This window comes from Pagrus major, chromosome 23 (assembly GCF_040436345.1).
Source record: "Pagrus major chromosome 23, Pma_NU_1.0".
In the NCBI taxonomy this organism is placed as follows: domain Eukaryota; kingdom Metazoa; phylum Chordata; class Actinopteri; order Spariformes; family Sparidae; genus Pagrus; species Pagrus major.
The window spans coordinates 3,357,121-3,429,209 of NC_133237.1; the positions used below are offsets into that span (position 1 = coordinate 3,357,121).

General features: G+C 40.7%; 2 protein-coding genes and 1 pseudogene across 3 annotated transcripts; 2 read left to right on the forward strand and 1 right to left on the reverse strand.

The window, feature by feature from the left end:
* The first annotated feature begins 423 nt into the window (after nt 1–423).
* LOC141018916 (oxysterol-binding protein-related protein 7-like) lies at nt 424–17,149 on the forward strand. 2 transcript variants are annotated; one of them, XM_073493664.1, is made up of 23 exons: nt 424–650; nt 2,762–2,982; nt 3,959–4,102; nt 4,297–4,350; nt 4,493–4,606; nt 4,800–4,967; nt 5,519–5,666; nt 5,868–5,986; nt 6,399–6,482; nt 6,591–6,747; nt 7,180–7,313; nt 8,310–8,402; nt 8,814–8,994; nt 9,109–9,180; nt 10,428–10,642; nt 10,735–10,872; nt 10,965–11,028; nt 11,124–11,202; nt 11,760–11,904; nt 12,086–12,236; nt 12,486–12,612; nt 12,700–12,822; nt 14,875–17,149. In XM_073493664.1, the coding sequence occupies exons 2-23, from the start codon at nt 2,815–2,817 to the stop codon at nt 14,981–14,983; spliced, it is 2,787 nt and encodes a 928-aa protein (XP_073349765.1). In that variant the 5' UTR covers nt 424–650; nt 2,762–2,814; the 3' UTR covers nt 14,984–17,149. The 2 variants fall into 2 exon arrangements, with proteins under 2 accessions (XP_073349765.1, XP_073349767.1); XM_073493666.1 differs by lacking the exon at nt 424–650 and adding an exon at nt 691–781.
* Nucleotides 17,150–24,624: 7,475 nt separating this feature from the next.
* Nucleotides 24,625–32,850, reverse strand: LOC141019196 (TANK-binding kinase 1-binding protein 1-like). Its single transcript, XM_073494049.1, has 12 exons — nt 32,620–32,850; nt 32,330–32,461; nt 31,109–31,213; nt 30,839–30,989; nt 30,029–30,222; nt 28,526–28,593; nt 28,322–28,428; nt 28,048–28,238; nt 27,655–27,930; nt 27,452–27,532; nt 27,131–27,358; nt 24,625–24,753 (listed from the first exon to the last, which is right to left on the reverse strand). Exons 1-12 carry the CDS (start codon nt 32,848–32,850, stop codon nt 24,625–24,627), a joined length of 1,893 nt encoding a protein of 630 aa, XP_073350150.1.
* A 38,067-nt stretch (nt 32,851–70,917) lies between these two features.
* LOC141019751 (pyruvate dehydrogenase (acetyl-transferring) kinase isozyme 2, mitochondrial-like) overlaps nt 70,918–72,089 on the forward strand; it is a 7,870-nt pseudogene continuing 6,698 nt past the window's right edge.

A 72,089-nucleotide genomic window follows, 5' to 3' on the forward strand; every position in this document is an offset into this window, starting at 1 on the left:
CTCACTGCACATACACACACACACACTCATTGTCAGACTTATCCCTAAACCTTCCTTCTCTTGACTTGAATAATTACTCTGTGGACTGAACGTTCTTTTTTAACTTTCCAAAAAAAACCTGTTCTGCAAAAATAAATGTGACAGTTGATCACATTTAAAAGTGTGATTTATGCTTCTATGAACTGTAAATACTGTTTTTGTTCCACCTTTACTGTTTGCCTTTGTAGGGCAGAATTGATAATTAAATATGACTTACTTTTCTAGATAAATACATCTGCTCACAACAAATGTGTTAGAGATCGTCATGATGACAGAGCTGGCAGGCCTGTTAGGTCAGGTTGAGAGAGTGTGCTCTACTTTCAGCCCCGCCCAGATACCTGCTGGCTTTGATATGCACCAGTCTGACAAGCACACCATCAGTCAGGTGTGGCATTGCTCTCAGTGGAACACAGATGAGAGCTGAAGGGACTTTTTCACAGGACATTTTGACACTAAAGTAATGTTCAGAGGAAAATCCCTTTTGTGGTGTGACTTCGCTGTTACAAAGGAACTTTGAGGGGATTTTTTCTGCAGCTGTTCTTGAAGGAAAGTTAAAGGAATTGCTTGTGGACTACTGAGGGAGCAGCTCGTTAGACATCAGACCATCACAGGTGTGTTTAATTTGTTCTTGTCACTCAGGTGTTGCTTTCTTTTGACTCATGGTATTACTTGTGTTTCCTACATTGTCATCAGTATTACCTCTTCTTGTAGTGTGTGTGTGCACTTTTCCATTCAAATTCAGGTGAGGATTGGGGGCTATGGATAAAATCAGTATATATGTTAACATATGAAGTGATAAAGTAAATTTTAAACAGCATTTACTGCAGTTCCCTAATTCAATCTCAGAGCGATGACAAGGGAAGCTACTAGAAGAAGCACAGTATAAATGGTATTGTAAAACCTCCTGAAGGTTGACAAACTGTCATGCATTTTTTTCATCCGTGTGTTCCTTGAACACACCATCATGTGATAATGGCTGCCACCAGAATCTGGTCAGGCTTCTCAAAACGTTTGACTGGAATTTCAACATGCAACACTTCCTCTTCCATCTGTTTTCACCTGCTGAATGAGAAAAAGGAATGCCAGCGATTGGAGAGGGGGTGTGTTGTGTTTAATTTTTTTCCAGAGGAGCTGGAAGAGCCACTGCATATTCAATAGGCCATCTGTTCACTGGTTTCATCCTCATTATGCATTTCATTGTCTGATTGACCTAATGATCTAGCAACTTTCAGACTTCCTACATCAACACTGACAAAAGTTGATGGTTTTTATTGCACTTGTATGAATGTGTGTATTATAACTAGCCTTTCCATTAAATGTTGGACTTTGACAAGCCGGTAGACACAACCAACGTTTAGAACTAGAGACAATGATAATTCCTTAATGAGCAATTAAAGGGAAAGTTTAGTCATCATCTACTTGCCCTCATGTTGCTGGAAAGTTGGGCGACGCTTCATAGTCCACTAAACATTTCTGCAGCAAAACGGCATTGCAGCATCTGCAACAACAGAAGTAGATGGAGACTTGTTTTAGGTACAAAAAACATAAAATGGCTCCATGCAGCTCATCCGGCATAATCAAAGTCTCCACATGAGATCACAAATTGATTTGAAAAGACTTCATGTTCACCCCTTTCTTCACTGTAGCCGCTAAGCTAAAAGCTCACTCCGTCTGAAGTGAGTGCACAAACTCAGCCTCATGTTGAGGGTGTAAATGATGTCTTTTGAAATCAATTTAGGATCTTGGGGTTTCTAGAAACTTGCAAACCTTTCTTTTCCCAGCTACTTCAGGTGTTTAGGAGAATGCTGCAAGGCTGTTTTACTGTGAAGCTCCAGAAATGTTTTGTGCACTACGAAATATTTAACCTGACTTTCAATCGACAAAGGGGTTGAGTAGACGATAACTAAATGTTATTTTTTTGGGTGAACTTTTTGTTGAAGGCATATCTTGCTCGATGATGAAGAGGAAAAATTGTCTCCGATATATCTGAATGTTCTGAGAATGTAGAAGAGAAGATACAGGTGATGTACATGACGTTACACAACACTGTAAGGGGCGAGAAGAATGTGGTATTTGTTTGTGACAGATTTTCTAGTTGCAGTTGTAAACATGCTTTTACCTGCTTGAGCCTGCTTGAGAATGCAAATTGTTTTTTATAGTGGGAATGTTCATGTGTTCCCTTTTCAATCTGGCTTTCTTAGTTTCTGAAAAGGTGACTTTTGCAAAAAGGTATGCGGAACATTGCATGTGTCCCTGTGACTAAAAAAACAGATTTTTTTATTTTAAAACGAGATGACTATAACTTAAAGCAGCTACAAGGAACTTTATTTTTTTTGTTGTTGACTGTGGTGGTGCCTTTGGACAAAGATGACGAGGGTAAGACAAATCAAACTTAGTTTTAGTGCTGTAACGTACCACCAGACTACAGACGGCTTCTTTCCTCAGGCTGTGAGACTCCTCAATCATCCTGCAGCACTAGTTTGAATTGTAGGATTTATCCAGATTATTTTGAATCCGACTCTGTGACAGGCATTTAGAGCTTTAACTATGCATAAATTGACAATTGTCTCACTGATGGTACATTGAGACTGTTTCATAATCTATTAAAAGTTCTTTGTTTCAGGGTCTTATTCTGTTGGAACTTGATTTTCTTTTAGTGTTTCATTGTCTGGATTATTTGGTTCATCACTGTACTGTTTACACTTTTTCTGGACTTCCACAGTGCCGTGTACTTTGCCATGAGATATACAACTGGCTCTGAAGGTCTTTAACTCCATGCAGCGCTTTCCTCATTACATCGCTCCAATGGACCCTCAGGTGTGTCCGCCCCCTCTGAACAGCAGCCAGTCCATGATCAGCGGCATTGACAAATCCCCAGCCAGCACTTTCAAACCTGGCCACTCACGGAGCAGCAGCACCGGCTCTGCCAAATATTCAAAACAGGTAACAAGACCCACAGGTACAGAATCTGACTGTATGGCTTTGTTTTTAGTATGTGGAAATAAAATAAATGAATGCAGAACTCCTACTGGCTGCATTAATCCCTATTTAGTACATCGTATTGTATATTGTTCCATTCTAGTTACTTACAGATGCACCTCTTTCCTTCTGCCAATGAAGTAGAGAGTACAATTTACAGCATTAGTTCTCTGTGATCCCTTTCATATCCAAGCTAAATTGATAATGCAAATGAAATATCGATACTGAATTGAATTGGAGTTGAACTGATTCAGGAATGTATTGCTAATGCCAAGGCCCTAATTGATTGATCTTCCAATAATATTCACAATGAATATTTTCATCTAGACATGTCAAACACATTTGAAAATGTTCCCAGAGCCCAAAGAGATGTCTTCAACTTGCTTTCTTTCCAAAGACTCATCATTTACTAACATAAATAACAAAAAAGCAACAAATCCTCACAGTTAAGAAACTGGGATGAGGAAAGGTTTGACATTTTTGCATGAAAAATTACTGAAACTATTGTCAAAATAGTTTGCAAATTTCTTATGATCAACTAATCATTGCAGCTCCTGAGTTCACGTGAATCAACTTCTACCACTTTATGCCACAGTTATGCCTGAGGAAGTCTCACAGGTTTGACTTGACAGAGTATTTTTATCATCTTAAATTTATCTCTATCTTGAGCTCCATTTAGGTTTCCTTTTAGTCTGCCAAGGGTTGAATAATGTCCATTCCACAAAAACTTCACCATTTCAACTTTACATGTTCACACAACCAGAACAAACCTAGGCTGGATGTCATTTTGTTGTGGGTAACTTCACTCTAGGGCATATAATGCTGTCAAACATTGTTAGATATTGTATTTTTTGGGGAAAAAAATTATAGCAACATCACGGACCATACAGTCTTACAGTATCTGGTTTGTTTTGTAATAATTGTGTTTCCTCTGTGTCAGTCTCGTAACTGGGAGGTGTTGGACGACTTGCAGCATCTGGATATGTGTTCAGTTCCCGGCTCCACTGTGGACCTCAGTATCCCCGGGATCTGCGAGGGCTACTTAATGAAGAGGAGGAAGTACCCGCTCAAAGGCTGGCACAAGGTGAGCACAGACTGGGCAGCATGTGAACAGCTCTGTTTGCACTGATTTTCACTGTTATTCTCTATTTTACGTCTTTTCAATCTGTTGAGCTATTGTAGAGCTATTTTACCTTCTTATCAGTAACCTCATGCAATTCCAACGTTCTCTGGATTGTCTTGTTTTCTTTCTAACACTTCACTCTGGTCCTTTTTCAGAGATACTTCCTGTTGGAGAAAGGAATTCTCAAGTACTCAAAGACGCAGCAAGATGTAAGTCATGAAAAACCACAGCTGCCAACAGTACACTGTCTCTCAACACAGTGATAGCGTCGGCCCTGAACTCTGTATGTACTCTAAATGTATGGAATGGTAAATAAAACTATTTAAAACACATTTGGTGGTTGTGTTTTAGATTCAGAGAGGGAAACTCCATGGCTCTCTGGATGTAAGCCTGGCTGTCATGTCCATCAACAAGAAATCCAAACGCATAGACCTGGATGCTGGAGATAACCTCTACCACCTCAAGGTACCCTTCACAACACATTCTGAGAAGTTCCAGGACCCTGGAGGTGTTTGTAGAATGATATGCAACAGACCTCACGCTCCTGAGCTACAGATTGTCATCTGAAAAGCTTGATTTCAGTTCACTTTTTCATTGTTCCCCTCTTTACTGACTCCCTGTGTGTTGCTGTTTTCTCTCTCTCCTTCCTCCCTGTTAGGCAAAGAGTCATGATCTCTTCTATATCTGGCTCACCAAGCTGTGTGCCCACCGCGTGTTTAGGAAAAACGAGGCGATGAGTGTTCATCATGGGGTCCTTCACGCTCTCTCCATCGGTCAGGGCAACCTGCCAACCATGGCCTCTCTCGCCCAGAAAAACAGAGCAACAGTGAGTAAAGATCCCTGTTAATCTCACACGTTTTAGCAAAAATACACATTTTAATGAAACGACTGCAACTCCCCCACTCAAATTTGTGTCATTCTTAAGAAAATCACCCCTGAGTGGGTTGTTTCTGTGCTATCAGCAAAGCACAAAGATTTGTGGGAGGTGGTTGATTGATTAGTGGCATCAGCATAATAAAGTTTTTTTTTTTATTGTATTTGTCTTCATACCTCTCAACTTATGTAAAAGCCCTGTCGTGACCTCTTTTGTAAGACTGTCATTGTTTTCAAATACTTGATCAGTTACTTTGCGATTTAAATTTATCTCTTAAAAATGCCTGTCTTGTTTGGCCAGCTGTCAAGAGTTTTTTTATTCTTAATGTATTATCAAAATATTTTTTTTATCCATGGATTAGTTGAGTCAGTGACAAACCATTCGTTACAGCATCGCCCACAATGCCAGAAAATGGGAGGACGTAATAATTTTCTTGTCTTTGGCTTCACTTTGTGACTTTAACTGTGGTGTGTGTGTGTGTGTGTGTGTGTGTGATTGCCCAGCTTCCTCAGTACGCCAGCTCAGCATCAGTGTACCAACCAGAGATTAGCAGCCCCGCCCCCGCCCCTGCCATCACCTCCCACCCAGGAGTGACCAACAAGGTGTCAGCCTGGCTGCAGCAGACCCACGACATTGACGCAACCTCCAACGGTCAGAATCACCTCTCATTGTAGCCACTTAGTAAATCTTGGTTCAGTCATATTTCATCAGTCAGAGTGCATACATGCGTCTGCTGAAATACAGAATATGCACACGTTGATGTGATCTTCACCGTCTTTGGTAGGAACATGTGCAAAATGTTTTTGTGTGTGTGGTCTCTGAACTCTGACCTTTGACCCTTTTGTTTATCAGACCTGGCTCGCTGTCAGGCAGAGCTGACCGAACTAGCCCAGCTCATTCAGCGACTCCATTGGCTGGAAGGAGGCCTGCCAATCACAAACACAGATCTGGAGATGCGGATCAGCATGCAGGTGAGTGTTCTGGTGGCAACTGTGAATGTGTCTGATTCTTCATAGTATTTCATTTGAAAAATAACATTGAGCTGAGATCACTTGTCTTCTATTTAACTCTGTTGATACTGTTGATCTCCTGTGGGGGGCCCCGAACTGACCACGGAAGACCGCTGATGGTCCTAGTTGAAATGATCACAAATAAAAAAAAACAAAAAACAAAACAGAATGGCTAGAGCATTCATTCTTTTTGAAGCTAAAAGCTGAGGCTTTTGTCTTTCATGTCATCACGTTGTACACTTGTGATTCGTCATTACGTGTACAGTACAGAAGTCAAACAAACAAATATGTTAAAGTCTATAAGTAAACATTCAGCTATATAAAAATGTGGCGTTGTATTTAGAGAGAAGCTATAACCCTGTCTCTGCTTTAGAATCTCTCCCTGGAGAAACCCAAGAGGAAGATGGGAAAAGCAATCGGCCATGCCAGGACTATGTCCCGCGTTGATGGGGGACTGGTAGGACTGACTTTAACCTCTCATGCATTGCTGTGATTCATCTTAACATCATCTGTTGAACAAGTTAAATCTGTTTGACACCATAACAATCCTCTCTGTCCTGTCCAGTTCACTTCCAGCCACCTGAGTACGAACAGCAGCTCTGGTTTGGGGGCGTCGGTTCAGTCCATCCCCGACTACGTCTACACTCAGCTGTCCAACCCTCAGGTCACCTCACCCGAGGCCAAGAAGCTTCACCAGGACATCTGCGCCGCTTCTCAGAGGGGTACAGAACTCTCATCTTATAATAATATAATATAAATATAATAATTGAACTAGACGACAGGGCTCAGTACACTGGAAGAAACCTTAGTTCTGAAATAGTTCCTGCAGTATGAGTTAAATGGGGTCAATGTGGAACTGCTGTGCTGGAAGCTGGTTGTTAGTTTATGTTGGCAAGGACTTTTCTAAGCTAATGTTAGCTGCCGTTGCTACATGCAAATTGTAACCTAGAGCCCCTTTTAATGTATAAAATAGTTTTGTAAAATTGCAGTATTACGTGATGTCACTTTAGGCTCAGGCACATTTTTTTTTCTTCCATTTATTTATTTTTGAATAAACTAAAAAGACTGTAGTATGTAAAAAATGCCCCAAGCTGATACCTGCTACTTTCTGCCACAGCGTCATATGTCCATACGTTTCTGATGTTATGTTGCAGTTCACGCTTCTCTCAAGTCAATTCACGATGTTTTGACCCTGGAGAGAGAGCGAGTGAGGCAGGCCTGGACCGGCCCGGACCTGAGGCACAACACCTCACAGCAGCTCGCTTCACTGTGCAGCACACTGTCTGAGGTAACACACCCTCCTGCACACATACAAACACACACAGCTGAACTGGATAATGTGCAATCAAAACTCAGAAATGTCCTCTTCCTGAAGAAGCTGACAATCAGACGACAACAAAGACTGACATGAATTTAGAAGTGTCTATTCGTCTTTCCCTGCCGGCTCACTTCTTCACCACCTCACCGTTTCTCCCAGAGTTCTAACACTGATTGGCAAAAAGACAATGGAGGCTCAGCCCTCGCTGTCTGTTGGTGAAACTGTTGAGCAGGTTTGGGTTGTTTCTAGGCGAACATACACAAGTTTTCACAGGCGCGTCCTGAAGGAACACACCTCAAGTCTTTTCTCACCCTGTTTCCACACACAAAGACACAAACGGCACAATTGTTGTCACACACTGAAACTCAGACTTGTCAGTAGATTTCAGCTGTCAAACTGACGGCACTCGGTTATCCTTCCTGTGTGGTGCTGCATGAGGTTTCTTCTTGGTTGCCTGCTTGTATTCCGTCTGTGCTGCATGTGACTGTACTCAGTTGTTGTGACTTTGGGCTTTATTTTGGTGCTTGCCTGGCAGCTGGCTGTCGTCCTGCATTGTCACTGCGGGTCAGTTCATTCCTGCCCTCTTGTCTGCATTGAGAAGAGGGCAGGGATGGAATCAAGCCAGAGGGGTTTAGTCATGTTTGGCTTCAAGACAACAATTTAAAATAACCTAAGGTAAAATTGCCTTATCTTGGCCTACATTACAGTTGGAAAAACATGGGTGTTGACCAGGCAAAGACCTGATTGACCCATTTTAAATGCCTATAGTTCATAACACAGCAGTTTTGTCCTCTGGTGACAGTTGAACAACAGAGCCAAACGTTGATCCACACCTCGTATTGTGTGAAGGCTACGGAGTCTGCATTAACCATCTTACCATTTGTGTTTGATCCCCTGTCTTTCCTTCCTCTTGTTTCTTGCATGGCTGGTCCGTGTGTATGTGCATGTCCATGCATGTGTGTTTAGCTTGACATACAGTCACGTCTGACCAAAGTCCACTCGCTTTCCCTGTCCTCTGACTCTACTGAGGAATCCTTCTGCACCGTTCGTCCTGACCAGGTGTGTACTGCCTTGTGTCTGGATGTGTGAAACAGTTTGTCTTATTGTGCATGTCTGTTTCATTCTCTCACTGTGACCCATTTGCATTCATTTTTTAATTTTTTTTATCTTGAATGTGAAATGAGTTAAAATTGTGAAGAAAATCAAGTGGTTGGTGTGGCTCAGGTTAGTCACTTCATACAACTCCTGGCAGGATAATGCATGTAGACATTTTGTGGGTGGGTACTGACCTTCCAATGCTGTGTGTGTGCATTGAGTGGTTGCGTTTTGCATGTTTCCTGTCTGTGTGTCTGACACGTCACATGCCTGCTGGCTAGTCTGGTTCCAGTTCTTTCATTGTACAGTCTGTTCAATTGAGACATGAAACTGTAGTTTGAACCACAGATCCTTTTATCCTCTGCTCCCTCACAGAGGACGCCCTCAATGGGTCGCCACCCTCATCGCGCGCCCTCAGTGGCAGAGTCCATGGCAGAGTATTTCGATGCCAGTGAAGTGATTGTGTGCGAGAGCTCATCAGAGGCAGAGGCTTCGGATGAGTCGGGCCTGAGTGACATCACCACCACCAGCACCTCGGAACCTGAGGAGGGACACGGTGAGTGTTAACCTACTGTCCAGTTGCTGGTAGCACTCTGATCATACTGCCTGCCACTCAAACATTTTCTGAGCAAAAAAAGACTAAAGATTAACCATCTGTTCTCCTCCTCAGCTGCTGCCACCCTCAACTACCGGGCCAGTCTGAGTGCTACTGACAAGCCCCGCCCAGTGCCCACTAACACTGGTAACACCACCATTGTTTTATCTCATTTTTAATGTGAGTGCAGAGCATATGTACTGCTGGTTCACCAGTCTGGACTCTCCAGGACTGAGTTTAGACCAGAGATGAAAGACGCTGCTTCCTCATGGTGCAGTGAGAGGACAAGCTCAGCAAGAGCAAACAAGCATTCACCACACCTGGTTCAGTTTAAATTAGACTTTTTAAGATATTTTGAATATAATGATGCATCACTGAATGCAACAATCCTCATATACAGTTGTCGCTTTCTCTGTCTTAACTCTTTGTAATGCTCGCACTCACAATACCTAATTTAGAAAACAAGGGAGAACATATACATGGTCAAGAAATTGGTTTTCGCCTGCAGAAATCTAGCACGATAGGTTTTTCACAGGTTGAGAATTTACTTGTGGTGGTGGGTGACGCAGTGTGTGACAGGCAAGTTCAATAGTAGTACAAAAGCCTACACACTATTAAAATAATATTATGGGGTAATGGGTTAGTAATTGTTTTACCCATTCATAACGCTTTACATCACGTCCATATTGCAATAAATTGTGGGTAATTCAATCGGTGAAGTCTGAAGTCCACACCCCAAACAGACTCTCTTAAGGTCTGCAGATAGTCCTCTTGAAGGCTCTTGTGGACTAGATGAATTGAGGGTTTGGACAGCCCTCAGCACTCCTGCAAAGTCCATGAGTCTGTAAGAGTGGTGAAGTCCAGATATTTGGACGAGTCATTGATAGGGCCATGATTGCTCATCAGTCACTTGCCTTTCATATCCTTCAATTCCTTGAAAATTCAACAAATTATACGCACATGATGTAAACTATACTATCAACATAATTTAAATAACCTTTTAAAATAAATGAATTTCCATGTAAAGTCAAACTAAATATGGATTTTATGGAGAAGTTAGTCATTTGTGCAATTTGCGTTGCACAGATTTTGCATGTTGCATTCTTTCTACAAACAAAGCTTGGTACATCATATCAATGTTATGTCTTGAAAACTTGAAGTAAACATGTATGCTCAGGCATTTTTGCCAAGTGGCAGTCAATGTTTGCACAAGCGCTGCACACAGTGCCAAGCTTCCGTAACCTGAACCAGAAATGATATGCTGCAAACGCCAAGCTAAGACATACTGCCAGATGAATCTGTTAAAATCTGCTGAAAAAAATAAGTATGAGTAAGAGTAGCCCTTCCGGATGTCTCCTTTTTTAATTGTAGTGATTTGTGTTTCTATGATCCAGGCCGTCGCACTACCATGCCCGCCCCATCAACAGACAACAGCCACATCGGCATCATGACCATCCTGTACAACAACATTGGCAAGGACCTGTCCAGAGTCTCCATGCCGGTTGCTCTCAATGAGCCTGTGTCTTTGCTGCAGAGACTCAGTGAAGAGCTGGAGTACTCTGAGCTGCTGGACATTGCTAACCAGATTGAGGATCCTTATGAGAGAATGGTGAGTTTGGCTTACTTGGAGTCCTGACCACCCGGAGCTAAGATACAGTTGAGTTCAGTGGGAAGTTCATTGATTTTAAAAAATGTCCCCAGGTTTATGTGGCAGTGTTCTCCATCTCTGGATATGCCTGGGCATCATGGAGGTATGGCTACAAACCCTTTAACCCTGTTCTGGGAGAAACCTACGAGAGTCATAGAGAAGACAGAGGCTTCCACTACGTCAGCGAGCAGGTAACCACTGGAGTCAAATACAGAAAACTGCTGACCAAATGTCAGCATCTGAGCTTTTGAGCTGTAATGCCGTGTTTTTTTTATGTTTTCAGGTCAGCCATCACCCACCGGTCTCAGCCTGCCATGCAGAGTCAAAAAACTTCACTTTCTGGCAAGGTAGGAGCTGAGTGCATCACGATGAGTGCCGGGTCCACCTGTACTGTATGAGTGGAGACAAACCTAATGCTCTGTCTGCTTCTGTCTGCTCTCAGATCAGAGATGGAAGAACAAGTTTTGGGGGAAGTCAGTGGAGGTCCTCTCTTCTGGACAGGTCAACGTCACCCTGCCCAAGTGAGCCACAGCTTTATTACTTACCAACAGCTGGAACACAATGCAGCATCTAGATATACAACAGCTGGAAAAATGACTAACTGCTAGTTTAAATACAGAACCTGCTTGTACAATACTGAAAACAGTGTGCTGGCATAATATACACACTAAACAGTCAACAGATCATGTTGAGAAGCAATAGTTGATTGTATAGACACAGAGGTTTGTGTTTTCTTACCAATGACATTAAAGACAGAAAACTATGATTGGTCGTCTAGGCTGTCATGTCTCTCGGTCACCGCAAGAGTTTCTGACTCTATTATGACCTAATCTGACACAGTGACCATCATAACAGACTAATTATTGTGTAGTCGGAACCAACATTAGAAATGAATAAAGGATATTATGATATTATGTGTATGTTATCTGTAACAATATTCTGCATTTAATGGCATTTACTAAGCCATTCATTTCTTTAATTTATTTTTGATTCTGGCAGTTTCAGTCGAGCATGTGCCTATAGCTGACTTTGGATTTTAAAAAACCTGTTTTAATATCAAAGCATCATTTGTGTGCAGGTCCGGTGATCACTATGAATGGAACAAGGCAGTGACGTGTATCCACAATGTGCTGAGTCAGCAGCGCTGGATAGAGCACTATGGTGAGGTGGTGATCAGAAACACACAGAGCGACATCTGCACCTGCAAGATCACCTTTGTCAAGGTTAGGATACACACACATACACACACATTCACAGATGTCCTCATTTAGCCAGCCTGTCCTCTAAAGTCTGTTTGTGCATCTGCTCGTTCAGTTAGAAGACAGGATAAAGGACATGTACTTTTCTTGTCCTCTTCTCCCATTATTATAACCACCGTAACCTCCTCCTTCCTATATATTTCAGTCTCGCTACTGGAGCTCAGACAACAATAAGAATGAGGTGCAGGGTGTGGTTCTGAACCGGGCTGGAGAGGTGGTTCATCGATTTGGAGGCCTCTGGCATGAGGGCATTTTCTGTGACACCCTGGTCGAACCAAAGTGCATCTGGAAGCCCAGTGAGTAGCATCCTCATCTGAGCACTGGAAACATCTTGAGAAATGTAGCTGTTGACCTCATCTATAGAGTCACATTCTAATAAAATGTACGCTTACAAGCCAGCTACTAGATTCTTGTAGTGTTGTAGAAGATGCATAACAGATTTACAAATACAGGTAAATTTCACTGACAAATACTTGGTTTGCTGATGGAATTAATGTCGAACACCTTCCTTTGCATCTGAATGTATGTTGTAATTTCCTGTTTAGACGTGCAGCCTGATGACCACTCTGACTTCTACGGCTTCTCACGTTACGCCAGAGAGCTAAATGAACTGACGCCTGAGCTCCAGGCAATCCTCCCACCTACAGACACACGCTTCAGACCAGACCAGAGGTACACACAGGACTTTTATTCATTTGAATTGAAAAATTGGGTGTTTTGTTGACCAGTTGTTTAATTCCTAGCCTTCTTCTTCATCAGGCTCCTGGAGGAGGGGAAGGTAGCAGAGGCAGATAAAAAGAAGGATGAGGTAGAGGAGAAGCAGAGGGAGAGGAGGAAGGAGATGGCCAAGACTGGGGAGGAGCACACCCCGAGGTTCTTCAGGTAAGGAGATCTGCTTTTTAAGCTTTTGGAAAGGAAAACTTCCCAGTACACATTTATCCACAACTCCTCTTGTATGAACAACATGTTCAAGGACATTATCCCAGTGACGGGGAATTCAAAAGACACAGCTGTCTTAGACATTCAGACTTCTAGTTCCAATTAGGATTCATGCTCCAACAATGCTTGATCCTACGTTTCCCACAATGCAACCAGTGACATAATTTCACTAGACTCTCCATGCCCCCTAAATTCCCACATCTGTCAATCGAGCACCTCAGTTTGTAGCACGCTCTCTGTCCGAGCTGAGATAACTCTGACATCACCTGGCGTTATATCCTCAAATCTGACAAAGAATTCTGAGTTGTAGGAAACAAAATTGGCCTCCCAGCATCTCCCATGCATGTATTTACTAGTTCCGATCACTGTACTGGTTTCAATCTATACAAAAACCAGCCCATTAATGAAACCTTGTTATTTTATGATGGGTTATGTTCTACCAAATTCTCCCACACTTATTTGAAGCAGGATTAGAGTATGCAGTGTTCCCAAAAAATCTTTTGATCTCTGATCTGTCTATGTACTGTGTTGCAGTTACCTACTGAAGTTAGCATGCTAACCAGCTAACCCCCCGGCCCATCCAGGTGCAAAGCTCCTGTGCTAGCGGTGAAACACCAATACTCCACTGGCCCCCTAGTTCACTGTCCATATCGCTAGCTGTATGGCTAACTGAGCTAACTAGCTAATGGTGGCTACAATTAGCAGCAGTTAGCAGGTACACTGGTGATATGCTCCCCCTATATGTTTTAAGTATGAATTTGAAGGGTGGCTAATTATTGCATATCTTACAATTTTTTTTTTTTTTTTTTTTATTTATATCTTAGGAAAACTATTTTGATGTTTGTAGTTTAACTGGCAGTGACATTCCAGAGTGGTGCTTTGTTGACTGTTTAGATTCTGTGTATTTACCGCTAAAACGATAAACTATGACAATTAGTATACTGTGTGGACTGCATTTGTATTACTGAACTGGGACCCAGCTAACTACTTGGTCAGGCGCAGTAACTACGTGGAGTCTCTGCTGGTTGCCTGGCAACCTCACAGCGATGATAAGATCTCAGGAAGTCACTTTGCTGGAGAACATGGCCTCCCCATAAAACCACTTAACATTTAATTATAATACATTAACATTTATTCACTTCAGCTTTTGCACAGATCAAACAAACACTATATGACATCTTAAGTGATTGCAGAGGTGCTGGTGGGTGTATTTTGTCACTTTTGGACAGAGAAGGCAAGCTGTTTCCCCATTTCCAGTTTTCTTGTGAATGAACCTTTCTTGGTGTCGCCATACCAGTTTCTAAATGCAAATTAGTCTTGAACATCTTCAAGTTCATGTTTTGATTTCCAATGGGCTTTATCCATGGGCTTAGACCAAATTGCCTTTGGACACATTAGACAGACCCACAACCAGTAAGCGTTATGAACTGTGTGATGTTCCAGTTAGCGAGGGGGAAAATGTGAACAGACCACAGCATGCAGAGATGAGCTGTGATGCTGCAATGGCTGCACAGTAATCTTCAAAGGCAACTGTGCCTGTCAATGTACAACCCCTAAAAGTGCTATTTTTATCACTGACTATTAATGAAAAGGTCCATCTCTGTAGGGACCCTTCCATAATGTTGTCAAACAAGTAAAATTGTTTTTATTCAACCGGAATCAGCCGTTCTATCGCTCTCCTCAAAGATGCCAGGCTCCATCAACAAAAACTGTAATTTCACCTTGCAGATCATTGTAAACCAAAGTTCATTCAAACCTGACAGAAAACTATTAAAATATTCCGGCTCTACTTGTTTTTCCAGATCTGCCCCTGTGATAACTGACCTCCCTCCGACAGCCATCTTAGTTGTTTCATATCAAACCCACATCATATTCGTTGTGATTGGCCTGACGCATATCAGGACATTTCATTGAAATGTTATTATGAAAACAGAAACACAATTTTTCCAAGAGAATTGCTCAAAAGCAACCATTTTCTTTTGTTTACTATCTCAGGAAATCTCTGGATGAGGCTGGCAGAGAGGTGTGGCTGTCCAATGACACCTACTGGAAGCTCCGCCAAGACCCGGGCTTCGCCAAGACTGAAAATCTGGACCTGTGGTAGAACACTGCACCCAACTTTAGTCGAGGCTCCATAAAACACATGCTAATATGATGAGGATGAATGATATGCCCCTCCTATTAGTAAAACTGATTTTAATTGTACCCATGTTAGTCCTTTTTAATCTGTGCATGAGTGAAGATCCAGAGGTCTGCTGCTGAGCACTGCTGCCAGCATGTATAGGAGAAGGGTGTTTGGAGGCATATATGAACCTCTCATGTGGTTTTCTATGCCTTGAGGAGGTGAGGTGCCACTATGGAACAAATGAAGACTGATTGGACAAGGCCTGATGTCTTTCCAGCCTTTCGCCTACCTCTGACCATGATGGGGACCTTCAATGTAATCGTTTATGATTCAAGACTAAATCTGAACTTGGAAAACCAGTTTTATTGCTCCCCTTGAGAAAATTGTTTAAAAATCAAGTTTTCCTGTCAGGATTGAGGCCTCTCTCTGTATGTAATGTGTCTTATGGGATTATGTTGTACTTTTGTTAGTTTTAATTTGTTTATAAAAAGTGTTTTAGTCAGGCTCATTTTTATGACATTGTGGAGGGATCCAGAACACATGCAGGGTCGATTCTGGTGCTTGTGAGGTGTGTTCCAGGTGAAATGGTGCTGTCCTACTTTCTTTCTCACTGGGTCTTACTTGTGTCATTGTGTATTTTCTTGGTGATACACTGTTTTTTGTGTCCTTACCCTGGTTAAATCTATCAGTCCTGTTAGCCTTGCATTTTTCCTCTCACCTGTATGAATTGTCGATGTTCAGAATGAGCAGACAGACTGGGATTGCGTCTCTTGGATCTCTCAGTTGATACAATGAAGTATTTTTATTGATGTTTCAACAATGGATTTTTATAAAGGAAAAGAGACAACTGTTAAAAGCCCTTGAAATGTTTTTTTTTCTTAATGATCTTGTTTCAAATTAAAGGTTCCATAATCAAATTTGTTTGCCTCCATTTTGTCTTTTGTTCATTCTCAGGGCCTCCATCTAAAGGGACTTCTGTGACTTGCCACACTAATTTGACTCAGTTAATTTGAATTTGCCAAAGAACTGAGTAGATGTCACATAAATTCAGAAATACTGAGGAAAAAAAGTTTTTGATATCACGTTATAAGTAATGTAGAAATGCACATGCCTTTTAAATCTGTGAAAAGCACCACGTAGTTATTATTTAATTTAAATTGTGCGACAAATCCCAGGATTCTGTTACATTACATGCCAATTACAAACACAACTTGGCATCGTAACAATGTTACTACTTCAAAATGTATGTATTGAATTAAACATGTATATTCAGGCATTTTTGCCATCAGCAATCAGTTTGTACAAACGTCACACACAACTCAGAACAGTAACAGCGCTCTGAGCTAATGCAACCTAAACCAGAGACAATGACACCTCGCTGCAACATGCTACCAGTTGAACCTCCTGTGGAAATGGCCTGAACTGGCTTATGATTAAAAAAAATCCAGTACATTGGCAAATTTGTTAACAGTGAAACTTCAAGCAAGAGCAACAACACAAGACTGAGAACTAAGCAAGCCAGCCGATATTACTTTCTATTCAACACGTCCATCTCTGCGTCTGTCTGCAGCATTCTCTTACAGCGAAGCTGTCACCAACGACTAAAAGCCAGTCCGAGATTTACTCTTGCCTCTTGCTTGGTCACTGTCTCCTTCTTTTATCTTCCTCTGTCAGTGTCCTCTTCGGTCTCTTCACCTCTGTCATGGTGTCCATGGAAGCTGCTGAGCTGTTCTGTTGAGCACTTGCCCCAGCTCTAGTTCTGATACCCGTTCTGGCTCTTCAGCTAAAAACCCTCCTCCTCCCAGCAGTCGAAAGCAGCTGTGATAGTGGTGCGCAGCAGCAACATACATGGTCTAGCAGAGCTAACTAGTAGCTAAACTACGCAGCAGGTACAGGTTGCTTCAGGAAACTCCTTTTTGCATAAAATATGATTCAGTTTCACCAAAAGCAGTGATGGTTAGTGCTGTGTGTGGTAAGGTTTGGTAAAAACTGGGGGCATTTCCAGTTTGGTTGTCAGTATACCATTAAAAATGTATTTTGGTTTCATGTATTTTGGTCATGTTAACTGCTGTAAAATATGGCGCAGGAATTACTTAAAGTATGAAAAGTAAAAGTATTGATGTGTAATAAAGTGTTCCCTGCCAATGTTTTACTATCGTATCTGATGTTTTTGGATTAATATTACTGCTGCATTAATGTGTGTGTGTGTGCATGTGCGTGTGTGTGTCATTTTACTGCTGTAGTTGTTTCAGGTAGAGCTCATCTTAACTATACTGTTGGTGAGTTTGATCTACAGCAATCATATTCAACAAGATCGTTATGTTTGTAGTGTGGCTGTCCTGTGGAAACCATGTATGAAGGAGAATTATCTCAACACAAAAAAACACTTCATCCTTCAGTTTATCACAAACATTCAAAATCAACACATCTGGATATACATGGTTTTCACTGGAAAGAGGGGGAGGGAAAACTGTAATCTGTATAGTAACTAAAGCTGTCAGACAAGGAGTAAAAGTATAAAGTTTGACAAAATGGGAATACTCAAGCAAAGTACAAGCAACTCAAAGTCATATTAAAGTGAAGTATTTGAATAAATGTCCTAACAGGCACAGCTATATTACAGACACACTACAGAGCAGACAGACCTGTCATTATTATTTTTAGTCGTCATTTTTCCTCCTCACTCTCCTCTCCCGACTTTAACTATAAATACTAAAGGATTTAGATAAACACTTTTGAAAATGGCTTGCCTCAGTTTGATATTTTATCTCGAAAACATTGTTTGGAATAATTAGTTAGCGTATCTTTCCTTCACTCTTCTTCCTGAAGTTGCTCAGTGCTAAAACAAGTGTTAGGGATGCGGAGCGGCTGATACAGAGACACCATTAACTCATTAAAAATCAGTGTAACAGAATGATTTTGAAGCTAAGGTAAAAAAAAGTTACATAATGTTGCTTTAAGCCATTTGTAAGACCAACTGTTAAAAATAAATTCAACTTATTAATAGCAAGAGAATGATTATTCCATGTCCACGTGTACATCATCTGAAATTACTTTAGTATAGTGCCAAGACCTAAAGTCTCTCAGGCTGTTTGACACACTGATCGCTGCAAACAACATCAGTTGCTGACCTTCAACATGTAACACAAGTTAGTTCTGATCTTTGTTGCACTTTAATTATTTCTACTTCTTATTCCAGATCATTACAGCACAAATCCCCGTCCACAGTTATGAGATATTTTATTAAAGCGTTCATTCTGCTCTCTTGCTGATGTTGTAAACAGTGAAGTAACAGTGAGGTATTCATGACAACAGTGAGTGGAGCGGACAAAGATCGTCCCCTGCTTCGTATCCTCATTTAACCAAGCAAAGAATAATCAATTGCATAATCAGAAAGTATATCATTCTCAGTGAAACTTATAAACACAACTACATTCTACAATAAAGTTAACTGCAAAAAAATATTGTAAAAACGTAATCTTGTCTCACAACACACTGATAAAAAGTAAAATAGTTGTAATAGAATGAAGGAATTCTTCTTCCTGTATTTAATTCACTCAAATCCACCAGCACAACATGGCAGTGTCTCTTCTTAGAAATGGAAAAGCTGTTGCCATCTATAACGTGTACAGGTAACACACCAATTTTCAGTTGTTTGATATTCAAAAAAACAAAAAAAAATGCAAAAGAAAAAACAAAACAAAACAGAGTTGGCTTTATTTGACAGGTTTCTAATTTTGGTGCGCTTCTTGACTTCAGAACATTCTGGGTTTATAAATGCCAGATTGCCTGCTGCTGAACGTTACATTATGTCTGTGTTGACAGACATCTAGCTGGGTGGATGTCCATACAGCCACATACTGTATGTATAGGAGGCTTTGGGCTCCGTTCACACTGCAAGCTTTCTTGATTGCCTCCAAATTTAGATTTTTATTTGACTTTACATCTTCTTTAGTTTGTAACCTCATGACAAATTCAAGGTACTGTGTATTTTATTTAATGTAATATAACGCTGTTCAATGTATAATCCTTTAAATCTGCATTAAAAAAAAACCCCATGGTGATGATATTGTTAATTGTCTGCATTTTTTTCAACAATGGCCTGCTCAATGTATTTGCATTCTGTTATTATCTGTTGAAACAGTCCTTTTCTTTGTTAGTGGCAGCGTCCGCCATTACCGCGCTGGATACAAATTGCCTTCACACACGAGGGATTGACAGGAAATGATGCGACATATCATCCAGAATTACAGTTTGTGATTTAATCTTTTTGTTTTAACGCACCTCAGTGTTTGTGGCTCACTCTCCTACAGTATCAGGGCTGGATTCAGTTCCTGCAAAAAGCTAAACTAACATTTCCCTCTGCTGCTGCTTCCAGAGTATTCAAATGGTAAAACACAGGATTGTTCTTTATTATGAAGAGGCCACAGGAAACACAATGCATTGTCACTGAGGTTACTGCTCACCACAGTTGTTCATCATGATGCATCTGAGTGTCTAATATTTTAAAGTTTTGAGTCTTCAGTAAGAATAACTGGTCTACAGAGTTCACTATGATTCTAATAATAGTTGCTTTTGTTCTTTTCATGGGATTTGTCAGCAGAAAGAAACAGAGACCATTTGTGATGTGACCACAACAGCCACCCATCAACATGTTTAACCCATGACTAACCTAATGACTAACCTACTCTCTCTACTAGACCTTACTACATTATTACATGAGTGCTCAGTACTTGTAGTTGCTTTAAGTACAGCCTCACAGAGCCACTAGCATGGCTGTAGACTCTCAGTCTTTTGACGTCAAAGTAGGCTGAAGTGATAATAGATAATCTAATCTGTTCACTTGTTTGCAAACCTGTCTGATCGTCTGACTGACTCATGTTTTTTGCCCTGTTGGACTCACTTTTAGCAATGTTGTCGAGTGATGAGATCTTAGAAATATGCTGGCATTAAAACCGATGACTGAATCTACAAAAATAAAACCCTGTAGAAATGTATTATAGTTGTCATTGTCAGATGGGTTCTAAAAATGGCAGAAAAAACAGACTGCTGCAGTGTTAAGGGAGCCTCAGTACAAGAGAGAAGCAGCTACATAGGACCTAAAGTAACAAAGCATACTGCTAACTTTTCAACATTACCAAAATAGAAAGGAGGAAGAAATAAGAGAAGCCTGTTGCCTTCTTCAATTTCCCAGAGGTTTCCACAGAGGTTAAAGTGACAAAGATTCAAACGTCTTGGAGAAACACATCAATAAATAATATCCTGAAAAGATTTGTCATATAGCCCTAACCTAGTATATTTGTACTGTATGTACAATGAGTGTTATATTGTACACACATCTTGCTATTTACACCAGTGTGCCTGCACTTAAAATCAATACGGCCACGTTCTCAGTTTGGGACAATGTGTTACAGAAAACTTTAAATGAAAAACATGCCAGTATGAATTCATCAATACAAAGAATGCAGTGCTGACAACAATCACAGATATAATCTGTGCCAGACAACAGACACACTTAGAGAAAATGCATTTCTTCCTGGGCAGACTCGTCATGCAAGTCATGGTGATAGCGTCACATCCAGCTGTTTGTCTGTTTGAATGTTGTAATTCCTCGTCCCTTCACTAGGTGGTGACAGATCACCACACTGAGGCTAATGAAGCACAGAGCATCTGATTATTAGTAATAAGGTTTTGTTTTTGAGGGAGTCCTCGTGTTTTGTCCATAATCACACAGCCATGAGATTTACAACCTTAAATAAGTTTAATAGAAAATGTTTGGAAAGGTTTTCCAGTAGCAGTCTCAGATATTTCTGCTTTTTATACGTAATACTGACATTACGTTGCAGTTGCAATGGATTGCTAGGTCAGTTTGTTGGTTAGTCGATCTGCCTAAAACTGGTCCAGAGACCAGACTGAAATGTTTTAACAACCAAAAGATGGATTGTCAAACAGAGATATTCATTCCCCCCCCCCCCCCCCCGTGAGGGTGAACTCTAATGACTCTCCTGATCTCCTGACTTTTCATCTGGTGCCACTTAATGTGTTGTTCCTTTTAAAATGTGATAATGTGAAGTGTTTTTGACCATCATGAAAATAATAATTATTATTGTTGTTACTATTATTATTACCTGCATTTTGAAGTTTTTAATTATCCAGTAAAATGGTCTCAGCATTTCCCAGATGGACTGTGGCAAGTGATGTGTCATACAAAAATGACTTTGTATCGATATACATGTAATATATTTCATTCATTTTTTTTCCTCGAGCAAGATTTGGATGAGTTCTAATAATTTGTTAATGACCATTTGTAAATCAACATTCCCATCATCTACAGCTATACTTGTGTGTTTAGTGCTTATTAGAAAATGCAATAAGATGGTGAACATGGGAAATATTGAACCTGCTTAACATGTTAGCATTGTTGTTACATATAGGCAAGTCCACATGCTGATGTTAGCATTTAGCTAAGTTTCGGATGATTTAATTCCAATTCGCCCCTTCTGACAGTCGGAGGAGAAATCTGCTCTGGGACCTCAGGGGTTTAGTTAAACCTCCTGAACTGCTTGCAGATGATTTGGATGATTATGTCAGTACTTTACAAGCAGCAGAGAGAGCCGCTGATAGTGTAAACATTCTAGCTCTTGAGGCTACCATTAGCTAGCATAATTGTGTTGACAGGCTATTAAAACTGACAGTTACAGGGATACCACTGCATGAGCAGGGGGAGGAGAGGCATGGGTTACTGACCAAACACTGTATAACAGTAATTACTGTTGGAATATAGAGCTATATTACTTACAGCAGCTTTAACAGCAAGTTGATGGGCCACAGTTTGATTTCGTGAGCTGGTGTGTAATGTGCCAACATTTGTCAAGCTTGTAGTGTGTGCATGTTTGAGATTATGAGAAGGAAATCTGTGAAGAGTCTCCCTATGTTCATGAAGCAACTCCTGTCATAACTCCTGTAGTCTAAGGCACTGCTGTTTGGAAGTACAGCCTCACAGCCATGACAGCATGGCTTTAGACTCTTAGTTTGTGCCTTTGGATGCTGTGAAAACCACAAATGAAAGTCATCTCCATTTTTATTGAAGTAGAGGCAGAAATCTGAGACAGATATCAAAAACAAAATCAACCAACTAAAGAACCACTTTATATATACACACGCATATACATATATGTGTGTGTGTGTGTGTGTGTGTGTGTGTGTGTGTGTGTGTCAAATTAGACCACAGTGATCTGTATGGCTCAGTACCACTTGAGGTAAGGGAGAAAATATGTTTTTCATATTTGGGGTGAACCGACCCTGTAAGGTCTTCTGCCTCAGATTTTTAAGTGTTCTGACATTTCGTGTATGGATAGCAGTTTGACCTGTGTGTGTGTGACAGCACAGAATAGCTAATGCTAAGGTAGTTAATCCGTTTACACTGTTTACAAAATATACACACATCATGGACTCACCCGGAGGTCAAGCTGTGACCAGTGTTCCCATCTCAAAATGGTAACTTAATTAGGAAAATGTGTCTGAGGAACAGTAATGATGGAGTGGAAGGTGGGTTCACAGAGGCTGATCGAGAGTCCTCTCTGCTCTCCCACAGCTTTATATTGCCTTCATGGAGGAAGAACTCAGTCGATCAGTGAGAAGTGAGAAGTGCCTTGGTCTTGATTTTCTAAGAGCCCCACTTCTGGTGAAGTGTCCTTGAGCAAGGCAGTGAACTTCAGTCAAATGTCAAATGTGTAAAATCACTTCTGTCCCAGGAACGACACAATGTGCAGATATAATGAAGGTTATTTTGCTTCATTAATGTTAGATTCTCTAATTTTTTGCTTTATAAGTTTGGCTTTCATCCTTTCAAACAATAAGAGCTAAAGGTAAAAAAACAACAACAAAACAAACAGTTTCAGTCTCTGTAGATATCTGCCCGTAGTTCGGTCTTTTCAGCACAGTAGCTCTGATGCAAACATAGTGATAAGCGATGACAAGTGTGATATATTTCTGGCGTCACTGCAGGAGGCTGATCTTGATCTTTTACTGTCTTTTTAGTACCGTGGGAAACCTGCATTTGGTACAAAACAAAATATGTAAACTCATGAGTGTGCCTTAATGTGTGAAACTGGATTGTAAAACATGTTATGCCTTATATCTCAGCTCATCTTAGTTAGGTAAAAGACAGATATATATAGGCATATATCTCTCAGCTGAAACTACTGGTCTATCACACTATCGCCCTTTTGTGGTATTAGGAGACAGGATGGTCCAGGGCTAGCTGGTTAGCATGCTATCCTCAGTCGACATATCTGCAACACAGTACATGACGTCAACGCTGCTGTTTCTTCACACTGTTGATAATGTTCATTTAAGTTAATTTTTTAACATTTTAAACTACAATTCTGGCCTTATCTTTCAAATTCCTCTTTTAATCTGATGATTATGAGATACAAAGTCATAATTATGAGGGAAAGAAAGCAATAATGAAAAACATCTGGATAACAATTGATAATTGAGGTATCTCATTATGTGAAATGTTCCCAAAAGTGTGAAATACTTTGTCATAGTTAAGATAATATTTAACAATTATAAGTGGTGAACATGGGCCTCCATAGTTCTCTGCCTTGTGGGGTTAACCAAGCACTCTCATTACAGAAGGTGCTCGTTTTCTCATGTTTGTTTTGTATTATTTTTTAATTTCATTTTTACCATGGGAACTTTTTACACTCTTGAGTTTACATATAGTTTGTTTTGGAACTCCACTCACCTGTTGATTGGTCCCTCTAATAGATCCTTTAAACTATCCTTCAACCATTTATTACCAATTATTCAAAAGCTTATGTCATATATTTGGAAACTGGCTATTAGACAACCTATTGTTAATTTTGTTATCCAATTCAAACAAGAGTACATTACTAACTAAATGACTTATTTTTATCCTCACAACAGTTATTTGCAGGTCCAGAAATCTTTTGAAAAAAGTGATTTTGATCCATCACAAATCGTCATGAGAGCTGTAACATCCAGGAGGTTTGATGCATGCTGGGACATGAAAATAACAAATGCCTTTGACATTGCATGTGTTGGATGTTTCTAGCACGTCTTCTATTTCCAGGGCTTCTCTGAGATCACCATACATGACGTTACCAGTGGAGCTCCAGCAGCTCCTGTCTCTGTGGCAGTGTATCCAAGAGATACAACACTGTATATATATATATATATTTTTTTTTTTTTACATCTGCTAGTTCTTTAGCACTCAGGGCTTTGTACAAACGAAGAGTGTGGTTATGAGAAGAGAAAAATCCCCATTTCATACAGTATTGTTGATATGGAGCTTTGTGAGAGATGTATGTATGTCCTTGGTTGACAAAAAGGAAAAGATTTAAAACCTGGACATGGAATTATGAACATTTGAGCCTGGAGGGTAGAAAAACAAAGGTCACTGGTTAGATTCAAAAATCTTAATTGGAAGGGCAGAGGGAAATGTCCCTTGAGCAAGGCATGTAACCCCGTTACCAGAAGACTGTGGTCGTACAGGGCAGGTTCCATAGAAAGAAGCATGCAGGCTCATTAAACCATTGCTGGAAAAAACCTAAAAATCAGGGAGGGCCTGGTGCCCAACTCTCAAAAAGAAGTCATATCTTGCTGTTCTCCAGGTGGGAGTCGATGTGTTTGATGAGGGCGTCATCAGGGTAACCAGTAGGGAAGGTCAGCTGACACAGAGGACAGCTACGAACTGCACTCTCCTCTGACTCCATCCATAACTACAGACAGAGGAAGACACAAGTGTCAATTACTGAAGCTCAAATTATGGCAAAATCCCAGAATCTGATCACAGTTTTCACTAAACAATAACCAATAAATTAAACCACACTCTGCACTGATAATGATTGTAATTACAACCCATACATGGGGTTTGCACGTTTTGCTAACTTGTTAACATTTTAAGGTGATACTATTTCAGTACTGCTTGAACTGATTGGTCTGCACTGATGGATCAAAAAGTTCTATTAATACAGCTCAAAGTGCCAATTTTAGCTTATTTTCAATAAAAAAAATTGAGAGACCACTGCAATTTTTTTCTGAAATCAGCATCTCTACATGTATGACAGCCATTCCATTCCAGTGTCTGTTGAATTCCAACACAAGCACACCTCATTCTACTTCATGAGGTACTGATTAGGTGATCACCTGTACCCAAATCTTATTTAACGAGGAAAAGTATAAAAACCATTGCTGTGGTCATCACTATCCTCTTGCAATAGGACCAGCTGGGTGGCAAAAACTAGTGCTAGTAGTACCTCACAAGTAATTGGAATCAAAAAATAACTATTGACCATGCCAAAAGAGTTGAAAAGAAAAGTTTTGAGTGAGGAAAAGAAGGGTTTGATTCTGGCTTTACTGGCAGAGGGAAACAGTGAGCGTCAGGTTGCTTCCATCCTTAAAATTTCTAAGATGGCGGTTCATAAGAACAAGGTCAAGCAGCAGACATTGGAGACAACAAAGTTACAGACCGGCAGAGGGTGAAAACAACTCTCCACTGACCGGGATGACCGTCAACTCATTCAAATGTCACTCAGCAACCGTAGGATCACATCAAGTGACCTACAAAAAGAATGGCAAATGGCAGCTGGGATGAAGTGCACGGCGAGAATGGTTCAAAACAGGCTCCTAGGGGCTCAAGTCGTGTAAAGCTAGAAAAAAGCCCTTCATCAATGAGAAGCAAAGAAGAGCCAGGCTGAGGTTTGCAAAATACCATAACGATTGGACCATAGAGGACTGGAGTAAGGTCATCTTCTCTGAGTCCAATTTTCAGCTTTGCCCAACACCTGGTCGTCTAATGGTTAGACGGAGACCTGGAGAGGCCTACAAGCCACAGCGTCTCGCACTGACTGTGAAATTTGGTGGAGGATCGGTGATGATCTAGGGGTGCTTCAGCTTCAGCAAGGCTGGAATCGGGCAGATTCGTGTTTGCAAAGGATGCATGAATCAAGCCACGTACAAGGTTATCCTGGAAGAAAACTTGCTTCCTTCTGCTCTGACAATGTTCCCCAACTCTGAGGATTGTTTTTTCCAGTAGGACAATGCTCCATGCCACACAGCTAAGTCAATCAAGGTGTGGATGAAGGACCGCCAGATCAAGACCCTGTCATGGCCAGCCCAATCTCCAGACCTGAACCCCATTGAAAACCTCTGGAATGTGATCAAGAGGACGATGGATGGTTACAAGCCATCAAACAAAGCTGAGCTGCTTGAATTTTTGCACCAGGAGTGGCATAAAGTCACCCAACAGCAATGTGAAAGAATGATGGAGAGCATGCCAAGACGCAGGAAAGCTGTGATTGACAATCAGGGTTATTCCACCAGATATTGATTTCTGAACTCTTCCTAAGTTAAAACATTAGTATTGTGTCGTTTATAAATGAATATGAACTTGTTTTCTTTTTTAATTTAAGGTCTGAAACACTGCACCTTTTTTGTTATTTTGACCATTTGTCATTTTCTGCAAATAAATGCTCTAAATGACAATATTTTTATTTGGAATTTGGGAGAAATGTTGTCAGTAGTTGATAGAATAAAACAAAACTGTTCATTTTACTCAAACACATACCTATAAATAGTAACATCAGAGAAACGGATAATTTTGCAGTGGTCTCTTAATTTTTTCCAGAGCTGTATCTGTCGTTTGAGCAAAAACTAAAATGCAATAATCAAATTAACATTTGCATTTTCACATACTTGTATGGGCAAAATGTCAGATTCTGTTTTCATTTTCATTTTCAAAGGGTGCAGTTTTTATATTGCATTTTAATTTACATATTTGAATTTACATTTGAATATTTTAAGTCTTTGAAAATGAATTGTCGGATTTGAGGGTGTGAGAATGAAAATGCAAAGTGGATTATTACGTTGCCATTGCATACATATGTGAAAATTATATTGTGGAATTACACTTTCATTTTAAGTTCACATTATCATTTTAATAAAGTAACCTATGGGCTTCCACAGTTGTCTGTTGTCAATTATTGGGTTTGTATTCTGTACGTTTCTTTTCCCCATGTATCCTGTCATGTCATGTATTTCCATGTAGGGAATCTATTCGTTGCTTTATGTTGCTTTATTCTCATGTTTCCTACTTACGTTAATGGAGGGCCAAGACTGAGCATGCTCAGTGTTCATGTAGGGAGGCAGATGGCAGGAGAGGGTGGCAGGGCCCTCAGGTGCTGAGAAGGAGGGATGGTGGGGCTGTTTCCTAGGAGACGGAAACGAAGGGTGTAGGGGCTGTTCCCTAGGAGACGATGAGCCAATCCCGATTGCACCGAGTGTCTGAGGCGGGCTGGCAGCCGGCGATAGGTACGTACATACATCCTGTAAATGTACACAACATACACAACTTCACAGTGAATAACCCCACTATAAATCCATAAGAAGAGCCACACACATATTTATCATGGACATCACCTCTTCATCATCAGAGGACTGTGGTGGTGTAACCAGTGGGGTGGGCTCAGGCGGGTCATCAAGGTGACAGAAGTGATGCACCTGGATGAAAGGAGGGGCATGGGAAAGCATGATGATTAAATATTGCAGTTTCAACGGTTATAGACCAGTGTTTCTGTCTAAAAACAAACACGCTGTGCAGAAAGGAAAGCTCTCACTCTGACCTCAGCAGCCCGAGGGAAGCCCAGGTCCAGAGCACAATGATGAGGACTGCTGCTCAGGCTGCTGCCCCCACCTCTCTCCCCTCCCCCTCCCCTCTCTCCTCCGGCTCCGTGGGCCGAGGCTGGTCTGACCAGGCCCACCAAGGACGCACGGAGCTGGGCTTTGGCTTGGCCATAACCCTGCATCTCCCCAAGGAGTGGCCTGGGCTTTGGGAGAGTGGATACTGGATCTCTCATCAGGCGAGCTGATGGTCTCTGGATGGCTGACGGGTCAGATACCTGGGAGAATGCAAGAGGTCAAAATAATTGTCATGCAGTATATCTGTAGTTTGACAGTAAAATTAGACAAAATGTTAACAAGCGCATGTCAAAGTTACACCAAAAACCCAGCCTCACCTCCGAGTAACTACGGCGACCCTGGAACTTTGCTCGTAGACGGCTGCTGGTTGGCTGATGGGAGTAAGAGGCAGGGCCATCGTTTGGTGACAGAGGAGGAGAGGTGGCGGGGAGGAGCCTGTCAGGTGAGAGTGAGGGGCGCTGGGGGGAAGTAGGGGAGAGACGCTGAGGAGCGGGGGGAGGACGAGAGACTGGAGGAAGAAGAGAGAAGGACAGACATTAGGCTTTATAGGCTCAATAATGCATAAACCAAGAAGCCACTCAGGTGACCTACCGGGCTCCTGTGAGATGTGTCGCAGAAGGTCACTCTGTTTCACAGCCAGATTGCAAACACGACCCAACTCCTCCGTTAGCTCGGTGTAAGCTAATGCTAGATTCACCCTGCAACACAAAGAGAGTGAGTGAATACATAAATAAATACAAACAGACACATTGTAGACTGGTTGTAAAATATTGTCCTATTTGAAGTAAGACTCACTGTTCGTCCCCGGCTTTCTTTATCCATTCCACATCACAGTGCTCACAGTGTGTGGACAAGTCCTGTGACTGATAGAGAGACGGACACAAAGCTGTCTTAACATCTCGTCTCATACACTTTTGTAAATCTATTATATACTGTATATCATATATTTGTTTTTTCTACATATGGTCCAGCCTTGTCTTTCTTCCCTCTACTGCAACACTAGCACTGCTATTTTATTTCTGTTTAATTTTTTGATGGATTGATTTCATCTATATGTAGCAATTAACAGTGTATGTGCAAGTGCTCAGTACCAGTATAAATGTATGTGCAAGTGAAGTATGGATTTTTGGCTTAAATGGCTTCTCATACTTCCACCTCCACTCATGTTTAAGTCAGATGCTGAGGTCATCCTCCTGTCTGTTAGTTTGCTGAAAAAGCTTTTCCCTTTAAAGCTGACACAAATCAGTTTTTGGCAGATGAACACTTTTTCTCCAAGGCTCTCTGGAGAGAAAAGCTAATAGCTGGGGTCTGTATCTGGTCACTGTGGGGTTTTGTGGTTCCTGGAATTTGGTTCCTATGGTAATATTCGCAATATTTGATTGCTCATTTGCCTTGTTAGTCGTGCTATGAAAATGCTCCTGCTGTTACGCTGAATATACATTTTTGTGTGAACAAAACCTCTGTTGTACAATTAAATTGTCCTCTAAATTTTTCTTTTGTGAACCCTGAACCTTCAAACTGTTCAGTTCAAACTGCAGCTGTGATAAGAGGATGTGAGTGTCGCAGAAGATCTTTTAAAGAAATGTGATTGGAAGCAGGGTAAGTTTGTCATTATACCTATATTAAACCTATACCTGACAGAGTTAACATTAAAAATAAGACTGGTTTCATATCAGCTCTGTACATTTTGCTAATATGCAAAGAAATCAAATATGACATGTTATAATTATTGAACATTTTGTATTTTTAGAATTACTCCTCATAATACAAATGGATTCATTATTGTAAAGAGATAAAGTTTGTTGGCCATCTGGCAACACTGTTCTAAACCCTGTCTGTGGCTCTAGGCCCCAACTCCTTTGGTTTCTTAATGATGTAAATCTTTCAAAATGGTTGACAAATGTATAGTTTAATTTTTATTTTATATTCATTCATTTCCAAAAACAGCTGGTCACTGTAGTTTTAAATAAGCATACGTACTGTAGATATTGGGGACTGTTTGCACTACTTTTTTAATAAATTCAACTGTCAGATACAACCACATCAACCTGCAATAGGTTTATATCGTCATTTTTATGATTTTTATTATACATAAATTAAATCTATTAATTTCAGTTTCATTGCATTTTGTTTTTTCCTTTCATGCCCCAACCCTTTATATGAATTATCATAAATAAGGAATGCATTTTAAAGGAATGCATGAATTTTCATCATCTGTACAAATGGCCAAAGTCTGGAGGCCTGCAGTAGATAATACTCTGAGGTGTAAACATCCAGTGTTTTAGGCATGAGGCCTACCTGTCTCTGTGCCTCCTGTATCTGGGCTACATCCTGCTGCAGCCTCTGAAGCTCGGCCCTCAGCTCCTTCTCCCTCTGACAGGCTCCCTCTGCCTGGTGCCGCGCCCCCTCCAGCTCGGCCTCCAGTCGCTGTAGCTTTAGGTCTGACAAGGCATCCAGACTGCGGGAGCTTTGCAGCGTTGGCCCACGGCCCTCTGACAGAACCAGACACACAGCTGCTTCAGTCTGTGTCATCTTTCTCCTCGTTAGTTCTAGTTTTCTTTCAAATCACTGCTCTACAATGATATGAATAATAAATAAACTTCAATACCTAAATCACTGGTATTGTCTTTATGCATGTCTGTGGTCTGTCCCAGTTTACTTGGTTGAATATTTATTACATGTAGTTATGTTCTAACAGTCACTAATAATGTAACACTGGAGTACAGAAACTAAGCATGAAGTTGCCACATCCTTCATTCATTGTATGTGTTCTCTTCATGTCTATGACAAAATTTACGGATTTAGACAGTAGAACTGTAGTGAGATGTTGGTATGATGGCGATATGACTGTCTACAGGTTATTTCAAGTGAACAACTGCTCACAGCAGGGTGTCTGAACCCGAGAGGAACAGCAGCAGACCGGGAAGGAGGTGGTGTGTTAAAACTATAGCTCATAAAGCACCGTAGCAGGACCGCAGGACAAACAGACAGAACCACACTACACTTTAAGATAGTGCTTTACAGCTACTGATAAATGTCTAGCAGCATTACTACAAATACTTCTGTTATCATGACTGACAATACTGCCGTGATCCGAACAGCACCCACCTCTGGGTACATCCAGGCTCGTGTGGAGTTGAGACTGATGTGCGTCTTTGCTGCGGAGCTGAGCGCTGAGTGTCTGAAGGGAAGTTTCTCTCTGTCTGAGAGCCGACTCCAGACCGTGGATCCGCTCCACATGCTGCTCTGCTAGAGTCGTCTGACACACACACAAACCAAAATTGCCACTTTATGCTTTCGCTTCAAACGTGATGACAAGGAAACATTGGTCTTTGTGTGTGTGTGAGTGTGTGTGTGTGTGTGTGTGTGTGTGTTTACCATCTTATCTAGGTCTCTCTGGACGTTGCTTTTCTCCAAGTGAATCTTCTCATAAGCCTGGATGACTTCCTCCAACCTCTCCTCTCTCTCCTTACTCTTCTGGAGCTGAGACACAAAGAGAAAACCGTCAGATTCTGCTTAAGTTCGTTAAAAGCAGAATCTGATTTTTGATTTCTGATCTTCTGTCCATCATTCCACTTCTGAATGAAAACACATAAATGCATCTCCTTGGGGAGGTGTTCAGTAGATGTTCTAATGAAGCCTTATCATAAAATAAAATTCTAAAACTAAACTGACTATACTGAATCACAGATGAGAGTGTAACTGTGGTGACTGTCAGTTAAGCTGTGATTCATGGTGCAATATTTCATGTTATGATACCTCGGTTGAGCTATGAACCTTATTGACAGTGTTTGTACTGAACTGAACTGAACAGTTTTGGACTGAATCCACACTGAACTGCAGACGCTCAGTTCACTGACTGTTGTATGTACTGAAGTGCCTTTGAGTGGTGGTGCATTCAGCTGAACATAGTAAGGTGCATTTGACCTTTGATGTGGAAAAAAGTACATAGACCACATTGGTTGTTTGCAGATCCAATTTGACACTCGGCACTAAAATGATAAAACAGCTGTTCAAAGTAGTGGAGCATGTTCACTTTGTATGAAATAATGGTCGGAGATATGAAGATAAACTTTTCCGACAGTATAATACAAAACGAAGAAAATTAGCACGTTTGCCCAAGTCGTGTTGCCATACCTAGTTTTCCAAGATGGCAGACATACTTGCGTGTGCCACTCACATTGGGCAGCCACTTGAATGGGTAGTGAAAGCGCATCTAAATTTTTTAAAAATAGCCTGGACTGTCGAGTCAATTAGTTCATATTGACTGCATTGATTGCATTAAGTGTCATCTCTAATATGTACAGGGAAAAGCTTATCAGTCAATGGCTTTTAACAGATACTTCTTAACTATCCAACCCGCCCACAAAAATCAAACGCCCGACTTTTTATTTTCCTCTGCCGCCAGGACTGCTGTGGAACCAGGGATCATTAGCAACCCTAAAGTTGTGCTCACTTTGGTGTGACCTCAGTAATCCGGCTGAACAGTCAGCTTGATGTCTAGTGGTCTGACTGCTCGAGAATATTGTCTCTGCACTCGACAGTAATTCCATATCCCCAGATTTCAGCAATTACAACACTGCTAACATTAGAGAGTACCTCCTGAGTGAGAGAGTTGATCCTCTGCTGTAGGTTGGTGGTCTCTGATTGGATTACACTGGTCTCCTTGATGATGGGCTCACAGGAACAGCACAGTATCCTCTCCTCTCCAAACTCACTGATCATAGGAAACTGGAGGACAGGAGAAGAGAGGACATGAGGGAAGATTGACTCCAGTAAATACTGCATTCACACCTTGACAAAGTGTCTTTTCTATTCTCTTGTGTTATATTTTGTGTGTAAGTCTGTGTGTCTACTGTCTGTGTGTTTGTGTATGTGCTGCTCTCCACCTTGACCTCGTAGTGTTTGAGCTTCCTCTTGATGCTGCTGTTCTCCCTCTCCAAACTGGCCAACCGGGTCTTGATGTCATGATAGGCCGCAGCCAGGGCCAATCCCGACGCCGGGTACATGTCCTCTGGCAGCCGATTGGCCGACCAGCTGATTCCGGAAACACCCACATCATCTCTCAGCCCTTCTCCTCCTCCAAGCAGCCCCAGCTCTCCTCTGCGGAATAGATCCATCATCAGTTAGCTGTAGGAGAGGAATGAAAAGAGCTGCGGTTAGCCTCTGGGAAATGTGGTGCAGAAAACACAAGCTGGCCTTTAGGCAGACAGTCAAAAGGCTAGTAGCCATATCAGCTCAGTAAGTCACTTTGCACTCTCCACCTCACAGCGGGGGCACTAATTGCAATAAATCTGCCAGGCTGCATGTCCTGGCAGAGGTGGCAGTCAGAGAGAGTGTTTGTGTGATTGTGCGTTTTCAAACTTCAGCCAGGAGCCCACTGAGCCCGCCAGCCAAGGGTTCGGTGTTTTCCATCTGCTGCTGTAAAAGTACATCCTCTCTACCCTGTCCCTTGCCTCTCACTGACGGTTTCCATGGTTACAACAAAAAAAATCATTCCTCAAAAGAAGACGAAGAGTTTCATCTAAAACTATACCTGCACATGATGGAATGAATAAGGATAATAATTCCACGTTTTGTGGGGCATCACCGTATATTCACTTGTCAACAGAAATAGTCGGCCAGTGTGTGCCTGTGTACGTGTGTGTGTATGTGTTTGTGTGTGTGTGTGTGTGTGTGTGTGTGTGTGTTCAGAGCGTTTCCTAGCCACTGCTTCTCAAGAGCTCTGAACCTTCAATATGGTGTGATGACATGGGTGTCATGACAGTCTGGATTTGTTGGCAAGAAAAACAAACAGTAGGGTAACAGCCCTAACCCTAACCCTTTTAAAAAAACAAGAATTCAAAGCAACACTAGGTAGTTTTTCGACCTTAAAATAATGTTTCTAAACTCAGTTAAGTGGTAGAATAACGGTTAATAGGATGAACGGTGACACCTCTGCAGCCTGAGGGGGGTCGCGCCGGCAGAAACCGCACTGTGTAACTTCCCAGATCGGGTAGGAACCTACCTGACGTAAAGAAGTCTAGTGCGACCTGCTTTATGGCATACGTCACACGTTTATTTGTCAGTGGATTTAGCCAGCAGCTACTTGGATTTTTCGTAAACCAACGCCATGGCCAAGCCAGCTAGAAGGGCAAGAAGTCAAGAATGAACTGAATTGAGCAACACATTGCTTCAATCCACTAACAAATACCTAGCCCACCTGTCAGAGCTGTCCCCTGACCACTGCGCATGCTACTGCCTAACCCACTGTAGGAAGAGAGAAAAACCCAGAAATAAGTTATCACTTTTATACTTTCAGTTCCCTCATCTCAAAGTAAATGGGTTTTTGAATGGGTTTCTGGTTACTAATGTCTGAAATGCAGCGCTCGATAGCAATGGATGTCAGGAGCACTTTTTTCAGCACTGTCACCTGAAACACATGACATCATGGCTGTACATTCAACACAATGTATGCTCTTTACTGTGATGCACATCCAAATTGCACAACAACAGGGCATAAAGGACGAAGTACCCGAATGCACAGTGACTGACCTACTCCAGTGAAAGATACAAGCTAAATGTATTGACCAAATACAAGATGAAAAAAGCAGTAATTGGACACATGTACTGTAGGCCATAAATAAAAGACTTCATATGCTCTATTATTCAATACAGTTTGACCAGTTGGAGGCCCCTCAACCACTTGGTCTCGCACAATATGTAATTTCTGCTGCATTTTCTTTCTTTAACTGGGAAGTTTTGGTCAATATCACCAGTCATCGTTACTGACCAGGGCTGCTGACTCTGAAACATTTACGATGATACTTTTCACATGGTCCCAAGCAATTTTCTGTGAAAAGCAAATTTTGAACTAATAATGGCACGAGAAATGGACAACGACAGCATACAGACAAGAGGGAACGACTCTTTAGGCAACAGTGTCTCTCGCCCTCCTCTGCACCATGCACAGGCAGGCGGGAGTGACAGTGAGCTACTTTTCAATTTAGTTTAGACTCATTAGCAGTGATGTTGGTGCACTTTTTGAGTGGGCCCTCTGTGACCATACCCAGCACTGCGGTCAGGGTCATACTAATCATGTCAAGTCAATAATCATGGTTGATGATGCATAAATATGGTTTATCAAAATACTTGTCAGCCACCTGACATAGTCTAAATTTGGAAGATGAACATTAAAAGGGTCTCTGGAGATCCATCCAAACATCCTCTCTTCGTCATGTATTTGTTTTCACGACATGAACAAAAGAATGTGAGGCGTGAGAGTGTATGGAAAGTGTCAATTGCGTGAGTCACACAGTTAGTTAGTGCGTGAGAGTTGGCAGCCCTGCCCTTTTTTCCTCCTCACATTTCTGAATTCATTAATCGTCGAGCTGGACGAGCAGCTTCGTCGGGTTAGATGTGGCCTGTGTGCTGCCAGTTGAGGATCACTGGTCTTTGCGAATGCCACAGAGGTCTGATTATGTAAGATTAGAACTACGTAGAACAGTCTAAAGATGCTGAGCCAGAGGATCTGAGCAGTGGCTTGATGAGAGCAGGACAGAGGGTGCAGCTCTGCAGTACATTAACATTTCATACATGAACGTCGAACACAAGGTTCATAAGAGCCATCCATACTCCCAACAGCAAGCAGCCACACATCTCCATTCTACAGTATACAGTGTTTAGCAATCAGATCATGAAGCAGGCAGTGTTGTGGCAGGTTGTAAAACCACAGACAACAAAACTGGGTTCTGACTGAATTTTTGAAGTGAATTTTAGAGGCAGTGTAATTGCATGTATATATATATATATATATATATATATATATATATATATATATATATATATATATATATATATATATATATATATATATAAAGACGTGTGTTCAGACAAAGAGATGCAAATTTTCTCTGGTGGGGCAATTTGAGGCGGAGACGTGTTCACGAGAGTTTAAAATGTTTCAAATTGAGCAAAAAACAGTTTTTTATCCTGAGGCCTTATGATGCCATTCCATGAACATACAGAGACAAGGGGAAGAAGAGAGCGGTCTAGAGAGACATTTTTAAAAGAACTGGGGTTGCTCTTAGGTTATGAGATACATCAGCAGCTGAGCTGTCACACCAACACAGCACAGGCTCTTACTGTACATGGCTGGTGTGTACGCTGCTAACAAGCTACAAGATAAACTGGCAATTACAGTCCAACGATCAAATTCTCATGAATAACACAGACACAATGTGCTATTTGGCAGAAAGTCACGTAAGTTGTAGAACGTCATGGGCTGACTATTTCCATAACGTATTTCCATAATGGTACTTGCTAGCTCGTGAGCTTTATGCAAAGAAAAAAAGGGTGGATGCAAGGCTGTGTAATTGACTTGCTTCGAGTGAGTCTTCATTAGACATTACGTAGGTTGGCGTGGGTGGTCTCACCTGTGCGATCGTCTCACGTCTCCTACACAATTGGTGCCAAAACTCTACCAAGTCACTGTTCACAGACCATGAGGAAAAAGCTGTTTTTTTATAGCTATGTGCTGACGCTATCAGTATATCATTCAGAATCAGGGATGTCCAGCGTTCTCTACTTGTGCAGCAAGCAAACTGTTGGGATTTCATCATGTTTTAATGCTAATGTTTCGTATGTGAGTAGGTTCTGTGTTTTGAACCCATGCTGCTGGTTGATGTTTGCGACTGTGTACTGTATATTCTTGGTTAGCATTATCATTGGGAGGTCAGTGGGATTCATTTACTGTGAGCACCACAAATAAGACAAGAATTGGCTAGCTAGCATGCCATTTCCTTACTGTATGTTCAGTGGTTGTCTAGTGTTAATTGGCTGTGTCTGTGTTTTTCTTGTGGTTAGTTTGTAAAACAAATAGCCAGCGGTGGAGTTGATGCAGCAGTTAGCTACGGTTAGGTAGAGCAGACAGGCCAGGTGGTGGACCGGCTCTGGAGGATGACTGGCCCCGAGAGGAGCAGCAGCAGACCGGGAGAGAGGCCAGTGCGGTTACAGTTTGAGTCAAGCATAAAGAACACAAATAAGGCTACCAGTTGGGGGCACCGTAGAGCAGGTCTCTCAAAAAAAACAGCAGGATCCAAAATAATGCAGAATGTTCCATGTTAGCTAACCGGGTGATGAAAAGTTTTGCAAAAACAAGGACAAGAGCTACATGCAAACTTACCTATAAATGTATTTGGAATTGTTTTCAGTAAGTCATTTCATGATACAAAATATGGAAAATGTGCATAATTAAGCTATCATGCTATATGCATCCTGGGTTGTTTGGTCAAAAAAAGGTCAGATAAAACATGTTTGTAATTGACAAATGTTGTTTTGGAAGTGACACAGGCCTATGTAGTCGCTTAGGCTGTTGGACATGCTCATGACTTTAATTAACCCTGCAGGGGAAATGTGTCCTGTGCATTTGACACGTCCTTGCTGTTAAGGAGCAGCAGTTGCCACAGTGCAGAGCCTGCAGACCAACTCCAGTTCTCCGGCCAGTGACTTGATTGAGGGTGAGAGCATAGTACTGGAGAATAAATTCATACTATTGTGATCTTATTACAAATCTAACTCTTTTTCTCTCCACACGCTACGACTCCCATGTTGTGTGTGTGTGTGTGTGTGTGTGTGTGTGTACAAAGCCTAAAGGCAGCTGCAGTAGCAGAGAGGTCAAAGCATCTCTCTGCAGCTAACTCCCACTCTGCAGCCCACAGACTCTGTCTCACACACACATTCAGCCCACACACTGCTTGTGTCTATGGTCTATCTAGCTCTTCCTCTACATCCCCCTCAATTTTCAACTCATTTCACTCAGCTCTATTGACGTGCTTTTGCATGGAGCACACACACAGTACCAGCCAAGGGCAGATCAGAGCAGGGCCATATGTCTTCATCACATGGTTGTTTCATTTATTAATGGACTAACAGTCCGCGTTACCCACAACCCCCTGCAGTCAAACACAAAACCCAGTGGACTGCCTCTTCATCAGAGTGTGTGTAGTAATGGCATCCGTGTTGACCACATAGCATTAGTGATAATGCAACTGTCAGCATTTCATTCTATGTGTTTCCATTATTTGTATGTTTATTTACAGTACATACACTTCACACAGAGTTATCTGGAAAGGCAGAAGCAAGGAACAGAGACACAAGACCTGAACACATCAGGCGTTTTTTTTGTTGTTGTTTCTTTGGCAAATGTAAAGACCAGATTACATGCAGCTTCCTCTGGAGCAGCAGATGGCTTTAAACTACTTTTTTCACATATGCGGTTGTACATTTACACACACATTTAAACCTACTTACTACAGGATGACTAAGTATAGTCACACTCGGACTGTGTTCTGAGCCAAGAGAGCACAGGACTCCAAGGGGTCGAGGAGAGCGATGAGGAGAGGTGGACTCTGTTTACACCATCAGTGCTTGGTGCTCACACTATTCAACATTGATCCAGATGTCGAATTTTTAATGTGAACCTGCCGACCATATTATCTTCTCCATCTTGTTGCTGCTGTTTACATTCACTACAAAGCAAAACTGAAAGAATGCAGTGCATGTTCACGTACATATGTACTGTATATAACCAGTGTTATCCAAAAAGTTCATGATAAAGCCAAGAGAGAGAGACAGAGAGAGAAAAGGGTCCTCGAGGACATGGCGCCTTATCTGTGAGCACAGCTGAAGGCCAACTCAGTGTGTGTGTGTGTGTGTGTGTGTGTGTATGTGTGTGTGTGTGTGTGTGTGTGTGTGTGTAGGGGGTCATGCATGCACAGTGAGCAGTCAGCTAGAAAGCGGAGAGAGACAAATGGAGAAGAAGACTTCAAATGAGGATGACAGAGACGCAGAGAGATGAGAGGGAATTAAGAATGACTGAGGAGGACAGGGTGACATGGATAGAGAGAACGAGTCAAACAACATGATAAGAAAAAAAAGGAAAAGGGTGAGGGCGGTAAAGAGAGTTATAAAAGAGCTCTGTCCTGTCGTCGTATGACCTTTTCAACATGTAACACACGCAGGTGATCATGAGGAAACTATTTATTTTACTCGGCATTGCAAACCCTTTCATTCAGAGTGTGGTCGATAGCTGTTCTCGGCGGTGCAGGCCTGTTATCTGGTAATACATCAGCTCTGAACTGACTTTCTTTCCATTCTAGTGGAATCCTAATGAGTTCAGGTGAAGTATAAGGGTTCAGGGTGCGGTGGCCATGGTCAGTCAGGTTGGGTCTTAAAGACGTGTGTTAGAGTCCCAGTTTAAGACTCATACAAAACTTAAATAAGAATATATCTAAGAGGAGATGAGACATTATGTAATTTTAGTAGCATTATAAAGTCTGGGACATCACTGATGGAATCCATGAGAATACTTAGAAACATTATTTTGAACTTGACAGCCGTCTGTTTCCTGCAGAACATGACTTCTGTTGTACTGCTGTTGACATAGTTACATTTTTCTCATATTCTATATCTGTGATTGGTATTCAAGGTCTATTTGAGTTTCAGTTATTGAAGTTTTACATAAGATCTCTGACAGTGTTAGACCTTTCTGGAGTAATTGGCATAAACAGGACCTGAAGCAAATTAAGCTTCAAGGCTATTTTCTTCCATTTTAACTTTAAGTGAAAGTGTGTTGTTGTGTGTTTACTGGCTGTTGTATGCTTATTACAGATACATTAGTTTCACAATTAAATAGTGTAGCAGTCCCATTGTTTAAGACTTGCTATCTTTCTTTGCTTTGGGCTGATTTTCAAAATCCCTCTGGACTAATTGCAGTGGATTCAGATCACCTGTGCCCAGGGTCCTGATTGAGGAGAGGAAGCAGCTTGGGGCTTTCCCCTCCCAGCCAATCATGGTGTGACGATGCCCTTTTGTGAAGGCTTAAAAAGAGGTGGAGAATGGCACCCAGGTGGCTCACACAGTCATTCTGAAGCTGTCCCTGACTCACTGAGAACCTCATCCCATTAGACTGCCAGCCAGAAACTCTGGTCTATTTAGGCCCTGTCGTCTTTTCTTGGCTGCCCCGTGTCAGTCTAGTGAGGAAACTGTGTTCATTCTTGAACCCCTTGAAACCCAAACCCCTATACACCTTCATTTTTAATATTTTATTTCCCTGGGGCTTGTAGGAGCACATTTTAGTTTGACTATCCCCTGAAGAGGCATTTGTTCATTGGTTTATTATCCAAGTAGCTGACATTGGGCATCCCCTCTAGATTTACGTGTTTTTGTTTATATTTTTATAAACTGGACTGGCTTGTGAGCATTTTACTGCCAGTACCGCCACAAGTTTGTCCACCAGAGAGCACTTACAAGTCAATTTTTACATTGTAAAATGTCTCACTCAGCACTATGTGGTTCACAATTCATTATCACCTAAATTTAAGTGAAACTGGAGTTCTTCTTGGTACACCTTGTAACTCTGCTAAATGGGCTTAATGGTTTCTTAAGACAAGAAAGCTGAACAAAGGCTTTCACTCCTCTTCCTCAAAGAAGGACTAAACCAACACTGAGAATCTTAGGACAATTAAGACAGTCTTTTGCCTTATTTTACTTTATGTATTTGTAGTCAGGTCTTGGGTACACGCTGTGTAGTGTTGTAGGTCTTCCACTGCCCTCTCCTCCCACACATGTACACACAAATACCAACTTGAAACATGCTCTCCAAACCCCTTTATCTCCCTTTGCCTTCTGCAACAAACGCTACTGCTGTAACAGCCAACTACATGTAAAGCAAAGCTCTCTGCTACTCTTGGCCCTTTTGGACTTTTTCCAGCTGCTGTACCAGAGAATGATTGAGCAGACCACCCACCTTCAGCTAGTTTTAGTGTTTCAGATGGAGAAGAAAGCGTGGCGAGGACAAAATGACAGGTAAGGCAAAGTGAGTTTCATCCAGCATCCACCCAAAGAACAGAGTCTTCAGTTCAGCTGCTGTTGTGATTCTTTTAGAAAAACTGAGAGCTGAGATATTTTATTTCAATTTCACTTCAGAGATAAAATCAGTCAACTGGTACCTGTATTAAAAAACATTTGTATTTTTCAAAAGCATTTAAAAATGTCACTATTTTTTCACCTAAGGTTTGCAGTTGCATCACAAATCTTTTTAGCCTTTTTTTCATGGCTTTATTGGACAGGACAGCTTGAAGTGTGGGGGGAGGGTGACATGCAGCAAAAGGCCACAGGTCGGACCTGAATCTTGGGCTGCTGCAGCGAGGACACAGCCCCTGTAGATGGGGCACATGCTCTACTAACCGAGCCACCGGGGCGACCCACATCACAAACCTATAAACAACTCTTGAACTGAGGTCTGCTCAACTGGGACATCGTATAGATCAACCAACTAACAGGCTAGTAGGGTCATTCAGGTAAATTAATGAAAGCAACTAATGCTAATGTTAACATGTGACTAGTCATTGTTACCAGTTCTACTAGCTCTACCAGAGTTCTGCAAGGGACTAAAGCAAAAGCCCAAAGCCCGACCCCAATTCAACCTGACTGAACCTGCCAAAACTCAGCCCGAAACTCAAACCTACTGCTTATGTTTATGTCTAATTTTAATTCAATGTACAATTTACATAGACAGAAAGATTGCAATTTGTATTATGAAATAATATAAAAAACAACAACCAGAGCCTAAAGCTTTATGCATCAAAATAGCCTAAAAGTCTTTATGACACTAAGAGCTGTCACTTTTTTTAAAAGTCAAGTTTTAACTCATATGTTTGTTCAGATTGTTTTTAAATGCCTTGCAGTCCACACTGTAGAATTATTTTATTTCATTGTTCATTTGCTGGGCCTCCTCTACCTCACTGAGTGACGAGCTAACGTGGCTGTCTGTCTGTCAGGCAAACAGCCTCACCTTTATTCTCCATTTGACATTGTAATTTGCAAATGTACCCCACATAAATCCAGTGCTGAGACAGTGACTTTTAGATGTGAACAAATCATTCTAGATGAAATATTTATTTTTCTACAAGTTCTTAATGTGGTTGGAATTTAATCAAGACACAGCTCCAGTCGGGACCAGCTGGATCTGGAACATTACTTGCTAAATTAGATGCCACTTACATTTACTGAAAAGCTGTCTGACATACTTCTAATGGTTTGTTTTACCCATTATGCAATAAAAAATCTATTTCGCCACTCACAGGGCAAATAAATTCAATTAAAACTGACTAAACTGTGCATTCCAACCACTGAAATATATCTAATTTTTATGTTTTTCCGAAGACAATAACAAACACTCAGTGGTCACATCCTCATAGAAGGTTTGCCAGGTCTCTGTAGCTTATGTAAGGGATGAGGCCTGACATGGTGTCCCTTATTGGGATTAATGAACAACATTGAGGCCAGTGAGGCCACTGATTACGGACACCTCGAAGGGCATTATCTCATTAATACCACAGTCACATGACGAGGAAAAAAACATTAAGACCATCGATTTTATATTTTGTGTTTTACGATTCACAAGCCACTGGTCTGTTTTCCTGGAGCGTTTGATTAATAGCTGGCATTAATCACTACCATCCCATAAGGTTCTTATGCAAGAGAAACACTGTTCACTTCTCCAGTAAATAGAACGAACCTTAGATATGACTTCACAACAGGAGATAAACTGGTCTGCTCAGCTCATAGAACCCTTTGGCTCAGTGGTTAGCGAGAAAACTAACATTATGCTAGCAAGATTCAAAGTCAATAACTTTGTGTACAGTTGACCAACAACACATATAATTTGATGTTATGTTTACCAACAAGATTAGCTAGCTGTCCAGCCACGTCATTGTCCCATTTCAGTTCATGTGTACTGTCGGGCTCAGCCTGAAGCAGTGAACTGAACAGTGAATGAGATGTAAGATGAATGCTGGTGACACGAAGGATCACAGGGAACGTGAAGGCTACTTCCTGTAGCTTGTGTGTCACAGCCACTGTTCAGAGGACGATGCGCTGAAGGGACTACACTCAGTGTTCTAAATAAGGTGTTAGCTTTTTAATGTGTTGCAAAATATTGTGAACGAAGGATTTGACTGCATTCCTGTTGCTATGGTTTCATATTTTAGATACAGGCTATAGTGCATTATTTTAGAAACTGTTAACAGGCAGTTTTTATTGGAACCGCTTCATCGTTCCACAGGTGTATGTTTATCTGGAATTAACTGACACCCATCAGAAAGTGTTCAACCAGACCAGTTATAACATTGTGTTAACCAGAGAGAAGATGGATAAAAAAGAAGACTGTGGAACGTTTGAGAACGGTTTTAAATACAACAGTTTGACCTCATCCAACACACACAGACACACACACACTTTGTCAACAGGCTTAGTCGACTGAATCGATCAGATCCTCCACAGCTGTTAGGGAATGTCTGGGAAACCAGTGACTAACAGAGAGCCCATTAATCGACCTGTGTGTGTGTGTGTGTGTGTGTGTGTGTGTGTGTGTGTGTGTGTTAATGCATCCTGCTCTTGAATGCATGAGCAGCATGATTAGGAGGTCACTGCACAAAGTCGGCTCTCTGACCTCCTCACTAATCACACTGAACACTGATGTGGACAGAGAGGAGGCAGACCAGGCCACTGACGTGGCGACAGGAGGCACAAGGCAGATGGGGATGAAGAAAGCGTATTTCAGGATTTTTGTCCATGTGTCCAAGCTAACGCTCTATGTGATTAAAATTATATCCCAGTCAGTCTGGTGCTGTGCAATTAGTTTAGATTATAAATACAACATGGTCTACGCCATAGCCCTGGAGCCAGATATTACAGAGATGTTTTCATGCTGGGGATGCATACAGTTGTTAGTACATAGGGATTATTTGCATGTTTTAATCAAACATTCTTGATACATACAAGACAGCAGTCCAAAGCACCCAGTAGTACAGCTAGCTGCACAGCTAACTGAGATAACGAGCTAACAGTAGCTACAGTCATGGATGTATAAAAATAATACAGTTAGCAGCAGTTAGCAGTTACTCTGGTGATATGCTGCCCCTATTTGTTGGGAGTATGATTTCAACAGATGGCCAATTCTTCCATATTGCACATTTTACAATGTCCATTGGGACAAAGGCTTCTATAAACTAACTACAGGAAGTCATCAGCCATGTGTAACATTCCAGGCTACAATTCACTCTTTGGGTTGTGAGCATCCTAGAGATCCTTCTTTTTCAGGCTGTGCCACCTCATGCTGCAGGACTTCCCTTACCACAGGCTTGTGGGCATCACTTGTGGGCATTCTGGTTCCATTAGTGAACATGAAAAGTGTTTCAGAAAGGCACAAGCGTGGTTTAAGAATGACCAACTGTGAACTTCTTCTAACCACCTCGATGAAAAAAGACATTCTGTCCTCTGCAGGATTAGGCTAGAAGATTTTTAACCTGCTTCCCAAGGTGCGCCTCTTTCTGAATCAAATCAAAGATGGCAGCCTGCCAGTTATACCTGGATGGGAACTTGCTGGTTCGAGTCTCTCTCCTAATAATGGTAAGCGGTTACCTGACGTAAACCAGAGGCACCAACTGGGGCTACTGACATCAGCATGATCTGCTGTTGCCGTGTTGGTGTTGTTTCTGGAACCTCATAAACAGCCTAATGTTGTTTGAGGACCATCAGTGAAACTGACCAATCACGTTTTTTATAATGTCATAGTTTAGCGACTCAGGGGGGAAAATATGCACGAGTAACACACATACGTCTTGCAGCCGTCGGTACAACGAACTTAAGTTACGCGAGACATATGTGTGCTATTGGAGGAGACGTTATCCTTTAAATGTGCCTTTAACAATGTGAAGGGGCCATTTTAACCCAGACCACTGTTAAACCTAACCCAGTATTTATTTAGCTCCAAACATCAGTGTTTCTGTTCTGTAAACCTAACCAAGCAGCAACACAAAACTCCATGACAATAACCAACCACCATCTACATTCGTGCATACCAGCTCTGTTTGTGTCACCACCACCAACATACAGGAGCACCTCAGCACAAAGTATGAAAAATCTCAACAAGTCCGGCCATATTAACAGCTGCAGCTATGTGCTAGCAGTGTGTTTAGTAGTGTCAGTACTGTGTGCTGGCTAATATACAGGACCAGCTCTGAAAGGTGTCAGTGACAGTTGAACGAGATGACGTCACTTGTGTGTAATCTTTCTAATCAGGCTCCATATTTTCAGTCTTATACTTCAGTTTTATGACAAACAGACTTTGTTGGGTTGAAAAAGGATCTCTCAGGTTGACAGACATCATCAAACAGGACCAGAGCTACTGTACAAATGAGGTCCAACACGGCTGTATCAGATACATTCTATCTTTAATCCGACAGAACGACTGTGCGTGAAATGGAAGTTACATTTCTGTCGCGTTTCCCCTCATCCCAACTAACATGACGCAAAACCCCATCACAGATTCCCAGGAAACCGACGACACCTGAACGCAACACGTACATCCACTCTCCCTGCCAGCTTTGTTGAAACCCCGTCACTCAAATGTTCAACGTCGGTTCGTTATAGTAAAGAATAAATCCCGAGAAAACAAAAACAGTGAAGCTGCGGCACCAAGTGCACCTAATCATGTTCTAGTAGCGCATATTCCCACTGCGCCGCATAGCGCATCAGTGGGACTGAGGAGAGTTTCATCAACCTACCGAGCCTGGATGTTTCCTCTCTGTAATGTAGGTGATAGCCTGTTAGGCTTCTATACATCCCAGTGTTCATTACAGCTCCACCGCTGAGCCTTTCCCCCCCACACAATCCACCGCTGCGCAACCAAAACATCCCGGGCTGACCCGCTTGGAAATACTGAAACCTCGTTAGCACCGGCGATCGAGGCTCCTCACACAGATCCCCGCAGATACACGCAGATTTCAGCGACAGACACGCAGCTGTGAAGTTAGAACAGGGACCGAGAGGATGGTGGAGCCGGGTTACTTACATCTCTGTAGAAAAGCCATGAAGATGGTGGTGCTGATGGTGCTGAGGAGGGTCGACATGACTGGAGTCTGACATCAGCAGTGGATGCCGAGTGTGTGTGTGTGTGTGTGTGTGTGTGTGTGTGTGTGTGTGTGTGTGTGTGTGCGCGCGCGCCTCCCCCTCCCATCTTTGACCATACAACGAGGATGGGGAACCTTTGCTACATTCACAGAGGAAATACACACTTAGATATCTGTTCCAAACTGTATTGGTACAGTTATTTCTTTTCAGTAGGCTACCTATAGATTCAAAGAAAAATGTATTTGCATACAGAGTGGAAAACCTTTTTTTTTTGTAGACAGTCCATCCAATTAAAATATAAACCAAAGAATTTATCAATATCGTTTCCTGCAATAATGACATTTTTCTATCTGTGTGTGGAAGCACATAGTGGGCTTTATGAAAATGGAAATGTAATTCCACATTAGCACCTAACCCAAAGTGGCCAATATTCTAATTCTTTATTTAAGTCACAATTAAGATCAAAATGCAAATGTACAACAATTTGAAAACAGAAATGAAAGCAGAGTTTGACATTTTCGCAAAATGTAAATGGGAGTATTGCCTTTTCACTATGACACGTATAGAAAATCAAATAGCTACAGTGGAATTATATTTTCATTTTCAAGTTTAATTATTATTTTAATAATGTCCCATATGGGCTTCCATTGGATCCTCCTCTGGTTACAACGTCTGCTATTCAGAATCTAATGTTTTACATCTTAGCTCATCTGAAAGATAGAACTGACCCAAAAGTATAAAGTTCCACAATTCACCACATGGCTTAAAGGGGCAATATGTAAGAATTTTAGTTTCATTTCAACATTCTGAACTTAATAACAATTATCTACAGAACGTGCAGAAATAACAGTGTTGACGTTATGTCAAAGAAGTCTATATACTGTGTTGTAGAGGTATCTACTGAAGTTAGCATGCTAACCAGCTAGCCCCGGGCCCGAAAACCTCTTTCTCCCAGTGATCAAAAGGTCCTTTGCCAGCAGTGTAAACACCAACTCTCCGGCTAGTTGCACAAGCTAATTGTTGCTATAGACATAAGCAGAATACAGTTAACAGCAGTTAGCAAATGCTCTGATGATATGCTACCTCTATTTGTTTGAAGTATGAGTTCAACAGGCGGCCAATTCATACATTTTGCAAATTAAAATGATTTCAGGCATAAATCAACGTGATGGTCCAACATCCCCATCTCCTTTAATGGCCAAAGTAATATTATTAGGCTATTCATCATCCATATCATCTCTAAAGAAATTAGAGTGAGTTAGTAACTTACTGAAAGATTTCCTCAATCGATTTGTAAAGAATATAAAAAATTCCTCCCCATATCTGTGCCGGGGCATTTTTGAATTTCTCGTGCGGAGGATCAATGATGGTACATCTTATCTTATCTTGTTTCATGAAGCGCAGTGTATTCAAACTATGTCACCAGTCTCCACATCTCCCACTGCTTCAGCTGAATGAACAGAAACGCTTTCACAGCTGAATGACGCACCAGTGTCCTGTCTTTTCTGGAGTTGTAATCGCGTGGATGTATGAACAGCACAATGTCACATCTGCCTCATCACTGAGACACACATGCACATAGGCGCACTCAAACATGCTGACACGTCATGACGTCAATGCTTTAAATAGGTTAATGATGAATGTGGAGAAGCACTTGACTTGGAGATGGAGCTTAACACACATACACATGAATATACACTACACCTGCAGCGCTGAATATTCATTTTCATATCCTGAAGCACATATGCAGAGAGTCAACAAAGGGAAGAATGTTTTATTTAATTTCAACCACTGAAGTCGGTGTTCCTCAATATCGATGCCATCCTCCTGCATATATACAACCAGCTCACTCGACTTTAGTGACAGCTGATCTTGTTGCAACCACTGTTCTTGCCAGCAGGCTGGCCACAGTTAGCTTTTCCCTCTGGGCCTGCTGCTGGTCTCTCCTATTTTGTTGTGCTCTGATGTTGATTTGACCTGTTAGGGGGAAGATGGATGAGCTGGTCACATAAGCATCACCTGACAGCCTATCTGCGAAGTCACTCACTTGTTTCAGTTCCTCATTGACTGCTTTAAAGGGCAGTTCTACCAATTTTCCACATTAAAGTGTGTTAACAGGTGTTTGGGAGTTCTACTCTGTATGTGAAAAAGCAGTATTAAGTCTTTAGTGGCTTTAGAGGAAGCTGCATGTAATCTGATAAATATCCTCTAGTGATATCACTCAGTGGCTAAGTTGCATCGTGGGTAATATGGACTGCAGGTTTTGAAAAGCAGTCCACTGGTATATCATTGCACTCCTATTACATAATTGGACTCCTCACCGTTTTTATTTTACACATTCTTCTTCCTATTTACGACCTTATACTCCAAAACAGGGATGGAAGGCATTTTTCTTTTTTACTAGTCCTGTAACATTATTTCCACCGCTTACAGTCACCATCTTTCTCAGCTCAGGTGCCCGTTCCATCAGAAGAGACTGACCTCTGGTGGTGCATGCTATGCAGTACATCTCCTCAATGCAGCTAATCTGTATCAGTTTAATTGAAAGAACAGGGTCTGTATTTTTAACAGTATTGAAAAGCATAGCTTCATTCTTCCTAAATATTATGATACACAGTAATACCTTGTTACTGCCCAAGCCGATCATCTTCCCTGTGCTACGAGATGGCTCAGACCCACCGCTGTGTCCCTCCCTGCATCAGCTGCATCAGGATGCTGTTTGTTGACTTCAGCTCAGCATTCATCACAATCTCACCCATGAAGCTGATTGGAACACCAAACACTCTGGGCTTCAGTACAACACCCTGCAACTGGATATTGGACTTCTTCACAAGCAGGCCCCAGAGAGTTCTGATTGGCAGTCGCACCTCCTTGTTCGTGCTCAAAATGGAGGACCCCCAGGGCTGCGTGCTCAGACCCCTTCTGTTCACACTGTACACCCATGACTGCACAACTTCATTCCCCAGGCTGTAAGACTCCTCAATTCATCATCAACACTCCATTTCCAAAACAGATGTAGCAGGACTTAAAGGAATCAAGCATTGTTTAGTTTTTTAAATCCTTGTGATTTAAAAAAATTACAAATTTAACTTTCCTTTAATTGAAAAAGGCAAATGGATGATGCAAAGGCCCTGACACACCAAGCTGACGGTTGGCCATTGACCAATGTCAGGGCTGTCAATTGAGCATGCATTATCGCCGGCGGAGCCCATTGGTGAAAGAAATCACTGTTCAGTGAAGCAAATCAGTGCACAAGAAGAAAAACTGAGACAGAAAGGGAAAGTCCCTTGAGCCTGATGCTGTTGTATCCATGATTTCACCCATTTAGTGCAGTTTATATTTATTTTTTCTTCACCAGTGCCATTTGTACCTTTTATAGCAGACATATTCTTGATTAGAAGTTTTTGCTTTATTATGACAGCAGTTCTTCTGTCTAGGAGTCGAAAGTTGTCCGTCTCTTTTCAAAGGTTTGGCCTAGAAATGACACAGAGTGAAGAGCAGGAAGAGGTGAGTAGAGCTTTGTTTCTGCTTTGTCTTTCTTTTCTAGCTTTGTCTAATATTTTTAAAACAATGTGTCATTATTACATGAAAATAGTGTTTTCTTTGGTGTAAAGGCTAATTGGCAATTGAACTGAATTTAAATGGTGTTGAAATTGAGTAAACAACATCGTTGGGAGTGAATATAGATCATAAACTCTGTTGGAAGCCACACATAGAATATATTAAAGGGAAATGTTGCTAAAATCTAATGCTGTTTTTTTATTTTTTTTTTATTTTAAACAAGGGAGTTGTTGAATGAAATGAATGAAATTTTGGGAAATGCATTTAAACATATATAGACCCTATAATTAAACTTCGGAAAAGAGCTGATGTTGAAATTATGTTGCTCTCTGTTGAGTTTCAAAAAAGCCTTGAAATGTAAAATGACTTAAATGTATATAATATAATATAATATAATGTATTTATTTATCAATTCTTCATTTTATTTCTTTGGTATTGCTGATATCTGGGTTATCTTTTGGTTGATATAGGAGAGGTAAAAATAAGCCCTGGGCTGCAGCCTGTTCCTTTTTCAGTTATTGACAGTGAGGAAATTTGTGTGAAATAATCTTTGTTTGTCATTATTATTCATTCATTCATTCATTCATTCATTCATTCATTCATTCATTCATGTGGAATTTAGAGCATGTTGCTGTAGTCATATGAAAGCAAGATCATTTGGATAATATGGAAAGGTATGCTTACTTTTAGAAACATGTGATTTCTATATTTTCTCTTATGTGGCATAATTTGTCAATATGATATTAAAAAAAAGATGAGTAAAGTTGGTGTGTATTCATTTTGTCACTATCGCTACATTTCTGCTTGTCTTATACTCCTAAATTTGTCATTAAAGCAGAACCACTGTAGCCGAGTAATAAACATCTCTACAAATTGAAAGAAATGAATCAAAGCCCCATCAAACCACGACAGGGGGAACTTATCCAGGGTCATTTCTTCATGCCTGCTGCCACCTTTATGGAAAGCAAATTAATTATGGCCTTGCCTGTAAATTTAGATACATGTTGACAGACATGGTATTCATTTCACTCCTGTGAAGGCGGCTTTAGAAGGAGAAGTCATCCAAAGCTCCAAGAAAAAGGCTCTCCTCTTATCAAACCAGCGTACATACAGGTTCCCAGGGCAAGGATGAGGAGTGTCTTGTGTGTCAGGAGACATTCAGCACATCTTTGCCTGGAGAAGTGTGGGTACAATGTGTGTCAGTTAATAAAAAGGAGAAAATTTATGCTGGTAATACAGCAATGAAAATGTTACTATTTTACATTGTTATACTGTTGAATTATCGTTAACATGTCATCTGTTCAGAGAGTTTTTTTTAGCTCCTGGTATTGAGAAAACAAAGAAGTGAATTCTTGATCACGACAAAAAAAGATCTTTTAGTTTTTCTTTGTCTTTTGTTTCCACTTCCACTTTTGTTGAAAAAATCAACACTTCTACTGTGAATCTGTGTCCCTGTGTGAAGGCTGTTGATCAGGTTTTTAACAAAAGCGTCTATGCTGCAGTTCCAAAAACTGCTAGACAGAATCTGTGTTCCAGATCCGGGGGTTGTATTTTGAGAAATATAGTTCCAGTTCCAACTTTTTAAAAGAACCAGAGATTTCTTAACAAATAAGCTATGCATCTGTGAAAGTAAACCATTGTGTTGCTTGTTATACATGCATCAACACATTTAATGGGAGACAGTAGCACTGCAGCAAAATGTAACTATAGAAATAATGTGTGTGAAAGGAAGTCTGCATGATGTAAGAATAAATTATATTAAACTATATGACCCTTGTAATATTTCTGGAAGTTTTAATGGAGATTAGTTATCATTCTCTACTGTTGTGTTGTGATGAGTTATTTAAAGCTATAATATTATGTATGCTTTCTGCATTATAATCTCTAAAGAAAAAAGACTAGACTTAGATTATATTTATTAGCTGAGTTGTGTACTTACATTATCATAAATGTTTCTAACAAAGTTCAACAATGTAACTTACAGGAGAGAGTCAGAGTGAGGAGAGAAGTCAATGCCTGACACTGGAGGTCGCCTCCACAGATTGCTGCAGCAGTCAGGTTAGTAAATGGAACATTCACAAAAGTTAAAAAGTCCACTCTCCTCCTGTCAGTAATTGAAAGTCTGATCTGGGTGTTTATTCCAGAAGTTCTGGCTCTTTCTGATGATATGGAAAAAAGTCAAAGTATTCATATCAGAGATGCTCCCAAGTCTTTGGTCACAAGTCCAAGTCATCACTTTAAACAGGATATTGCAATGCAATATGAAAAAAAAGAAAAGAAACCACACACAATGAAAGCTTTCCTTTAAAATTGATAACTGTATTTTGCTTTGCAATATAAATACACAGCTACATGGAAAACTAAATGAAAAACAATATTGCTGCCAAATTTTCTGAAATATGCTGCAGGTCCATAAACTGGTGATATTAAAACATGTTTTGTTCAAAACTAATTTGTGAAAATTGGCGCCTTTCTTTGTGTGACAATATGATTCCTGAATATAAAACTCATGATGAAAAATCATTGGAGTTATTGGCTATCTTAAGTCCCTTTCTTACAGAACAGAACATTCTTGTGGATACAGTTGTCTGTGTTGTTTATTGCTGAAAGATATGTTTGTGTTTTGGAATGAAACCCATCAGAACCAGACTTTTCTCTAAGATGTTTTGCTTGCCATCAGTTCTAGGTTTACATGTAAGTGGCACACTGTACTAAACGTATGTAGCAGCACCAGTTCAAGTCATTTACACAGACAATTAAGCCAATTTGAAATTTAATTAGACACTGCAGTTTACTTTCTTATGATAGAGCATCAATTATCAGTAATTTACTTATTGGCTGGATAGCACAGCCTTCTCATGCTGAACATTTTTCAGTGTTTAAATTAGTGAAGAAAAATTCTGAACTCAAAGTGAGCTGGCCCCTTGCATGCTGTTGATGCTGAGCGGAACATGTTTGCTAACTGTCCATAGGTTAACTTTCACATTACCAAGTGACTGACCTATCCAGGTGTGTTTTCATGTGCCTGATAAAATTTGATGTTGTCGATCCAGCATCAAATTGGGTTCCCTTTCAAATATGAATGAATGGATGTATAATTTTCCTGTGTTTCATCTCATTTGAGATTTTGGCCCAGCGTGGGTGAAGGTGGTGACGCTGCACATGGGTTTAAACAGTTACTACTACTATTTACAACTCACGTTCATCACACGGTCCTCTAGTTTTTAATGGTGATGGTGTTGGCGAGTTGTGATCTCATACTGAAGTCATTTGGAACTCCATCTGACCTGTGCTCTTTTTAATTTAGAGTTTGCATGTCCATGTTGAGTTAAAGTTAATGTTGCAGGACGTTTAGACAAAAAAAAAATTGTAAGAGCATTTTTCTGGTTGCTGAAACACATCAATACACATCAATATAAAAAGTTACTTAAAGCAACATTATGTAGAAATTGGCAGAGAAATCTAAATAATATTTGCAATATTTACCTCAGGAAAACCTCTTGATTACCGGATGTGATGTTGATTCATGGATAACAGAATGACAGGTCTTCAACTACTGCTGTGTACGAACAGGCCAACAGTACAGCAAAACATGAGTTTCAGGAGCATCATAGTATCGTACAGTTATTAGTAGCCATCTTGACTCTTACTCTCTTTCTACAGCATCTCAAGCAGTATCTGCCTCACAACGGTGCCACCTAGTGGTATACAGAAGCAGCAATGGTAGGACACAACACAGGTGCTGTTGATTTTCTCCCAAATTTCAAATCAGATTCCTACTTAATGTGTGGTGGTGAAGTTTTTCTTTTAGAAGCAGTTATTGTGGAGAAATTAACCGTAGAAATGCAGTTAAATTCGGTACGATCACAGCAGTTTAGCCACTGAATGTCCCCCTATAGCACCCTTACCAGATGCTCTAAGTAGTAAAGCAAATGCATCCGCAATGAAGCAGGGATCATTTCATGGGTCAAAACTCCACCTGGCATTCTATCGGCTGGGGAATTTTGACAGTATTATTGCACAAAACATCTGAGAGCAGAGCAATTCTAAGCACAAATATCTGGGGGAATAGCAAGGAATATCTGAGTGCCATGCTCTTGAATAAAAATAGGGAAAAAAATAAATGAACTTGACAGTATGGTCTAGACCTGCTCAAAGTGTCATGAATCAACGTTTGTTGTGAATTGGCGTTGTACAAATAAAGATTGATTGAAACCTCAGGTCTGTCACAGTTTGTCAGACATAATGTAGGTGCCAACTACAAACAAAACTCATCACATCATGACAGTGTTATGTCTTGAAAACTTGTATCTTGTGGCGCTGTAACGCCTCCACTGAGGTTGCATTACTACGTTGCTGAAGAAACAGGAGAGAGACACTGTTACATATGACTGTACGATGATTTTGAAGCTGTTATTTTAAGATAAAAAAAAGTTACTATGTTTCTTTAATATAAATTGAAAGTTTATTGCATCAAAAATGAGGCCTGACCTTTTGAAAGAAGGAAAGAGGTGGTTAACATGATTAACATGAGGAAAAAGCTTAGAAGTCATTTTATTATAGAAATAACACAGCAATAAGTAGTGATCACACATGTATTGTCTGAAACAAAGCTGTTCTGCTCAGCTGAATACTGGAAATGAGTATGCTGGTCTAAATGGCTGTGTCTCACAGAGAAGCATGTTATGTCATAAACCATCTCGGACACAGAAGCACTCGTCAAGACTGCACTCACACTTTCCAAGCAGCAGGGATTTGGCTGTTAATGTCTCTGACGTGAAGAGTTGACTGACAAGTTTTCACTCGGCTTGTATCTTCCTGCTTGGCCTGGCTTGGATAGTTATCACTGATTCATTCATGAAGCGTGTGTGTGTGTGTGTATGGGTGTGCTGTTATGCATGTGCAAGATGTTATCTGTGTGTATGTGGCAGTTACTGAACACTGTTGTAACTCAGTGAACCATTACAGAGATATTTTTGAGCATGTGTATTCTCTAAAGTTTAGAGAATACAGAATTTAGAGTCTAAACAATGACTGTATGTGCTGTGAGAGCAAAGGTCAGCAGCACGCCGCTGATGCTGATGGTCCACGGTGCTCCACAGGTGACCACGGCGTTTTTACCAAACACAGCTTCCAGGACGAGTGGGATGCCACAGAGGTTACTGGATATACAGCCGAGCTCCAACACCTCTGTAGAGTTTGACATCGCTACAGAGGAAGGGCATGAGAAAGAAGGGAAGAGTTATTACACATTAGAATGAGAAAGATGTACAGTGTAATGCTGTAGAAAATTGAAGATTGGTTCTCTATGAGCCCCGCTTTCATTTTCCCATGTTGATATGTGTTTCCCCTTACCACCAGGACATGTGACGGCTCAAAACCAGCATTCTGTCCACTAGATCAGTAACTACCAAAACCTTTTTTCAGCATTGAGATCAGGGTTTCTCAGTCAAACTGGGATTGTTACGGTTGTTTTTTGTTTTGGACAGTAGCCAGGCTACTAGCGGTAGCCATGTTGTTAACGCTGTCTTTGTGACTGCAACACCAACAACAATACTGTGAGCAAAAACAGAAGATTTGATATTGGCTCTCTACACAGCGTGGCTCTACCCAGGCAGCAGTCTGACATCATACTGTAAGCGTGACAACAGCGTGGTGCACTTTTTGCAAACCAATTTTAGAGGAGCAAGCTGCCACCTGCTGCATCAGTAGATGCTGCGCTTCAGTCATTGAAAGCAATTTGGCTTCATAATCAGGTCCATTTATCAGCTTTAATTATAACCATATATTTACATGTTGTATGTATGTGTATATATATATATATATATATATATATATATATATATATATATATATAGAGAGAGAGAGAGAGAGAGAGAGAGAGATACATAGATATATATAGATATATATAGATATATATATCTGAATATATAGATATATATAGATATATATATCTATATATATATATCTATATATATATATATATATATATATATATATACTGTGTACTATGGATGGACTGATTACTGGATTCAGTGTTTTTTTTTTAAGCTGATAAAATACATTAATTTAAATGTGCTACTTTGGCCCTAATGAAGCATGCAATCTATAAAGTAACCAGTAAATAAAGTTATGGAATTAATGTAGTGAAGTGCAATATTTGTCTCCAAACTGTGGTGGAGTAGAAGTATAAAGTAGCAGAAAATGGAAATACTCAGAATTTACTTATGTACAGTACTTGAGTAAATGTACTTAGTTACATTCCATCATTGTGTCCACATAATACTTATAATATTAGTGTAGCCTAATCTTAAACAGAATGAATAGACATGCAAACAATTAATACATTAAAACATAAAAACAACAAAACAGCTTCTGAATATCTGATGTTGATTTAGAATTTAAATGTCAACGTTATGAATGCAGCTTCAAACTGTTCAGAGCAGCCCAGCAATGCTACAATGCACTGATTACAAATGATGGCCAGTCATAACGTTTAAAATTTCTATTGGTATTGTTATTCTTATCAGTAGTATCACTTACTTTGCATGTGTATAAAGGTCAGAATGGTTTGCTGTGTTAGCATGAACATCAACAGCCTCAAACTAATCACAACAATCATTTTACTGTGGGGACATACTGGTGCCACTGAAGCAACGGTCCTCGACTCCCGCACAGGACAGCGTGCTGTTGCAGGTTCCTGCCATGCTGTCAGCTGAGCTTGCACATGCAGGACACTGCTTCCCATTCGTTAAAAGATTGGGAACTGGAGACATGTGACAGGAGGAAACAGAGAGGGAGACATAACCAGAAGTCTAGTAACTACATGTATACAGATTTATCTTTAACGCCAGTTCTCAAACTGAACTCATTTCAATAAACTGTCAATGACTTAAGCGTATTTGCCAAAATGTCATAGTTACAGAGATGAGAGGAAGGAAAATGGATAAGTGTAGAGACTGCTAGAAAGGAAATAGCTAACAGCTAATAACCTGCCTCTGGCACTGTTCAGACCTGGCATCTACATCCGTCCTGAGTGATCCGTTCACAAGTGGACAGCTTCAAGTACAGCTGTGAACACCCAAAGACATGTTGTGGACGCATTTGAGATCCGACCACTCAGACCACATTCAGAGGTGGTCTGGGCCACATGTGACCACAGTCTTAACTGGCCAGTGTTAGCAGCAGATGTTTGTGAATACACAGTCAGTTACTCCTGATCTAACCATTGAACTTGTAACCACTATATCACCAGACTCCCTTAACAAAACACATCATTTTTAAGAGCTGTCATCTCAACATGTCAAAATTCACAAATACAGTCACCAATATAGGAAAATGCTTTGTCACCCGTGGAGAAAGGCTCCAGACTCCCTTGAAAAGTTGAACTGTTGAATTAGAAGAAACTTTATCAACTTTGTGAAATGCTGTCCACATCAATTTCCCTCATCTGAATTTGCAGACTTAGTGCTGTTCACTTGTGGTAGGATCACTCAGGACAGAGGTCAAAAGTAACAAAATCCACCCACCACCTCTAAAGCTCAAGCTATAACTTCCTGTAGTATTCCACGGAAACAAACAACCAAAATCCCTTGGAGGATTCTAATTAGAAACATGAGAAGAAACAGTGGAGACATAACGGTCCTGGCACATAAAGGCAAATTTGACATTTCTACACATCAGTTTGTGTATATTGTGTTGATGAGTGAATTTAAGAGGTGTTGGTCAGGCTAGCTGTTACCCTCTTTCCAGTTTTTATGCTGTGTTAAGTTTATCGACTGCTGATGGCAACTTCATATTATAGTCACACATGCAAATTCAGGGGAACTTTGACCAGGTGAAGTCGCAGTCACAACCAATAGGAAGGATGTGTGTGTGGTTGACCCCTTAGTAAACTAGAAAATAACAAACTGACACATTCAGCACCAGCAGGTGATTTTCCTGTATTTGCGTATGTGTGACCATAGCCTCATACATAACGTATCGACTTCAGAATGGTTTGAATTTTCAAATCTAACTCTTGGCAAGAAAGTGACTAAACATATTTCCAAAAATGTCTCAATATGTTTCTTTAAAAGCTGTAATCGCTCAGCCAAGAAATAATGAACAATGTCAGTGACGGTGAATCTTTTAATTTGAATCTTTGAAACAATCCTCACCTCGTATGTGGAGAATGGAAGCAGGCTACATACCATCACTATTGGCTACACATCTATATATCTGTGAGGGTTAGGCTTAGGGTTAACCCTAACCCCTTCAGTGGGGTCACAGACTGCTTTATGAACTTAATAACAGTAGCAATAGATCTTACCAGCCAGTGTCGGGAGGTTGCAGTTATCAGTTGTGCAGCAAATCTGTGTGAAGGCTTCTTTTTTAAAACCTCGGTTCACAGACCATTCAGTTTCAACGTTGTTGGGAGTGATGCAGGACAGCAGCGACGAACAGTTTTTTTCCACCATCACACTAGCAATCGTATTGGTCAGCCTCACTAACAGGAAGGAAGGAATAAATGGGAATGATAGTAAAAAGGAATAATTCAGACTCACTCAGCTTTTCTTTTAACAAAAGTCCCCCATATATCACAACATGATGAAACCGTTTGTCTGATGTTTCATCACTGATGTAAATTAACTTGAATAGACAGTGTTATGAGTACCTGACACCCACCTGAAGTGATAGTTCTGCATACTGTACTCGTGAGAGGACACAGGAGTGAAGTTGAGTTGGAACATGATTCATCGGTGCACTGAAGGCAGCGCAGCGACTCAGCTGAAAGTGAACAAGTTCATGTAAAGAATTCAATTAATTTCTGTTATATTTCTGACTTATAAAGACCCGATCTCCAGGGCAACTAAAGATATCATTCTCCACTCTAATGCTCACTGCCAGAGCCCCCCAGGGATTTGTGTTCAGCCCCCTCCTGTTTACACTGTACATCCATGACTGTACTCCCAGACATCAAGAAACTCTATTGTGAAATATGTGGATGACCCCACCATCATCAGCCACATTATAAACAACAATGAGAGTTCATATCCAGAGGAAATTGAAAAACTTGCAGGTAACATTCTTTTACAGATGAGCCGTAGAAAGCATCCTGACTGGGAACATCACAAATTGACATGGTTCATCACGACCCAGGACAGGAAGGCTCTACAACAGGTGACTAATACCACCAGAGCATCAGTGACATCAGTGAAGTGAGATGTCTGCACAGAGCCCAAACATACTAAAAGAAAACACCCACCCAGCCACAGTCTGTCCACCCTGCTGCCATCTGACAACAGATACAGAAGTATCTGCTGCCAGACCACCAGACTACAGAGCAGCTTCATTCCCCAGGCTGAGACTCCTCAATTCATCATCAGCACAACACTCTTGTGTAGCATAAAGGGAAACAAATTGCATTTCATTGGACAACTCTATGTTGTAGAATAACAAATAAATGAAAACCTTGAATAGCTAGAATAAGTTTCAGCTCTTATCCCACCTTACAGATAATGCACAATAGGGAGGTCAGGGCACTACAATTTGCAGATTTATTCCGTTAAAATCATTTTCTTTGTCACAAATACTGTTGGGTGCTGAGGTTGAAAAAGTCATGATGGCTCTACATGAAATCAAATCAGTCGAATCAAATATACAGCTTTACATATTCTATTATTTATCCTCAGTGCACATTATCATATACAACATGATTGTTGTCTTATATACTTACGCACTCACTGTACAGCTATAAATATTAATATTGTTTATTCTTTGACCAGTAAGGTAACATTTCAATTATCTTTCTTCCGTAGCCCATATTTGCTAAAGGTCTACATCAAAAATGTCCAAGACAAGAGCTGATACAACCCCACATCAAAACACCCCAACTATCCCTTTAACTTCTGCCCACAATTAGAAACATCACATTCATTAGTTAAACATTATCTCAAATGTCAAATGTAAAGAAGCAGTGAACTTGGTACAACAGAATGCGGATAAAACAACAAAAAAGACTGCTTTGGTTTTTTTACACAAAAGACCTGCTTTTGTGTGAAAAAACCCTCCAAAAACCTTGAATACATCAAAAAATACTGGAAAAGAACAAACAAAACATTTCTGTAGTGATGCAGAGGTTTGTGTGTAAGTATCAGAGTAAGTTACCTGTGTAGAGCAGAGCACAAGCCAGACAGACAGTCAGCATCAGCTTCATGTTGGATGCAGTTGGTAGCCGTTTGGTGTTTCAAGGCAGGAACACAAGAGCTTATATACAGTTGTGTAGAGCTCCTTGTAGAGGAAAACAAAAAGGATATCGTCCTCTTCTACGAGCAAGTGAGAATGCCAGAAAAGTCCCTGGGTGGCACCTGAACTTCATATCTACACCCTGTCAGCTAAGGAACCAGTTTAACTGCTGATTATCTGATCATTTAGGTTTCTTGTTTTCTTCTATCTCAGGCCCAAGAGTTAGCCATTTTGCGTGTTAGTGTAGAGGTAAAGGCTCCTGCAGTCAGTTTGATATGAGGTTGATGTGATGGTGGTGTGTCTGGAAAATCTATGAATTTCTTCACTTAATCTTGATTTTCAATGTGAGAGCTTGTGGAACCCTTTAAGGATAGACAATGTGATTTAGAGATAAACAGATAGACCTGACTGAAGCAGATAGAATCTAACAGCCGCCTTTGACTTTTCCCTCGTGACAACAAAGTGGTTTCAGTCAGGATGACTTGCACTCTTCATTAACAACAGTTTCACACAGTGCTGGTGTTCAATAAACATGGACCATGTGTAGAACTGTTTGGATGCAGACACATTTTCCAGACTGACAGAATGACAAACATGTATTGTGGTGAGGTTGATCTGAACAGGTAAGCATGAATTAAAACCCAATTCTGATCCGATCCCTCGACAAAGTGTAACTCCATATGGAGTCACACTTATGGCTCTGGAGAGTCACTTAATTAGGGCGGAGGGTGTAAATACACTGACGAGTTTTGGGACACCCTCGCCTTCTCTGATGGAAACAAGAACATTCACATTTTGACATATTTCTATTACTTATTTTATATACTGTTATATATTAGGGATGTAACGATACCAAAAACTCGGTATGGTAGGGTATCATCACAATATATAGTCCACAGTACGATATTTATCATGATATTAAAAAATAAAGGAAAAAATGACTTGAACAATGTCCTCTATTAATAAATGTGATGTGTACAGCATTTATTATTTGTATATGATTTGTTTTTACTTTTTACGTCCTTCTGCTTTCCTTCTTTAGTAAAGGAAAGTAGCTGGCAATGAGTACAATGTGTAAAAATTAGATGACACAACATTATTTCCTAACTGTATGTTCAGTGGCTGTCAGTTTCTGGCATTGTGTTTTTTCTCACAGTTGGCTTGTTAAAACAAGTAGAGAGGAAACAGCCAGCGGCGGAGCTGATCCAGCAGATTGTGAGCTGTAGTTTCCACTGCTGGTAAACACACCACCTGGCTGTCACACATGCAGTGTCTTCAGGCTGGTTAGGTGAAGCAGACAGGATGGGTGGCGGAGCAGGGGCAGCACAGCAGCCTACCCTGCGAGACAGCCAGCCTGCTTGCTCCACCTAACCAGCCTAGAGTCACTCTTGCAGTGAAAAGCGGCTCCGGAGAATGAGTGAAGAGGTTGGAGTGTTACTACAGCTTAAACACTGCCAAAAACAGACATCACCGAGGCGTCTGTGTTCGTCAGTTTAAGCCATGCCAGACTGGAATTGAGCCGAATTGCATATTGGCTGTGACTTGGCATGGTAGCACTGTCCCTCTTCCTAGCCACTCCGACTCTCCCTTGGTGATGCCAAGGTGTTGTTACGCTGAATGGGATATACGATCACTCCAGGGTGTTCTGGCTCTACCCCAAGCGGGACATCCAAATCAAATGGTCAGATCAACTGGGTCCTTCAATGCAGAGGAGCAGTGGAAACTCTGAGCTCCTCACTTGGGGTCTCTTTTAAAAACAGTTCATAGCATCCATGCGCTAGTGAAGAAGCGCTGAGTGTACACTTGAGCTTTATCAACAAGAAGGACAAGATTCAGAGGAATCCTGGCCACATGCACCACCTAAAGGACTCTCTGCGCATTCTCCAGGATTCCTGTTGACACATTCAAAGGAGACAGTGGAGCACGTCAGAGCATTGAGCAGCACACAGACACAAACACACAAATAATTGCAATGACATACCAGCAATCTGTCAATCCTGAGGCACTGTCAGATGTACCATGGAGAGACTGTTTCTGTCCTGGCTCTGATAGGGTTCATAAAACGTCCAGTCTTCTGATTGCCGTAAGCCAACAGCAGCACCAGCTTTAATAGCTCCACAACAGATTTCTTGTTTTTCTCATCATGACTTAAAACTTTGCCAGCATTTCAACTGCACATTTTTTAACCAACTTAATATCAGAGACTGGCTTGTTAGCTTCGACAAGGGTCCATGAAACGTGCCATGATGCAGCCGGTATGCTCTCTTGTGCCAATGTCGATTTATTCATAGCAGAAACCAGCTGCTTGTATGATGTTAGAATGTTTGTTATTTTGTGTTTATGCTGATCTGATTTTGTTGGGTAGTTGGCAGTAAAACTAGCAGCATACATAATGTTGAAGTTTTAGCTTTGTCGACAGCTACAGTTGGCATTCCCATGAAGCATGTTGGTTTAGCACCAGCATGGTCTGGTAAAATAAAAAAAAACTGATCAGTCCAGTCAGATTTGAACTGACGGTTCTGGCCGACTTCGCAAAGGCCAAAGTGTTCTTCATTTCTTGATTATCTGAGACCTACTGGTGATCATTCGCTCTGATGACAGGCGGCCTGAAAGCTGGTGAGTGGCGCTGTCTATTTGAGGGCAGAGTTGGGGATTTTTTTAATCCCAATTTCACATTATGACAAGTGCATAGTGACACCAGGTCAGCCCAGGCCAGACATTTGGTTGGCCACAAATTGGGGTTGGCTGATCTAGGAGCTCATTGTACAGCTCGTGAGAGGTGAGGTGTAGGGAGGGCCCCCACCTGTCTTCAATTTGATCTTCATTTCATTTTATTTCCTGTTGGCATATGTTGGCAAGTCATGTCAGCTTTTTTAATGTGTAACTGTCCTTCCTGCATCTGGCAGCTGTAACTGTGTTGCTTTTAGCTTGAATTATGCATTTAACTTCTTCTTCTCCATTTCTTTAATAGTTTGCTCTTCTTTATAAAGTATTCCACTCTGCTGCTAGTAGAATTGTACATGTTGGTGATTGGTCATATGCTGCAATAAATACAACTTGTATATTTAGGTCAAGTTATTGAGAAAAGATTTTTTTTAAATTCCATAATGGCTTTTTACATTGTGTTTAACAGAGGGAGATAACACTAGAGATAACAGATGAACTGAGCAGATCTCGTACAGGAAAACAAAACCTTTGACTTACACACTATGTGCAGAAACAGCACAAAGCCTACAAAGACCGCACACAGCAGATATCCTTATCATTTATCAGTTATTACTGAATTAGGTGAAAAGTTAAGTGATAAGGAGACAACAGTTTTGATGCAGAAAAGGGCTGAAAGTGCATTCCATTCTGACAATCTACATCTCACGTGTCACAATCTATACACAGTAACCTTTCTCAGGAGACTTCATGAATATTACCAATGCTTTAAACATTACAAGGATTAGTTGGCTAGTTGGGTGGAATTTTACGATTGTTCCTGTTTAGCCAGATTAAGACATATGTTGCTTTTCTTATAACTGTGTATGTAGTTTGAATTAGTTAGGGGCCAGGGCTGTCAGGCGATTGAAAGGGTTAGAGTTAGGGTTAGTTTTGTGATTAATTAATCAATTAATCGCACATACCAATATTTGCCATGCAATTCAAAGCAAATGTATGTACCGACTCCTTCGGCCCATAGCTGTGTCTCTGGGCAGTCTCTGGGCTAGAGAGAGCGGACAGGCACAGTGTCTGTGCTCAGCAGTATTTAGTCATCTGCCTCTATCAGGTTACAAAGCTGCTGTTCAAGGGGTGTCATAGAGTGATTAATCTGCATTATTTCTCCATTTAGCATTCCAAGAATGCTCAATGGCTGACATGTCTGGCTAGTATGCAAGCCATAATGCAGGGCAATGTGTTGATTAAAATACCATTTGTGTCAGATGGACATGAGACAAGTGGAATAGTTCAATTTTGACCTAAATAGCTGTCAAGACATTTAACTTAAAACCACAAATGTTGCCTTCATGTTGGTTCTAGTCATCATCTGGGGATCAAGAATGTCTGCACAAAGTGTCATGGCAACCCAATCAATATTTGTGATTTGTTGAGATACGCAGTGGTGACTAACCAAGTAATTATCATGCAATCAGAAGAGCCAGGCTGCTAGTGTGTCTAATATTAATGAATTAAAAGACAAACCATAACTGTTGACCTGGTAAGGTGTTTAAAAAAAAGAAGCTTAAACCTTAAAGCTGACAGTCAGAACTTTAACCTTGGTTGCTGTTAAATGATAAGCCTAATGTGTTGCAGTACAGAGAGACAGTAAAACAATATAACACTGTGTTGCATGAAGGTCTCTACTTGAGAATTTTAGGGTGTGTAATTAGAAGGCATTCTGAACTTCTCAACTTTAGGCATTGCAGCAGACTGAAAAACCCAACCAGTATTCAACAACACAAAGTCCCATACATGTAGGACTTGATACATTGATTTGACACATGTGACCAAACATGTGAACTCCACACAGAAAGGTCCATGGTGTCCTCGAGTAATAATAATAGTAATAATAATAATAATAATAATAATAATACATTCTTATTTTTTTTTACCATCATTAATATTATTGCTAATTTGGTGTATCCAATTCACCTTACCCAGCAATGTGGGTCAGTTCACACTTCCATGTTGTAAAAGTTTTGAAATATTTGAAATATTTAAATACAAATCAAACAGATATTAAGTTGAACAGAATACACGTTGTATTTTTCCTTTGCATGTATTAACTGTGCCATAGTTAAAATGTACAAAACAGGCTAAAAGTACAGTTCTTAACCTTTTTGTCTATAATACTGAATAAATATTCAGTATATATCTTTGTGAAATGCATTTTCAATGCCACATTAAAATCAACTCACAACACAGACAACGAACTGAAGAGGCGTATTGCATTTTAGTCTTGTCCAGCAGAAGGCAGCATAGACTTGCCATGCTCAGCACTGTAAACGTTAAAAGTATAGACACTGTTGGCCTTTTTTGCTGACAGACTTTGATAAGCAAGAAGATATTTATGCTTTCATGTTTATATTTTCAAACAGTTAATGAAGATAGACTTTTAGGATAACGACCATCCATGCAAACTCCCTTAAAGCCAATAAGGAGCAGGTCAACCCCTTTTCCAATTTCTACCCCTACCCCTTGTTTTTGAGTGCGTAGTGGTTGAAATCTCAGGTTAGGGTTACAATAGACAATATCACATTTATCTGATGGAGATAGAAAAGCATGGATGCATGCAATCTGCTCATAACTTCACACTATCAATCAAGTCATCAAAGAGAAAAGAACACTGCTTTGTTACACCTATCAGGCCACTAGTGGTGCGTAACAGGCTACACTTAGCAACCTGTGCTGCCAGTCTGCGCTGATATAAGAAGTGCAGTAGCCCACCAAGTGCAGCAACTTTAATCAAATTTTGGCCATCATATGCCATCAAAGGTGGGAATGCAAAGAATAAGAATGTAACGTTAGCTAAGGCTAGCTAGCAGTTAGCCACAGAGACATCAAAAAATTTGTAGTGATTGTTTTATACTTGTTATGAAGAAAATTACCATAATACATTGAAATGACAGAGTTTGAAGCGTGGCTCTAAAAAACCTCCGTTTGGAGGGAAATACACTGACACTTCACCCTACCCCTCTATCCGACCAAAGAATCAGTACATTCTGAGGAATGAACTCAGAAAATGGAGGGGTGAAAACAGGGTTCAAGTTATGTGGGAGCCAATGGGAGCTGAGCACCCATAAGGTAGGGTTTGAGCTCCCATGAAAGCAGAAAAACCTCACACCTGTGTGGGTTACTAAGACATTACCAATAACCATTATTTTATTCACAAGTAATACATTTTCAAATGTAATGAGTTTTTTTTTTTGAAAAAGTGTCAGTTTGTCACCTCATTGCTGTGAAAGCCTGTCTGTGTTTTGTGTGCACCCTGTCTGATTCTGTGTCTGAAGTGTGTTGTACCTCCTAGCAGCTGTTTGAACACACTGCTTCAACTGATTTCAATTACAAATCCAGTAAACAGTAATCTATGTAGGCTACTTTGAAGAAAGACGAAAGTGGAGAAAGTCACTAGATTCCCTTTTAAAAATCTCAATTTAAAGATGCGTTGCGTTAGGAGAAACTGTATAAAGTTTGTGAAGCTCTATATATAACACGTTCTTAACTATTTGGGCCTACTTAGTCATTTGGCAAACGTTATACATGAAGATATGTCTTTCTTTGTCTAAAAATCGTAGCCGTTTCTTCTAGTGATGTAGGTGTATATTTGCATATAGAGCGGGGAAGTGAGATCAGATCTTAAGTTGGTTTACTCAAGATGCGTGTCGAGACAAATTTAATGGCAGGTGTGAATTGACGGGCTTGAAACTGTCCACTTATGATTGGATCACTCAGTTTAAAATCATGGTTATATTCAGATTTATAATTCAAATGGATGTGCATTTATTTATGCACTTTTCTGGTCTACAACCCCACTCAAAGTTCTGTACAACATTTCCCACATTCCCCCATCCATTCACTCAAACATTCATACACTGGTGGCGGAGGATGTCATGCAAGGTGCTGACCTGCTCATCAGGACAGATACAGGATGTTTCCATGCTCAGGCACACACACACACACACACACATGCACACACACACTTATTTTATTCTATTCCCCGCCATCCCTTTATTGTTAATCTCCTTCAAATGGGGCTCCAGATAAATGTGTTTGAGAAAAGCAGGTCTGCAATACAAGTGTGTGTGTGTGTGTGTGTGTGTGTGAGAGAGAGAGAGAGAGAGAGAGAGAGTGTGTATCGAGGGCCTGGCAGGTATCTAAACTGTAATGCATTCCCCCTGTTGTCACCCTCTTAAGCGAGCTTCCAGACTGTAAACAAGCTATATTAGGGAATGCTGGAGTGGTGGCTGGCTGCCTGACGCGGGAACAAAGCACAGAGGACAGAAATAGATGGAATAATAACGTCTATGACAACAGCAGCGAGAGGTGTATCGCTCTGGGTGAGAGGTGAAAAGTTCTCAATTTTCCAAAACCATAAAAACAATGTCATTCAACTGTTTGTTTTATAAGAGCAAACAGTCCCTGCCCTGGTGAGACAGCAAGGTTGTGATATATGTTATATATCAACAAACAACAAAGAGTTTGTTTGTTGTTTGTTGATATGTAACATATATCACAACCTTACTGTCTCACTGGGGCAGGGAATGTTAGCTTTTTTTTTTACGAGTGATAGTAATTTAGTGGACCTATTTTAGATAAAACGCAGGTCGGACAACTGCATGTTATTTATGTAGACTAACATCAACCATGAACTAAGGATGTTAGAGCCTCTTTGTACCTTGTATTAACATCCATCATGATGATCAGATCACCATTGGACAGCTCCTAGTTTGTCAGTTCACACATGGCATTTGAATGCATCCAGAATGACTGGGTCCACTTTGCGCACTGCTGCACCAGTTGACATTTAGTGGCAAGGGCCTGGAAAAGCGTTATGTACTCTAGTGTAATCTGTGAGCCAGTGGCAGAAAACACGTAATTGTCAGCTGACAAACAAACAACAGTGTCAGCCTACAGGGCAAGTGGCTTACAGAGTTGTACGGTGGCTTGGAAATGATGCGGACCCACCTCTTGTGAATGGATGTCACTCTGTATGTAAATAAACACATACATCACAGAGACAATCAAAAGACATCATTTCTTTTACACAAAGAAGGAAAAATCTTCCTGTATAACATATGCAGATTTAACAAGAAGGCCCAAATAGTTAAGAGTGTGTCTTAGACAGTGTTTCGCAAAGTCGATAATGTTTCTCATAACTTAACAACTCACAAAATTGAGTGATTGTTTTTAAGGGAGTTTAAGGTGGTCAAAGAAATTGCCTATATTGGTTACTATTTCAAAAATCTGACATGTTTACCACCAGGTAATGATGTTGTTTCACAAATATAGTGTACTATTATTTAATATTACTTAATTTATTGCACGAATGCCGAATTTACAAGAAAGCCCTAATGATTTGATGAATTTGCTGTAGGCACTTCACAAAGTTGTTTAGGTTCCTCTTCGCTCAACAGCTCTCAAAATTGTACGTTTTTCTGAGGGAGACTGGGGAGATTGTGGTTACTATTTAAATGGTTAGTTGGAACAGAAACAAACATCTGTAGCTAACACACACACTGCTAAAAGAATGCGCTCGCAAGTACCACAGACCGCCTCTAAATGTGCGCTCAGTGGTCATACCTGTACTGTCCACTTGTGATCTGATCACTCAGGAAAAATGTTGATACCAGATCTAAACGGGCCTTATTTTAAGATGTTCACAGTGAGCTTCAACTAGAATGACGCAGATGTCAGTGCAGCAACAGGCTGTCACTCAGGTTACACCGGCAGTGTTTCCAGTCACACAGAGCGTCAGCGGCTGATATGATATGTGTCGAGGAAAACGCATGCCAGAATCATACACGACAGACAGCTGCCACTGTCACACACTGGCATGGAGACAGAAATAAACATTGATACTGTTTCTAGTTGTTTTCACTATTCGGTTTCAACGGTTAATGTTTTATTTATACATATTATTTTCTGCATTTACTATGTGTGTAAAACCTGAGTTTGTCTCCTCGATGTTGTTGATGACAACCGCTCTGTCGTCCGCAAACTTGTTGAAGAGGTTGTTGCTGTAGTTTGGTTTGCAGTCGTGCGTCAGCAGGGTGAAGAGCAGGAAACGATGAGTGTGATGGTGCTCGATGTTTTGCTGCTGACCTGAACTGCTTGTATATAAATACAGTATGTGTGTGTGTGTGTGTGCAGGACAGAGTGATCTAACTCTCTGCATGCTGGTACCCTGGGACACGTAATGAAACAAACATAACACTGTGGAACAGATGTCAATAGACAGACATAGAATAGGACATGGAATTTAAAAGAAGAAGAATCTTTGTTTTATCACAAACAATAATACAATGTACAATTTAGTGAAATTGGGTCTCTGCATTTAACCCATCCTGGAGGAGCAGTGGGCAGCCAACGTACACTGCCCAGGGGCCAGCTCCAGATCTTAGCCAGTGCCTTGGTCAAGGGCACTGAATGGAGAAACTACAGTCCAAGCCCTCTGTCTGTTTGAACATTAAGTTCCACATGCTACTGAGGATCCTGTTTGTTAAATTAATACATTGTTTAATTGCCAATATTTCTTGTTTCTTCAGACTTCAATCATCCAATCCACCAGACAAGAGTCAATAGCAGAATAAGTTGTTTGGCAGAGACGATTTGGCAAATTTTTCATGGGCGCAACCCACATACTCGGCTCTGCTGTTCATCCCACAAATGCATGTTCCTCACAAATGTGGCACCATTTAAAAGAGAAATAAACAGGCTTTCCAACGGTATAAGATTTATTGCCAAGAAGCGTTGTTACAACAAAGAAATCATCTACCAAACACAAATTTCCTTACTTTTTGTGCTATGTTTATGTAAATAGGAAGTGACTTTAATATCACACGCTAGCGTAACAGTGATGGATGTCCTTTTGTAATGTAGGCATTTGTTTCAGTCGACAGATATCTATATGTAAGAAACATGCATTTTAGAGCATTGTATTGGGCTGTTCAGACAGAGCAACTTGAATCTGCAGTGATAATTTCAGCATCTGTTCTACAAATTCTGAATGCAACGAATGAATCAGGCAAGAAAACATACTGATCATCCGTCAGAAATAGTGTCATTGCTGTTTGCGATTGTATTTTTACGTAGGCCTATTTATTCTTCAGTTATGAACAGACTCACACAGGATGACAATCACCAAAACTGTCAATCAATGAGTTACCTATCTGTATGACTTCATGTTTAGTCTTCTTGGTTCATTTGTAAAATGTCAATGTGAACAGGAACCGAAACAGAACTCAAATGCAGCAATCAGTTGGTCCGGACCAAATGAACCAAACTACAGGTGTGAAAACACGAGTCACAAGTCACTGAACTCTGTTGTGTTGCAGTCAGAAATGATGGGGGTGCAAAATCATATAAAATACAGACTACTACATGATATTGCTTTAAGCGACATATCAGTAATAGACTTCATAGTCGTACAGTATTGACACATATGCAGGTGTCAGAAGATCACCACCTTGTGCTCAGCAGGTGTCCTGTCAGATCACAGAACTTGCCAGATACACTTGGACACTGTGGACAGATTTTGTCGGCACGTTAGCATCACTACGTTAGCATCACAACTGCAAGATGCAGTCACAAAACTTTCCAAATGTGTAGTCCAGATCAAAATGAAGACGAGTTCATGTACACTCTTTTCTGCCAAAGTTTAAACAGTCATTTCACATAAAAGATTTCTGTATTTGCGATGTGCCTGTCTCCTTCTCACTGGTCCGATGTGGGCAGGGCTCAGTCACATAAGGGTAATGTCATTTAGATTTCTTTCACGTAGCAATCAAGCAACATGTGGACCTGAAAAAAGTTGTTAACTTATGTTGCCAGCAGTCAGTTCAATATGATCAAACCAAACCTGTAGAAATTGGCAGTTCGTGTGATTTGTGGTAAATACAAATCCCAGCTGTGTAACAGTTTGTCAGATGTTATGTAGGTGCTAACTACAAACTAAACTCATGACATCGGAACATTGTGATGTGTTGAACACTTGTATGTTGAAGTAAACATGTATGTAACGCTGTGATCCTACCCTCTCACTGAAGTTACACAGAGCAGAAACAAGAGACAGAGACACCATTCACCCTGTTACAACACACTGTACCATCAACATGACTCTGAAGCTGGTAGTTTAATGTGAAAAAGTTACATTATGTCCCTATAATTACATAATGCTTTATTATATATTATTATATTCAAGATGTGATATAGCTCACTTTACTGTACCCAAGTGGAAATTTAGCTCGGGCATTAGCGCTGCATACTGCTACAATCTACTTCAAAATAATTAGCATATATAGCCTAGACAGTGGTACCCAAACCATGATAACACTAAAATAAAAAGATGTATAATATTGCACATGCTCTGAGAGGTTAAAAGAATAGGAATACATATATAAAAAGAGCCAGTAGTCAATTGAACATAGACTACTGATGACATCCAGTCCCTCAGAGGTTCCTATGAACTGATCCCAACACAAGGAGCGCTTGTTTTTCAGACACTGTAACACACGCTGTTTATCAGACGGAGGAAGCGTTACCTAACCCGCTGTGACCCGGTCACCCCCCCACACTCGTGTTTACTATCTTCCAACTGTACAAGTAGATGGGATTCCGGGAATCCGATTCGCTGGCTGCCGTCCCCCTCGCTCTCCCATTGGCTGAGGTGGAGCGCTAAGTAAGAGTGTCATGTGCGGAGCTGCAGACTGTTTACGCCAGCATCCTCTGCAGCAGCTGATCTCACTCACCGCCGCTGGACTCCCGAAGATTTCATATTTCATCTTCATGTCCTATTATTTTCTAACTTGCTGAGCAGATTTGTGAGGATGACCAGTAAAATGAAGTTTGTCCGGTCTATGATGAAGGCTGCAGCGCTGGCCAACGTGCCCAAACACATCGACCACTACTCCAAGTTCTCCCCTTCTCCTCTGTCCATGAAGCAGTTCTTGGATTTCGGTAAGTTCATCGTGACTTGTCTCACCATTTTGTTATGATCCACCTGTACCTAAAGCTCATATTATTTACATTTTTTTAATGCATTTTTTTATCTTTTAAGCCCATGTGTTTTTACTATTATTTTATTGGATAAATTTAGTTCGAATCGAACTCTTTATTATATGCACACTGCATACGAACATGAATCACACTGAAGTCGCCTAATAAGTGTTGCATCTATAAAATTCCTGAAGTTGAATTGCTGCGAACACTTTATAATAACATTAATAAATGGCACATTTATAGTTAATTAAAAGATGAGTTACTAGTTATTTGACTGTTAACAAACAATAAAATGCTTTATAAACCATTTATTAAACAATTGTTTATTGTTGTTGCGACTGATGTCTATGAATGGTAAATAAATACTCATCTATAAACATTATTTAGATGTCCAGCTCATGTTCATAAACCTTTAAATATGGTTTGTAAAGCATTTCATTGTCTGAGTGAATAACTATTACCTAATGTTTAATTCCTATAAATGTTCCATTTATTAATGACGGTTATTATAAGGCGTGACTGTGTTGCTCCTCTGTGTACTCGCTGAATGCATTGTGCGTTGAATCATTGCTACAATGTTCAGCAAGCAGGAGCATGCTGAGACCGGACAGATCAGTGCTGTGATAAAAGGTGTCTTTGTTTCACTCATTAACCTGATTTCACAACATCACCTCATCACTGAAGGAGAACCGGTTACTACTGGTTCTATGTGGCATCAGAGCCAGAATAGTTCATTGTTAAATTGATTTATTGTATCTATCAGATAATAAAAGACACAGATCAGATCCAAATATATGCATAATTTAGTCTTGCATGTTCTTTTGATAAGTACATTTAATCTTCTTTTTTTTTTAATTTAGTAAACTGTTACATTGTAATCACGTGCTGTTGTATTCTCCAGGTTCCATCAACGCCT

Bases quoted from the DNA above. Each gene is read 5' to 3' on its own strand.
- LOC141018916 (XM_073493664.1), top strand. From the start codon at position 2,815: ATGCAGCGCTTTCCTCATTACATCGCTCCAATGGACCCTCAGGTGTGT. The intron at 4,103-4,296 runs GTGAGCACAGAC...GTCCTTTTTCAG, and splicing joins CGCTCAAAGGCTGGCACAAG to AGATACTTCCTGTTGGAGAA. The intron at 4,607-4,799 runs GTACCCTTCACA...CCTCCCTGTTAG, and splicing joins ATAACCTCTACCACCTCAAG to GCAAAGAGTCATGATCTCTT.
- LOC141019196 (XM_073494049.1), bottom strand. From the start codon at position 32,850: ATGGATCTATTCCGCAGAGGAGAGCTGGGGCTGCTTGGAGGAGGAGAA. The intron at 32,462-32,619 runs GTGGAGAGCAGC...CCTGTCCTCCAG, and splicing joins TCAAACACTACGAGGTCAAG to TTTCCTATGATCAGTGAGTT. The intron at 27,533-27,654 runs GTCAGAGTGAGA...CCTTTCATCCAG, and splicing joins GCTTCCCTCGGGCTGCTGAG to GTGCATCACTTCTGTCACCT.